This window comes from Papaver somniferum, chromosome 10 (genome assembly GCF_003573695.1).
Source record: "Papaver somniferum cultivar HN1 chromosome 10, ASM357369v1, whole genome shotgun sequence".
Classification (NCBI taxonomy): Eukaryota; Viridiplantae; Streptophyta; class Magnoliopsida; order Ranunculales; family Papaveraceae; genus Papaver; species Papaver somniferum.
The window spans coordinates 28647047-28719135 of record NC_039367.1 but is presented as its reverse complement, the minus strand read 5'-3'; the positions used below and the strand labels follow the sequence as shown (position 1 = coordinate 28719135).

The 72089-nt window shown below is 36.6% G+C and overlaps 2 protein-coding genes across 3 annotated transcripts; one reads left to right on the top strand and one right to left on the bottom strand.

Annotated features, from left to right (window-relative positions):
• The first annotated feature begins 51248 nt into the window (after nucleotides 1–51248).
• On the top strand, nucleotides 51249–52538 carry LOC113315450 (F-box protein At3g07870-like). The gene has a single exon (XM_026563727.1). It carries the CDS (start codon nucleotides 51249–51251, stop codon nucleotides 52536–52538), a length of 1290 nt encoding a protein of 429 aa, XP_026419512.1.
• A 316-nt stretch (nucleotides 52539–52854) lies between these two features.
• LOC113319733 (phospholipid-transporting ATPase 3-like) lies at nucleotides 52855–61084 on the bottom strand. 2 transcript variants are annotated; one of them, XM_026567979.1, is made up of 27 exons: nucleotides 60601–61084; nucleotides 60333–60398; nucleotides 60163–60224; nucleotides 59998–60079; nucleotides 59538–59648; nucleotides 59337–59414; nucleotides 59025–59121; nucleotides 58741–58847; nucleotides 58310–58375; nucleotides 57997–58118; nucleotides 57800–57884; nucleotides 57615–57692; nucleotides 57376–57492; nucleotides 57029–57178; nucleotides 56847–56951; nucleotides 56597–56739; nucleotides 56196–56297; nucleotides 56040–56103; nucleotides 55742–55954; nucleotides 55486–55651; nucleotides 55276–55355; nucleotides 54926–55165; nucleotides 54446–54667; nucleotides 54188–54355; nucleotides 53638–54000; nucleotides 53442–53548; nucleotides 52855–53226 (listed from the first exon to the last, which is right to left on the bottom strand). In XM_026567979.1, exons 1-27 carry the CDS (start codon nucleotides 60883–60885, stop codon nucleotides 52902–52904), a joined length of 3804 nt encoding a protein of 1267 aa, XP_026423764.1. In that variant the 5' UTR covers nucleotides 60886–61084; the 3' UTR covers nucleotides 52855–52901. The 2 variants fall into 2 exon arrangements, with proteins under 2 accessions (XP_026423764.1, XP_026423766.1); XM_026567981.1 differs by lacking the exons at nucleotides 60163–60224; nucleotides 60333–60398; nucleotides 60601–61084 and having other exon boundaries at nucleotides 59025–59131; nucleotides 59998–60082.
• Nucleotides 61085–72089: the final 11005 nt, after the last annotated feature.

Below are 72089 nucleotides of genomic sequence, written 5' to 3'. Positions count from 1 at the left end.
ACAGCAGGGTCCTCCAGAGGGACATTAATTTCACTATTTATGGATTGCCTCCCATAAAGCGCTAAGTTTAGTGTCTTCAGCCAGACTTCGATAGAATTATTAGTCTCCACATAAAATCATAAAGTAGTAGTCGGAACATATGTGGGTTATCAAAACCAAATAAAGCTAACCACAAAAACAAGAAAACTGCAGCAGACCAAGAAAGTGAACCAACCAAAATCACCCTTATCAAGTTTTCTCTTTAAGACAACTATATCTAGTTGTGGTTCGGGTTCAAGTTCTATAAAAGGGTCTAGATAAAATATTTTCATTGGCTGAGTTTTCTCATAGACAGGATCTGGGGGATTAGGTTGGAGAGTCTGTAAAAAAACAAATAAAAACTTATAAGCACATAATAATAATCTGAATAATTGCGGATCCTCTAAGTCAATCAGATTTGACTTACGCAGTTGACCAAAATTAAAGTGGTGGTCACTCATAAGGAAATGTGTCGACGATTCTAATTTCCTAAAATAATTAGGTTTAGTTCTAAAAACTATATAATGACACATTTCAAATTGAGATATTCCCACATTTGGTAAATAAAATTTTTGTGGGACAACAAAATCAATTATGGTATCATGGACCGGATTAACCACATCAACCAGAGGATGGATTTCTATCAACTGAGTTTCATTCTGGACATAACTAGGTTTAGGAAAACGTGCATGAAGATAGACTCTTAATATAGTAGAGGCACATACGTCAAGTCCCAAATTAGGGAACTTTGTGAGAGTCAAAGGTAAACCACAAGGAGAATGGTATTCACCCCCAAACCTAGAGTTGTCAATATCCTTGGATAAACTAGTCATAATTTCCTTAATTTCTAAATTATCAGACTTAGGAAAATGGACTTTTATTTCTTCGAAGTTGTAATCACGTGGTTCTACATTTCTATAATCCTCGGTAAGGGATATTGTTTCTGAATCGCTAGACTCTAAAACACTAGTCTCAGGATAAACTCTTTCCTCTAAACCGTCACCAGCTTCATAATCACAATAATATACTACACCATCTAAAACTATGGTGTCTCTAGTCTTATCCTCATCTTTTTGAATTGGTGAATAATTACCAACATTATTAGGATTTGAACTAGAAACAATATTATAATCATAAGGATCAATTGGTGCAATAATTTTCTCGTCATTATGACTCCACATTTCAAATTATTCATCGATATTATCCTTATCATCATAACAATACGAGAATGGTTGAACCTTATCAAAACATGTAGTGTATATAGACCTAACCTCTTCCTCTAAATTTGGTGAATAATTATATGTATTATCAAGGGTAAGATTGGAAACACTATTTTGGAATTCAAGTTCATTATTAAGTGCATATTGTTCCACATACTTATTAACAGTCTCACACATTGTATCCAGGATTATTCGAGATTGACGCGCAGATTCACGTGTTTCATTGAACTTCTTAAGTTATTACCCTAAAGAAAGACTTGAATATTCATCACTAGGTGATATACCAGTCACTTGTTAAAATTGTTTGAGTGCATCTTCTAAGGAATTAGTTTTATATTCACCAGGAACTGGCGGCAATTTTTTGATTAAATCTTTTAAAGATGGAGAACTCTCATTTTTTTCATTATAATATTACTCATTCGCCCGTTCGTACAATTGATGGACGTGTGAATAGTAATTAGGATCACCATTGTATGAACCATATCCCTCAGAAGGTTGATAGTGGTCCTAAGTATTATCCACACTACGGGCATAGTACGGATATTGCCCATTTAGATACTCAGTCTGATAATCATTATATTGGTCTTTATAATCCTAGTTTGATTGGGGTATAGCCAGATTAGTTGGGGTATACCTAATGAGATAAAATACAGGTCATTTTGAAGTAAAATAAGCTACCCCTTAACCTTGTATTTTCTAAATGGCTAATATGCCCTTGTTTAATTAACACTCAAAATTCTGGTTAGGTTAATTAATTGATTTTAGATTAAAATTTCAAATTATGAATTCAGTAGATTAAACCTTTAATTCGTCTTATGAGTTCGATTTCAATCAAAAAATTTGGTTTTGAAAATGTGAAAGGTCGGCAAGGTCTACGTTTGAACAAGGTGCCGGCGAGACGTTTAAATAAGATGTCGACCAAGCTTAGCCGGCATGGTCCTTGGATTAAGAACACGCCGACCCTTTCTTGGCCGGAAGGGTCTTTGTATGTAGATTATGCCGCTTTCTTGGGGCAGCAATCTTACGGCCGGCATGTAAATATTTCCTACAATGCCTGCTATCATATAGTCGGCATGCACATAATTTATAAAACTGTCGGCTGACCTGTAGCCGGCATGTTAAGGATTTATAACCTTGCCGACCTGTACTTATGCTAAACAGAAAACAGAATATGGGAAGATGTAATTCACTTTATCCATGCAATTTTTGTTACTACATTGATTGAAACATAAAAATGAATGCACTTAGCATGTGCATCAATCCTTTGAACCCATAGGCGACCCTAGTGGATGAGTTACAGTCTCGTGAGGGTTTACATAGAGGTCTACCAAAAAAACCTATACGAAAAATTCTAAAGACAACAATCTTCCTCCTCCGAATACGATACAACATCCAAGTAGTCCGGGTTATCCTCCGGGATTCTTTCTGCCAAGAAGTGATAACTTGCATCGAAAGCGAATGCTTCCCCCTTTTCCTCAAAGTATCGCGCTTTCACGACTTCGTGCTACAAAAATAAACTTACATTTTTTAGTGGTGTTTCATTGGAAGATAAAAAAACATGGGTTACGTAAAACAAACCACAAAAATACTCACAAATGTGCAATGGACAAGGTGAAAGGGCGAGTGTTAAAAATACGAGGTTGAAGAGCTAAAAAAGAAAGTATCGCGTTTTCAATTACTAGGTGCCTCTCATGGACTTTTTGAACACTTCTTGCATTAGGATTCCCAAAATCTTGGATAAATTTGTTGTGTACCCTAGCCCAAAAGGTTGTGGAATCCACCCTTTCGGAGGATTGACGTCTAAGTCGTTTTTCCGCATACCATGCTTTGGTGATTGCCAAATCTTCATTTGAATCAAATGAAGTCATTGTTGTTTGTAGAGAGCTATTGGGTGAGTTATATGGAGTGTATGATGATGATATGAGCTTTGGAGAGTATATGGAACTATTTGTATGTTGTTTTTTAGAGAGAAGTAGTGTATTTATAGGATGGTGGCCAAATTTGGCCGTTATAGTGCCCAAGTAAAAGTCAATCAATGAAATTGTACTTTCCAAAAATTTGAATTTTGAATTCGCCGGCGAGGTTTGTTTTCCCTAATATGCCGACTACAAATGGCCGACAGGGTGGGAAGTTTCTTACCGTTCCGACCTTATGACTTTTAGGCATCAAGAGAACATTTTCTTATGTGTATCCACCGACAATGTATTTGGTGATTTTCATGCCGGCAGCGCTATGGCCGGCAAGGTAGAAATTTTGTTTCCATGCCGACCTTATGACTTTTAGGCATCAGGAGTTCATGCAATTTTCTGTTAAACAGTCGGAACAATATTTGTTCACTAGTATGCCGGCTGTAATGTGGTATGCAAGGATCATAATTTAGAACCATGCCGGCCTTATGATGATTTTAGGCATCAGGAGAAGAATTTTCTTCAACAAATAGCCGGCAGGGTCGATAAGATAAAATCTTGTCGGCGGTATAACAACTGGCTTGGTATTGATATGATGACCTTGCCGACCCTGGTATTCAAGCATTTTCTGCTGTCAGGGCCGGCAGACTGACAGTTCAAAACCTTTCCGTCCCTGGTGTGGTCGGCACTGTAACTTAAAAACAGCATGCCGGCATAAGTATTGAAACTTTACATAGCTAAAAACCATTCATTCAACAACTAGAAATCCAACACTTTTTGTCCAAAATACGAAAAAAAATGTCCCATAAACATTAAAAAAACATTTTTCAAACCTTTAACCTTAACATTTGTCCAACACAACATAAAGAAATAAACTAGGAAATCATTCATTCACCACCACGACTACGACCCCTTCCCCGTTTAGGAACACCACCACTACTGCTACCTTCACCACCACGACCAATACTACTACCTTCACCACCACGAGCACTCTTTTTATCAGCATTCATCTTTACTTGTGCTTCTCTCCTGGATCTTTCTTCCCTCTTTACTTCAGCATCAACTTGCTTGAACAATTCATGGGCTTCCTCATTATAAATATTGCAAGCATAGTCAATGTGCTTGCGTTGCTCTTCAATCGACAAAGGCCCTTCTCTGTCTTTCGCGCAACACAATACCTTCACAAAGGTCTTCAATTGCTCCTTCTATTTTCAATTAAAGAAAAAACAACTAATAGAATAATTAGATAATGTAATCTTAAAATAGTAAGAGCAACTCTAAAATACTTACAAAGAACTTATGACTTATTGCTGGGTCTTTCGATGCCATCTTCCTCTTACGAGCCAATTCTTCAGCAGTCATTTCCCTAATCACAAAAGGACAAGCCCAACCCAAGTACCACGCCATGTATTTCTCACTGGCTTCACGACCAGTGGTCACCTCGTCCAAAAGACTCACATCGATTTTACGGCCACGTATATTATTCCTATGTTCTTGAACTGGCGCTGGATCGTAAGAGACGTTAATAGTTTTTTGGGACGTGGTGCATTCATCCATTTTCACAGTAAAGAACGTCTTATCTTCATCGAAATGAGGTTCTTCTTGGACGTAACCCAATTATCGCATTACCCGATGTGGATCGTACATTTAATATCCTCCATCGCACAACATCAAGGGTCCATAGTATAATGCAACTTCATCTCTCCTTTGGATTAAACCTTGTTGTCTAGCATCTCGATACGAATCTAATATCACATCATCCGCAGTCAATTTGTCAATGGCCATTCAGAGTTTGATAAGTTGTTGCGGCATTTCCTTATCCTGAGTACCCTTAAAACTGTACCTTTGCCCTCTTGGCTTATCAACCGCAATAGTCGCATCCACTTTGACGTAAGAGTTGGTTTTGAACAAAGAAGGGAAGTGCTCATATATCCAAACCTATGCAATAAAAATAAAAAATTAGTAAGATAAGAATATTATCTTACGAGAATTTTGCAAATATAAATGATTTAGACAATACAATTACCTGGAAGAGACATATGTTTCCGTTAACTTGCTTGGTGAGTGCCCTAGAACCCTTTGTCAACTCATTGTTCAATAAGGCGGCCACCGCAGTACCCCAAGAATACTCACGCACCTTATCTAAGGGATCCATTAATTGCAAATAAATGGTATCGACCAAGCTTCCATAACTGTCGGGGAAGATACATTTTCCTAGGACGTAAAGATAATAAGTTGACGCGGTAGCATTTATTCGCACCGGGTGCACCTTTCCTTCCTCATCAAAGATTTTTTTGGTCCCAGATAATGTGTCCCTCAACAGCTTCAGATTAAACTTCTTGGTTTGACAACCTTCTTTCTTCTGAAGCATAGACTCCGTCTCAATCTGATTACAACCGAACATTTTCTGTCTCAATTTGTAAATATCCTTGAAAGAAAAATCATAATTGAATCCCTCTCACAATGCTTTTCCCTCAACCTCGAGGCCTAGAATTTGATGAGAATCATCGGGAATTATCGCCATCTCACTGAATGCGAATAACATTGTATCAGTCTCTCCGTAGAACCTTTCATAGAATGCATATACGGTAACTCTATCATGCTCAATATTCGAACTCTCCACCGCAGGCCACAACCCAGAGTTCTTGACAATCACTTTCGCCTCCTCACATTCCAGATCAAGATCCCAAGTCTTAGTCACTGAACACGAAGCTTGGCGCCTCAAGAGACAGACGACATGCTTGTGATCCTAAATACCAAAAAAACAAAATGAAAAGAAATACAAACACTTGACGCAAATTTAAGATAGATACACACTTGAATAAAAAACAAAGACAGATTGAGAGTACTTATGATAGTATTATGGATCGTACATGCCCAAGAGTCTTTGTATCCAAAAAGAACTTCTCCACCATCTCTTGGGGCCCCCCTTGGACGCTCACCTTTTTTTCAATGTAACCATCAAGTGAGTGGCAGGCATGTGGGAATTAACTGGTTTAGTGATCACCCTCTTCTTCTTTCCAGTTTCAGTTGAAGCTTGGGTTTGTTCAACATTAGCTTCAGTTTGTTCTCCATCACCTTCTTCTTCTTTTTCTTCTTCTTCTTCTTCTTCTTCCTCCTCCTCTTCAACAATTTCATCTTGGATATTCTTACCTTTATCTCCATTACCACCATCATCATCATCATCATCATCATCATTACCTCCTCCAACATCAGGCATGTCTTGATCACCATCATCGTCATCATTGTTACCTCCTCCAGCAGCCTGATAGACACATTTTTGTGTCTAATTTGTCCTCAATGTCCATATTGTTAGAACTCTATTTTTGTACTAATATTTTGTTTTTATGTATTTTTAGGAAATAAACATTTTTGGAAAATTCGGCTCGAAAAGTTGTCTAAAGCACCCGGAGGACACGTGTTATTCGGACTCTCGCTTTTGGATAAGGGGTAACCTAATTACTAAGGGGCACCCCCAGGTCACCCCCAAGGCAGCGGCTATTCACACCCCTACTCTGGATAGGGGGCTACCAGTCATCTTCTCCATTTAAATTTTTGGTTTTGGCGGGAAAATGAAAACAACACTTCTGCAGCTTTTCGATCAAATTGTTGAACGTGTTTTAGGGAGATTAAATGGCTGCAATTTTTTGGGTATCTTCCTTAGGGCCTAGCAGAGTTGGTAAGGCCGTTCGTTTAGCCCAGAAGTGGCTAGAATTAGCTGGATAATTCACGGGTTGAAAACAAAGAAACACGGGCAGGAAATGTCCGTCACGGGATTGGAGAAGTTTTGAGCGTGTTCTGATCATGCATGAGGGCTCGAGCAACATTGTGGAGCATGTGTAAACATTTCTAGAGTGACCAGGAAGGAAACTTACGCGTGAGAATCTACAACAGGAAAGAAAATATCCGAAAATATTTTCTTTCACTGCCGAGAATTTGTGAAGTTATGGAGGAGATTCGATGCATGCTTAGGGTTTAAATAGAGTCCTTGGAGGTCAAAGAAGAGTCTGGTGAGGATTGGGATAAGTTTAGAGAAACACGGAACCGAGAATCAATTTCCAGAAAAAAAAATATTTCTGCTGCTGCTGCATAGGAAGAACGTGAAGAACAGACTCTTCAAGACCGTCGTTTATGCTACAGTGGAATTGACACACAGGTGAGGGTCACAGAAGCGACAGCAACAACGACATAGCACCTTGTATCGTTCTTCCTTATTTTGAACGCTTATAAACGTTACAAACCCGGTTTTATTGTATTTCTCATATTCTCATCATTTGTAAACCATTTTTGAGCATCAATGAAATTCTTTGAGAGGTTTTCCAACATGATGAGCTAAATCCCTTAGTCGAGGCAACGGATGAAGCCATTGTTCCATGAAAAGTGGTATAATTATATTTTAATTATTTCTTGCAATTATTTTACATGATTATTTGCGTAGAACAATTATAGAAAATTGATTTTTATTGAGTAGTTGTGAATTATTTTGATGGAGCATGCTGGGTTTTAAAACTTTTGATGTTTCATGTTTTGTGATTACAACTATTACTTCAAAAATCTATTAGAGGAAAAATATTAGAATCGCTTTAAAAGAAAGAATTGCATGAATATTGATTAGAATTTATCACTTAATTGGTCAATGGTGGAATCCAAAGTATCGGTATTTCCTAATTGTTTTTGAAACAACTTTATTTATGAATATTGATTAGAATAATCTAAAAAATTTATTCCCTTCACAAGTCTGAAAAGAACCCATTTTTACAATTATTATTACAACAACTTGAAAACACATCAAATTTTGGCGCCGCTGCCGGGGATTTGTGTTTAGGTAGCATATTTTTTTAGATTTTTTTTAATTATTATTTTCATTTGTTCCTCTTTACGTTTCTTTGTTTGCGTCTTTGATTTGTAGGTTTGAAGATTGGACACTAAGGACTTGGAACAAAGCTCAAAGCTTAAAGAAAAGAAAAAAAAAATAAGACAAATAATTTTTTAGGACTTTGTTTTATTATTATTTTTTTAATTTTTTTTGAATTGTATTAGGAAATTTTTGTAATATTTTTGCACTTTAAAACTTTGGACTGTAAAACTTTGGACACTTTATTATTTTTTTTAAACCCTACGGAAGGGTAATTTAAATATAAAATGTGTGCAGGGAAGGACGACGATTACGATATCGTCTCGGCCCCTCGGGTTCGCACACTGACACCGGAGTTTGTGGCCCGAGTCGACTTCAGCGGTTCATCGCCCGTCTGGTACGGGAGGTAAGTCTTCGGAACACCCACGAATCCCCTGTAAGCGGGTTTATTGTCTGATTTAAGGTGAATATTTGTTGAGGACTGAACCGGTTGTTTTTATTTCCTAATAAGGGGCAAGAACTGGCCATATAAGATAAGGGTTCGGATTTAATCACCGTTCCCTTCTTGCCCGCCTTGGGAAAACGAAACCAAACGCGAACCTAAGCCTAAAATTTTGACTAGAAAGAGACCTATAGGGTAACGATCTTAACAGGAAAGTCATTCGAAAAATATTGGTTACTCTTTTAAGCATACCTCAAAGTTCTTGATGGTTTCTGTTAGTTGAATGCGTGACTGCGCCGCCTTGTATCGGTGAGGTTTTGGGTATCAAAGCTCCGCTGAGCTTCCCTCGCCTCGATTCAACTTACTTTAACTCGGATTGATTCCAGAGGGGTTTATTTAAATCGTAACGAATTCCCTTTCGATGGATTAGAAGTTGGTCTAGAAATAATATAAGTGGAGCCATCATGCTTTTTGTTTGCTAGAAATTTTTAGGTTTGATTTGGTGGAGTCAGCCTGCTGTGTGTTTGCTTAGAACCTCCCTTCCTTAGGATTTTTGTTTGTGTATGCCAAAAACGCTCGAGTCCTTTACAGAAAGTGCTTGGAAAATAGATAATTTTGGCCGTTTGATTAGTGACGAGCCTAAAAGATCTTCTTGTGGAAGCGGGGAGCTCGAAGACTCTTCTTTTGAGAGCCCCGTTTTTGGAAACTTCAGTTTTGAGAATCTGTCTCTTCGTGAGGAAAGTACCCCTAGTACTTCTGCTGTGCCACCGATGGCAACTTTGAAAGATTACATGTTCCCAACTAGGTCCAACCGAGCTTCGTGCATTAAATTGCCAGCCACTACGGCTAATTTCGAGATAAAACCTAGTATTCTTCAGATGATCCCTATATTCTTAGAAAAAGATGATGAGAACCCTTATTTCCATATTAGGGACTTTGAGGAAATTTGTGGGACAATTAGAATAAAAGACCTTACTGATGAAGTCTTGAAACTTAAGATGTTTACCTTTTCCTTGAAAGATAAAACCAAGACCTGGCTGAACAACCTACCATCTGAATCCATTGAAACATGGCAGAAACTTATTGCTGCTTTCTATATGAAATTATAACATAAGCATAAAACTGCAGCTGTTAGGCAGAAAATTAGTGCTAGTATGCAACAAGAGGGAGAGTCTCTTTATAGGTTTTTAGAGAGATTCAATGATCTCCTATCCCAGTGTCCTCACCATGGATTTGATAAGATGAAACTTGTAGAGATTATTTATAATGGTTTAGACTATTCGACCAAAGCCATAGTCGAGTCTATGTGCGCTGGTGAGTTCACTAGTAAAAATGATGATGATGATTTTACCTTCTTATGAGCTATCGCTGAAAAATCCCAACAGTGGGAGTCTTGTGTTGAACCCCCTAAAAGACTCTTGGTCAATAGAAGTAGCACCAATATGGTAGATACGAGTTTTGCGTCAGATGCTAAGTTTGTTGCTTTATCTAGAAGGTTAGAAGCGTTGGAAATGGGTCAATCTAAAAATAAGTCCCTTGTTGAACCTAATAGAGCCTCTCAAGTCTCTAGTTGTGGAATAGAGCCAGATAACTCATTTTGGGAAGGTCAGGTTAGTGAAGAGCAAGCTCATGCTGTCTATAACAATGCTAGGTTTGAGAACCGTTAGAATTTTGACCCCTACTCAGAGACCTATAACCCTGGTTGGAGAAACCATCCTAATTTCTCTTGGTCTAAGGGCCAGAATCAAGGCCAGTCTAGTAATTCTCAGCCTCCCCCAAGTTTTGGTTATACTAAGAACTCTTTAGGTCAGACCCAGAACCCATCTGAGAATAAAATAACTAGCTTAGAGGAAACCCTTAGTATATTAAGGAAGAGCCAGGAGATGCTATCACAAAGCCAGGAAATGTTAGTAAAAATCCAGGGTAATTTTCAAGAGGAAACCAAACAAAATTTTAAGAATAGTGCCCAGTCTTTTGCTAAATTAGAACTTCAAGTCGGACAAATAGCTAAATTTATTAATGAGAGAGAAGAAGGAAGGTTCCCTAGTCATACTGATCCTAACCCTAGAGGAGAGAAATCGTACAATCATGTGAACTCTGTTACAACCCTTAGGAGTGGAAAGAAAGTTGATAATAAGGTCGCCATACCTGAAAGTGAACATGTTGTAGTTGACCCTTATGAACCAGAAAATGAGGAGACTGATAGAGTCTTCAAAGAGGCCAATGAGGTTCCTGATGAGCCCGGCTTTGTCCCCAGAGCCCCGTTCCCCCAGCTACTAGTTCCGACTAAGAGGGAGTCCAATTTTAATGATATATTGGAGGTTTTTAAGCAGGTAACTATCAACCTTCCACTACTAGATGCAATTAGGAAGATTCCCTCTTATACCAAGTTCCTTAAGAACTTGTGTACGCAAAATCTTAAGCTCAGTGTCCATAAAAAAGCCTTCATAGCTAGTCATGTGAGTTCTATTATTCAGAATACTACTACTCCCAAGTATAAAGACCCAGGGGCCCCTACTATTTCTTGCACAATAGGTAAATACCGTTTTGAGAAAGCTTTGCTTGACTTAGGAGCCAGTGTGAATTTACTTCCATATCATGTGTACCTTAAACTAGGACTTGGTGAGATAAAACCTACCCAAATGACACTTCAGTTAGCTGATAGGTCCGTTAAAATTCCTCGTGGTGTGATCGAGGACGTTCTTATCGAGGTCGACAAGTTATTTATCCATTGGATTTTGTTATCCTAGATACCCAACCTGTCTCTGACCCAGAGAACCAAATACCAGTGATTTTAGGTCGCCCGTTTTTAGCTACATCCAATGCGATCATTAATTGTCGAAATGGTATTATGAATTTGTCTTTTGGTAATATGACTATTGAGCTGAACATTTTTAATATTAGTAATCTACCCTTTGAACTAGATGACTCGAATATAGAAGAGGTGAACATGATAGGAACATTAGTTGAGGAATCATTACCAAACACTTTATTAGAAGATACATTAGAAAAATGCCTAGCTCACTTTGGGATTGATTTTGATGATGATAATGTGATTAATGAGGTGAATGCTTTGTTAGATTCAACCTCTTTGTTAGATACTAGTAATGGATGGAAACCTAAGTTCGAACCACTACCAGTTTCTAAGTCTATCCTAGTTCCTTCTTTAGAAGAGCCTCCTAAGTTGGACCTAAAACCATTGCCAGATACCCTGAAGTATGTGTTTTTAGGCCCGTCTGAGACTTTACCTGTGATTGTTTCTTCCAACTTGGATATAGATCAAGAAAGTAGGATAGTAACCGTCCTTCAAAACAACAAGGAAGCTTTAGGGTGGACCATAGCAGACATTAAGGGTATAAGTCCTATTGTTTGTATGCATCATATCTATTTAGGGGAAGACACCAAAAGTTCTAGGGAGATGCAACGTCGACTAAACCCCAATATGAAAGAAGTAGTTCGAACTAAGATTCTTAAGCTGTTAGATGCAGGCATTATCTACCCTATTTCAGACAGTAAGTGGGTCAGCCCCGTTCAGGTTGTTCCCAAGAAATATAGTATTACTGTAGTCCAGAATGATAACAATGAGTTAATCCCAACCCGAGTGACCACGGGTTGGCGTGTTTGTATCGACTATAGGAAATTGAACAAGGTCACTAGAAAGGACCACTTTCCCCTTCCCTTCATCGACCAGATGCTAGAGAGATTAGATGGACATAGTCACTACTGCTTTTTAGATGGCTACTATGGATATAATCAGATCGTTATTGCCCCAGAAGACCAGGAGAAAACCACTTTTACATGTCCCTTTGGTACCTTTGCGTATAGACGCATGCCTTTCGGGCTATGTAATGCCCCTGCGACTTTTCAGCGTTGCATGATGAGCATATTTTCTGACATGGTATAACGGTTCTTAGAGGTCTTTATGGATGATTTTTCAGTGTCTGGTTAGTCTTTCGATAAGTGCTTGCATCATTTGTCATTAGTTTTGACTAGGTGTAAGGAAAAGAATTTAGTGCTTAATTGGGAGAAATGTCACTTTATGGTTCGTTCAGGAATTGTTCTAGGGCATATTGTATCTTCAAAGGGTATAGAGGTAGATAGAACCAAAGTTGACCTTATTAAAACTTTACCGGTCCCAAAAACCGTAAGAGATATTAGGTCATTCTTAGGGCATGCTGGTTTTTATCGTCGATTCATTAAAGAGTTTAGCTTAATTTCTAGACCTCTTTGCAATTTGCTTGCAAAAGATGTTAAGTTTGTCTTTGATGATGCTTGTTTAGAGGCTTTTGAGAAGCTTAAGTCATTACTCACTACCTCCCCCATAGTCCAGGCACCTAACTGGAACCTACCCTTTGAGATCATGTGTGATGCTTCAGATTATGTTATTGGTGTTGTGCTAGGTCACCGAGAAAATAAGTTACTTCATGTGATTTACTATGCTAGCAAAACTCATAATGATGCCCAGTTGAACTATGCCACTATCGAGAAGGAACTATTAACCATTGTGTTTGCCTTAGACAAGTTTAGACCATGTCTCTTAGGTTCTAAGATCATCATATATACTGATCATGCTGCTTTAAAATATATTTTGTCTAAGAAGGATATGGAACCTAGATTGATTAGGTGGATTCTGTTGTTGCAAGAGTTTTCTCCAGACATTAGAGACAAAAAGGGTGCCGAATATGTTGTAGCAGATCACTTGTCTAGGTTAGTTGTTAGTTCCCCAGATGATTCCCTTCCTATAAGGGATAGATTTCCTGATGAACAATTGTTCTTTGTCACCCAATTACCTTGGTATGCGAATATATTGAACTATCTTGTTACTGGTCGAATTCCCCAACATTGGGGTAAACAAGATCGTTCTAGATTTTTAGCTGAGGTTAAGCACTTCTTTTGGGATGATCCTTATTTATTTAAGTATTGTCCAGACCAGATTATTAGGAGATGTATACCTGAGAGTGACCAGTCCAGTATTATTTCCTTTTGTCATGATCATGCTTGTGGGGGTAAGTTTAGTGCTAAGAAAACTGCTGCTAAGATATTGCAGTGTGGATTCAATTGGCCTTCGTTTTTTAAAGACTCCCACAGTTATTGTGTGACTTGTGAACGTTGTCAGAAATTAGGAACCATTTCCGGTAGGAACATGATGCCCTTGAACCCTATTTTAATTATTGAGGTCTTTGATGTGTGGGGTATTGACATCATGGGTCCGTTTCCGAATTCTTTTGGTAACCTATACATCCTTGTCGCCATAGACTATGTCTCTAAGTGGATTAAGGCGGTTGCGTGTAAAACCAATGACCATAGGGTTGTGATTGAGTTCTTGAAAAATAATATACTTACACGTTTTGGTACACCGCGAGCTATAATTAGTGATGGAGGGTCGCACTTTTGTAATGGGCCTTTTAGGATTCTGATGAAGAAATATGGTATTACTCATAAGGTAGCTACCCCGTATCATCCACAGACTAGTGGTCAGGTAGAGGTTTCCAATAGGGAGATAAAACGTATATTAGAGAAAACAGTTAATCCTAATCGGAAAGACTGGTTGTCTAGGCTTACTGATGCCTTATGGGCTTACCGTACTGCGTTTAAGACCCCCATTGGAATGTCGCCTTATCGGCTTGTTTATGGCAAGGAATCTCACTTACCTGTTGAGTTAGAACATAGAGCTTATTAGGCTGTTAAGCAGTTAAATTTTTCACTTGACGAGGCAGGAGCCCATAGGAAACTCCATCTCAATGAGTTGGACGAGATTCGTATAGATGCTTACGATAGTGCGAAGGAGTATAAGAACAAAATGAAACTTGTGCATGATAGAAACATTTTACGGAAGTCATTTTCTCCAGGTCAAAAAGTTCTTCTGTATGATACCCGCTTGCGTTTTTTCCCTGGGAAGTTACGTTCTCGGTGGACGGGTCCTTTTATTGTTCGCACTGTTTTTCCTCATGGAGATGTTGAGATCGAGACACCGGATGGTATTATTTATTCGAAGGTTAACGGTCAGAGATTGAAACCCTTTTTAGATCCCTTTCCTACAGGTGATGTTGAGGAGGTCCCTCTGGAGGACCCTGTTTACCCTTGATTGACCATCGAGGCAGTTGTATGTTGTATATTAGTTTTTGATTTTCTTCACCCATGTACTATCTTTCCAACTTCTCCTCGTGTTATTTTACTTTTGGTACTGCTCTTTAATTAGAAACATTGAGAACAATGTTAGATTTAAGTTTGGGGGTGGGGAAGAAACTTTTTGTTAGCTTTTAGTTGCAATAAATAAACTCCAGAGCCTAGAAATTTATGCCTATTAAGGTTGGCACTAACCAATCTAAGTGGATGGGAACGTCTTGGTTGTAGGAGTTGAAGAACCAATCTTATTAGATGGAAACATCTAAAGAGTCTATTCATAAAAGCACAGAGCTCAGGTGTTAGAAAACATGATAGGTTCGCCATATTTCGTGATGGAAACATCAAAAGAATCCTGATCACTTCTTTTTCTTTTTACCTTTTTAGCATTACTAGGGTGAAATAGAGTGACTGAGATGTCCAAAATTTTTTTTTGAGACTAGACCATTAGACCAACCGGAATAAATTCACTAGGTGGCCCAGTGTGTTGATATTAGTCCATACCAGTATCTCAGTCCATTAGGATAGGTTCACCTTAGTTAACATCATCTATGTTTTTCTACATCCATCTTCTTAATCTATCCATGTGATTGGTTGACTCCGATTTATGATGTCCAGAAACTACCTGAGTAGAGCTCTGTCACTTTATACGAATTCTAGTATGCTTGAGTGCAAACTCGTGTACATCAATTGGAATTTCGCATCAGGGTACTTCCTCCTATAGTCAATGATTGTATGCCAACCAAGGATATTTTTGCCTTCCAAGGTTCTGCGTAGATATCTAGGGTTTAGAGTATGAAGGTTTTGTGTGTACACCTCTGGTAACCCTCCGGAGACAACACTCCGCCACTAGGGCCACCTAGTGGTTTAACGGCTTGATGCACGTGCTAAGTGTAGTCAATTTATTTTCTAGATTAGATTTGCTCGAGGACTAGCAAATAATAAGTTTTGGGGGTATTTGATAGACACATTTTTGTGTCTAATTTGTCCTCAATGTCCGTATTGTTAGAACTATATTTTTGTACTAATATTGTGTTTTTATGTATTTTTAGGAAATAAACATTTTTGGAAAATTCGGCTCGAAAAGTTGTCTAAAGCACCCGGAGGACACGTGTTATTCGGACTCTCGCTTTTGGATAAGGGGTAACCTAATTACTAAGGGGCACCCCAAGGTCACCCCCAAGGCAGCTGCTATTCGCACCCCTACTCTGGATAGGGGGCTACCAGTCATCTTCTCCATTTAAATTTTTGGCTTTGGCGGGAAAATGAAAACAACACTTCTGCAGCTTTTCGATCAAATTGTTGAACGTGTTTTAGGGAGATTAAATGGCTGCAATTGTTTGGGTATCTTCCTTAGGGCCTAACAGAGTTGGTAAGGCCGTTCGTTTAGCTTAGAAGTGGCTAGAATTAGATGGATAATTCACGGGTTGAAAATAAAGAAACACGGGCATGAAATGTCCGTCACGGGATTGGAGAAGCTTTGAGCGTGTTCTGCTTATGCATGAGGGATCGAGCAACATTGTGGAGCGTTTGTCAACATTTCTAGAGTGACCAGGAAGGAAAATTACGCGTGAGTCTAAAACAGGAAAGAAAATATCCGAAAATATTTTCTTTCACTGCCGAGAATTTGTGAAGTTATGGAGGAGATTCGATGCATGATTCGGGTTTAAATAGAGTCCTTGGAGGTCAGAGAAGGGGTTGGTGAGGATTGGGATAAGTTTAGAGCAACACAGAACCGAGAATCAATTTCCAGAAAAAAATATTTCTACTGCTGCTGCATAGGAAGAACATCAAGAACAGACTCTTCAAGACCGTCGTTTATGCTACAGTGGAATTGACACACAGGAGGGGGTCGCTGAAGAAACAACAACATCGACAGAGCACCTTCTATCGTTCTTTCTTATTTGGAACGCTTATAAACGTTACAAACCCGGTTTTATTGTATTTCTCATATTCTCATAATTTGTAACCATTTTTGAGCATCAATGAAATTCTTTGAGAGGTTTTCCAACATGATGAGCTAAATCCCTTAGCTGAGGCAACGGAGGAAGCAGCTGTTCCATGAAAAGTGGTATAATTCTATTTTAATTATTTCTTGCAATTATTTTACATGATTATTTGCATAGAACTATTATAGAAAATTGATTTTTATTGAGCAGTTGTGAATTACTTTGATGGAGCATGTTGGGTTTTAAAACTTTTGATGTTTCATGCTTTGTGATTACAACTATTACTTCAGAAATCTATTAGAGGCAAAATATTAGAATCGCTTTAAAAGAAAGAATTGCATGAATATTGATTAGAATTTATCACTTAATTGGTCAATGGTGGAATCCAAAGTCTCGGTATTTCCTAATTGTTTTTGAAACAACTTTATTTATTTAAATCTAAAAATTTGATTCCCTTCACAAGTCTGAAAAGAACCCATTTTTACCACTATTATTACAACCATTTGAAAAACCATCACAGCCGGAGTTCCTTCATCAACATCATCATCACCTCTTCTACCAGATGGAATTGATTGGTCTTCATCTGGAGTATCGTTTGAATCACTGGTTTCGATGGTGGTTGAGAATCACTCGGTACACGGATCTTGAGCGTTCCCGACACAATTGTATGCCCCTTGATGTGTTAAAGTCAAGAGTTTATCACCAACACGAGGAGGTCTTGAAGGAAGACTAAGAGCTTTCATAGCTTTCTTCTTTTCCTTTTCCAACCTGAAGAAGAACAATTAAGGAAAAAAATACAGGTAGGCAGGGTCGACAAATATAACCAATCCGGCAGAACAGTGGTCGGAAGGGTCGACTAAAACATATATGCCGGCTAAATAGTAGTTGGTAGGGTATTATTCGCATAACCTGCCGGTTTATAACAAATATAAACACAGTAGATACAAGGATTTTCCACATTACAGGTCGGCAAAGTTCATTACCCATACATCGTCGGCTGACAAACAGCCGTCATGGTTTCCAAATACCATTATGGTTTTTAAAAATTCAAGGCATCAGGAGACACAACAAACTTGAAATACAACCGACAAGGTAAATAATTATAACCAACCCGGCTAAAAAAAAAACTGCCTCCGGCAGGGTCTGAGGTTGAATAACTTGCCGGCCCTGCGAGTACCAGCTACAGGCATTCAACAGATGGCACGATCTTCAATCAAATATCCTGCCGGCCAAATCCTAACTAAGAAAATCCGACAAGGTCGATAACATAATACCTTGCCGGCGATAATAACTGAAAAATCAAAGAATCGATTTTTCTGACCTAATTTGACATGCAAACATCAAATAAAAGTACTAGAGTGAGTTTAAGTAGGCCCTTACTTTCTTAATCGCACCATTTCTTCTCTTTGAGCGGATTCAATTTCTTCTTCTTCAACCGTTTTTTTCTTCACTTTCTTAGCAACCAAACTTGCAATTCCAGAATTGTACTCATTACGTTTTCGACTATTTTTTTCGTACGAGTACCCTTACTTCTTGGTGGATCCATTGATGAAGATTAACCGGAGTTTTCGAATCGAGGATTTCAATGAATTAATCGACGATTTTTTATTGTGTTGGGGGTGATGGAGCCGGTATGGTCGTGGAGGAGAAGAAGAAGAGAAGAAGAAGATGAAATTGAAAAGATGAAAATTGATTCAGGGTAATAGGTTTTTAAAGGGTAAGGGTAGTTTTGTAAATTACCCATTAGGACTCCCCATAAAACCCTTAGAAAGAGTTCCTTTAAAATTGGGTATACCCCAATTAATTTTGCTATACCCCAATCTCGCCAGGTTTATAATACCAACTCGACATTTTCTGTGCACATGCAAATGCAGGATAAACTAAAATTGGAAGGCTCGGGTTCAAGCAGAATATACCTACAGTCAAATACTGGTCAACGGTACTGGGCTGACGCTTGTGGTTTTTCGGATGATAACGCCCAGAGAGTTCACCGTACTAGACCACGAGTTTTCCTAAAATTCGGTGTCTGACGATGCAATTGGTGTGTGCACGTGTGTGTGTTTTTTTAAGTAAATAAAATAAAATATTTACAAAAAATAAAAAGAATCCTAAATTAACTATGCACAAATAAAATAAAATAAAAATTTACCAAATATCAATATGAAAAAAAAGGAAAGAAAAAAATGGAATAACTTTACTTACCTTTTTGGTTGTCAAGTTTTATTCTCCAATAAAAGTCAAATTAAACCTGCACACAAAGGCTAAAAAAAAATACCCAACGTAAAATCAAAGAAAATAAAATAAATTCTAAATTACTAAAATATTTACAGAAAATAAATCTAAAACCGAACCTAAAGGCAAGTCCGCGTCGACGGCGCCAAAAGCTGATGTAGTTTTAACAGTGGAACTAAAGATTCGATGTTCGGACTATTTTCTAAAAATTTGATTTAAAGATTAATTAAGAAAAATACTAAAAAAACAATTGCTAAGATTATCAATAGGAGAAAAACCTAGGATTTGGGATTTCACCGAATAAATTGTGTAAAATAATCATTCTTCTTAAAAATATTCTTGATATAACTCGAGACAGTATCGAACCCAATTTCATGTCTAGGAATATATAAAAATTAAAACAAATATTACACCTTTATTATGTTGTACCAGAATATTATAACCTCCTTCGCTTATAAAAGATCGACAACCGAAAACAATCCAAAACAATTAAAACAAAACTAAATATGAAGGGAAATTAATTAAAACATTTATGCTTCATAGAATTTTTATTTAAAGATTACTAGAATTTCTTACACGATTTATTAGATTCCTCTTTAGCCCAGTAGAGAGAACTAGCTTTCCATTACAAAATTGAGAACAAAAAAAACTATAGTGGTGTCCGCTATTGTCCTTCCCGGAACTCCCCTTCTCTGCCTGTTCGACCATCATTTATATAGGTAAAAAAGAAATCTGCATTCCCTTCTTAGACATACGCCACATCATTAATCCAATTAAGTCACGCAATGTGTTGAATGTTAGACAAAATCACCCAATAGCAAGTGGCCACATCACCCTTTACAACACTCCAAATCTTGGCTTCAGAAATGTATTCTTCCTTGCTATTTAAATGTCGTCATTACAGTGTTACGCTACCAACTATAATTCCCTTCTTAGCCAATGAGACAATGACATGTCATTTGCTCCTATACATCCCCAACTTAATTAAGTCCAAATGTCTGTGGAGCTTCCCTGTTTTGTCGCCGTCTCAAAGAGAACATGGAGTCATTTACTTTCACCAATTCCTCTTTATTCCCATATATATCTTCACTTACCAAACTCCCATGTTTTCTTTGGTGCTGCAAAAGATGGGCAGGCCGTCTCAGTTCATAAATCGTCCAAAGCTACCCCTTTGCCAACGCCTTAGCTCCGACAACTAATGGTCGGTCAAATACATGCATAAGCCAACTTTTTAACACTTTTTAGCCGTTTTCTTCGCCAGAGCTGGTTTTATTCGAGTACCTACAAAATACAATAAATACCAAAATTAATATAAAATTAAAAACCAACAATATATATTTTCGGCAATAACTATGTAAGAATTAAGCACTCATCACACCCCCAAATCTATATTTTACTAGTCCCGAGTAAAACTAAAATGAAATAAAAATCCTAACTCATTGTCGCAGGCACCGCGATTACATTTAGAGTATGCAACAAGCCTTTAAACCCCTAGGCGGCCCTAGTGGACGAGTTAAAGTCTCGTGAGGATTTACCATAGGTGTACCCACAAAACCTTTACTCCAAACACTAGCTATCTACGCAGAACCTTGAAATGCACTAAAGAACCTCCTTGGTCGGCATGCTCTCATTGATTACAAGAGGAAGTACCCTGATGCGAAATTCCAATTGTTGTACACGAGTTTGCACTCTAGCATACTAAATTTCATATATAAGTGACAAAGCTCTACTCAGATAATCTCACTAAGGACATCATATCTGGGGTCAACGAATCACATGGATAGATTAAGAAGATGGATTTAGAGAAAAATGTTGATGGTTTTGATGTCGACTAAGGTGAACGGTGTTTCCCATATCTGTCTGAAGACCACTGCCAAAATGAACCTATCCTAATGGGCTGAGATACTAGTCTGACTAATATCAACCCAACTGGCATATACAAGGGAATCAATGGTCGATAATCCTAACTCTAGGTCAATACAACTGGCATATACAAGGATACCAGTGGTCGACTTTATTAAATTTATTCCGGTTAGTCTGATGGTCTGGTCTCAAGTTCTTTTTCTTTTTTCAACTTTTTTTTCTTAATATCTCAATCATTATATTTCACTCTAGCAGTGGTAACAACTTGATTCGTGTGCCTCACCTAATCACTTAGAGAAACATATTTTTAAAAAGAAAACAAAATAAAAACAAAAGTGAAAAGGACTCAACAGATATGGCGAAACTACCATGTTATTTCTAACACCTGAGCTCTGTGATTTTATGAATAGACTCTTTAGATGTTTTCATCTACTCATATTGGTTCCTCAACTCCTAGAACCAAGATGCTTTCATCCACTTAGATTGGTTGGTGACACCCTTAATAGGCATAAATTTCTAGGCTCTGGAGTTTCATTTCATTTTTTTTTATATTTATTATTAAAAAATAACTCAAAGTTTTTCCCTCACCCCTAAACTTAAATCTAACATTGTCCTCAATGTTTCAAAATGAAAGTGCAGTACCAAAAAAATATAAGTAACAATAGGAAACAGTAAAGACAGAAGTCAGAAAGATAGTACCTGGATGAAGCTTAGCAATCCTTTAATGGGGAATAAGACAAAAATAAAAGCAAAAACAAAACTAATGTACAACAACAGCAGGGTCCCCTAGAGGGACCTTAATTTCACTATTTATGGATTACCTCCCATAAAGCGCTAAGTTTATTGTATTAAGCCAGACTTCGATAGAATTATTAGTCTCCACATAAAATCATAAAGTAGTAGTCGGAACATATGTGGGTCATCGAAAAAAAATAAAGCTACCACAAAAAGAAGAAAACTGCAGCATACCAAGAAAGTGAACCAACCAAAAGCACCCTTATCAAGTTTTCTATTTAAGACAACTATATCTAGTTGTGGTTCGGGTTCAGGTTCTATAAAAGGGTCTAGATAAAATATTTTCATTGGCGGAGTTTCCTCATAGACAGGATCTGGGGGATTAGGGTGGAGAGTCTGGAAAAACTCAAATAAAAACTTAAAGCACGTAATAATAAACTGAATAATTGCGGATCCTCAAAGTCAATCAGATTTGACTTACGCAATTGACCAAAATTAAAGTGGTGGTCATTCATACGGAAATGTGTCGACGATTCTAATTTCCTAAAATTATTAGGTTTAGTTCTAAAAACTATATAATGACACATTTCAAATTGAGATATTCCCACATTTGGTAAATAAAATCTTGGTGGGACAACAAAATCAATTATGGTATCATGGACTGTATTAACCACATCAACCAGAGGATGGGTTTCTATCAACTGAGTTTCATTCTGGACATAACTAGGTTCAGAAAAACGTGCATGAAGATATTCTCTTAAGATAGTAGAGGCACATACGTCAAGTCCCAAATTAGGGACCTTTGTGAGAGTCAAAGGTAAACCACAAGGAGAATGGTATTCACCCCCAAACCTAGAGTTGTCAATATCCTTAGATAAACTAGTCATAATTTCATTAATTTCTAAATTATCAGACTTAGGGAAATGGTCTTTTATTTCTTCTAAGTTGTAATCACGTGGTTCTACATTTCTATAATCCTCGGTAGGGAATATTGTTTCCGAATCACTAGACTCTAAAACACTATTCTCAGGATAAACTCTTTCCTCTAAACCATCATCAGCTTCATAATCAAAATAATATACTACACCATCTAAAATTATGATGTCTCTAGTCATATCCTCATATTTTTTAATAGGTGAGTAATTACCAACATTATTAGGATTTGAACTAGAAACAACATTATAATCATAAGGATCAATTGGTGCTACAATTTCCTCGTCATTATGACTACACATTTCAAATTCTTCATCGATACTATCCTTATCATCATAACAATACGAGAATGGTTGAACCTTATCAAAAGATGTAGTGTATTTAGATCTAATCTCTTCCTCTAAATTTGGTGAATAATTATATGTATTATCAAAGGTAAGATTGGAAACATTATTTTGGAATTCTAGTTCATTATGAGCAATATCCTTAAGTGCATATTGTTCCACATACTTATTAACAGTCTCACACATTTTATCCAGGGTTATTCGAAATTGACTCGCAGACTCACATGTAGTTTCATTGAACTTCTTAAGTGATTCCTCTAAAGAAAGACTTGAATATACATCATTAGGTGATATACCAGTCATTTGTTGGAACTGTTTGAGTGCATCTTCTAAGTAATTAGTTTTATATTCATCAGGAACTGGTGGCAATTGTTTGATTAAATCTTCTAAAGATGGAGAACTCTTATTTTTTTCATTATAATATTTCTCATTCGCCCGTTTGTACAATTGGTGGACGTGCGAATAGTAATTAGGATCACCATGGTATGAACCATATCCCTCAGAAGGTTGATAGTGGTCCCAAGTGCTATCCATAGTACGGGAATAGTACGGATATTGTCCATTTAGATACTCAATCCGATAATCATTATATTGGTCTTTATAATACCAACTCGACATTTTCTGTGCACATGCAAATGCAGGGTTAGACTAAAATTGGAAGGCACAGGTTACCTCAAGCAGAATATACTTACAGTCAAAGACTGGTCAACGGTACTGGGCTGACGCTTGTGGTTTTTCGGATGATAACGCCCAGAGGGTTCACCGTACTAAACCACGAGTTGAGTTTTCCTAAAATTCGGTGTCTGACGATGCAATTGGTGTGTGCACGTGTGTGTGTGTGTTTTTTAAGCAAATAAAATAAAATATTTATAAAAAAATAAAAAGAATCCTAAATTAAATATGTACAAATAAAATAAAGTAAAAATTTACCAAATATCAATATGTACAAAAAAAAAGGAAAGAAAAAAATGGAATAACTTTACTCACCTTTTTGGTTGTCAAGTTTTATTCTCCAATAAATGTCAAATTAAACCTGCACACAAAAGCTAAAAAAAAATACCCAACGTAAAATCAAAGAAAATAAAATAAATTCTAAATTACTAAAATATTTACAAAAAATAAATCTAAAACCGAACCCGAAGGCAAGTCCGCGTCGGCGGCGCCAAAAACTGATGTAGTTTTAACAGTGGAAGTAAAGATTCGTTGCTCGGACTATTTTCTAAAGATTTGTTTTTAAGATTAATTAAGAAATATACTAAAGAAACAATTGCTAAGATGATCAATAGGAGAAAAACCTAGGGTTTGGGATTTCACCGAATCAATTATGTAAAATAATCATTCTCCTTAAAAATATTCTTGATATAACTCGAGACAGTATCGAACCCAATCTCATGTCTCGGAATATATAACGATTAAAACAAATATTACAACTTTATTATGTTGTACCAAAATAGTATAACCTCCTTCGCTTATAAAAGATCGACAGCCGAAGACTATCCAAAACAATTAAAGCAAAACTAAATATGAAGAGAGATTAATTAAAATATTTATGCTTCAAAGAATATTTATTTAAAAATTACTAGAATTTCTTACATGATTTATTGGCTTCCTCCTTAGAGCATTTCCTATGTCAATGGCCAAATACAAAAATCTGTTCAGACAGGTGGATGGCTAAACTGGGTTTTCCACTATGGTAAAGCATAGGGCGTTGGATCAACATGCGCGCGACAGGATCAATGACTCGAGCGAAAAGAGGACAGACTCGGGCGTTGGGCATGAAAACGCGGGCGTCAGTGCACCTGACACGGGCGTTAGGCATGAAGACGCCGCGTTGGAAATGCAAACTCCAACGTTCGGCCCTCCAACGTTCTTATTTGCAACTTTCCACTTCTTCCTCCCCTATAAATTCTGCTACATTTCTTTCATTTTCATTCACACCACTTCCATTTCCTTCTTCTAAACTCTTCTAAATCAAAATTTTCTATATTTATTTCATTTTCATTCACACCACTTCCATTTCCTTGTTCTAAAACTCTTCTATAAATCAAAAATTTCTACAATATGAATATACTGAGACGGGTGGAGAATAGTATTAGGAAGAAAAGAGATCGAAAAAATGAACATGTACCGTTGCCTCCCACAAGTGTAGATTTTTCTCAAAATCGATAAGAAGAGTTTGCTAACCAAAGAATAGTTGCTGGTCCATCATTAGTTTCAGGTCATGTATCGGGGCATAAAGATCGATCTGACGAATTTTATGTCATGAGGGGTGGATTTTCAGAATTAAATGTTGTTTATACTGGTCTACCGCCTGCAGTCCGAGAAAGGGTTGACAGATATCATTGGCGTGCGCTTTATAGAATAAAGATAAGAAAACATAACAAAAAAATTCCAAAAACAGTGATAGAAGGGTGGTGGAGTACGACGCACACATTCCATTTTATTGATTTCGGAATTGGTAGGTTTTTTTAACTTACATTAAATTAATTTTTTTAAATAATTATTACATAAAAAGAATAATTAATCATAATTGATATTATACTTGTAATAGGAATTAATCCCCTTGATTTGTATTTCATTGTTGGGGTTCCAAGTGGAGCGGGAGACCCGCCACCATTCAACCAAGATGAATGGATTTCAAATAGAAAATGGGAGACGCTTTATCCCTCGTTTTTGGAATCAGAAATGCGTGAAGATTATAAAGAATTGAAAGTAAATGTGATTAGATGTGCGGCGTTGAAGATATTTCTAATCTAACCCGGAAACCCAGAACATGTAGATGACTATCCTGAACTCGAAAGGATGTTTATCTTATGGGTACTGGGTCAGGCATTCTTTCCGAACTCAACTTTGATTGCTCATGTTGGTTGGTTTGAAACGTTAGAAGATCTCGACAAAGTAACATATTATGACTGGGGATCTTCAATTTTGGAAGAATTGTACTGTGCGCTGGATAGAGCGTCCATGGGCGATGCAAACTTCGGGGGTTTCTGGAGCATCATTGAGGTAAATATCAAAATAATTACTTTTAAATTTATTATTATTAATAATGTAGATTATTTAGTCAAAATTCTAAAATTATGGAGTAATTTGCAGTATTGGTGGTATACCTACTTCCGTGTTGGTAAACCAATCCTAAGAGACCGGACAGTTAGATTTCCAATGTTGGAAATGTATATGAAGAACAACGTAGAGAAGAACACTAGCAGCGACGTCTTTGGTTCCAGTTTTGTTCAAAAGTTACAGCAGATGACTAAGAGCCACAACAACGTAGTTGTTCACTCATACATTGATTTACCTCAGTATTATGGTGATGTTGTAGTGCATATTATTGATTATTCTATGCGTAGAGTTATTTTTTATAGTCCGGAATCAAAAAGAGGGGTTTGGTATCTGGGAGAAAGATTGAAATACCAAATACAAAGTATATTTGCAATTGCAATTAACCCGCTACAACAGATGCAAACCTCTGCATCATATTTTGATCGACTGAGAAGAACCTGTTGGACGAGGTATGAACTAAATACACAGAGGAATATTGATGAGGCGCAGTATGTCAACTGGTACACGTCAATTAGTGAACCATTAATTGGGACACATAACATGCACGTCTATGGGTTAGATTTCCCAGGGTTATCCAACATGTCTCATGATCCAAATATCATTCATATCCAACCACCGCCAGAAGAGCCAAACTTTATTACTTATCCGAGGACGGGTGCTATTTCTTCATCATCTTCGTCCAATATGCCCGGGATTCAATGGGAGCTACGAAGTATTACTTCACAAGGTCATCCAACCACGATCCCCATTGTTTCGCAAGGTATGGACCGTGATTATACTTACAACAATGTGACTACCACTGAGCCAGAGTTGAGGAAACAATTAAACGATTTGTATTGGCTGAATCGACAAGTAGGGGCGATGCACTTGGAAGAAGTAAGAAAATGGAAGACCAACACAATGTTTGGAATGAGTCCGCCTGTAAATGATGATGGGCGGCAGTCACAGTCTTCCGACTCCACCAGGAACAACAACTCATGCCACAAAGGTAAAGACACCAACAGATCATGGAGAGATAGTGAAGAAACAATGATGCGATAAACACAAAATACTGCACCACAACTTATGCATGTATCTCAACCTCAGGCATTTCGGGTTGAACCTAGGCGCATTTCATCATCATTCTCTCCCTACAACCAAAATGAATGTTGCACACCAACACCACCATAACAACAAACCTCGTATATGCTTGGAGGACCGAGTACACAGAGTGCTTTCCAATCGCCTTATTTTTTTCAGCCAAGTCAGCCATCGCCTTATTTTGTTTAGCCATGTCAGCCAGGTCTATCCCCAGGTGTATCCCCAGGTCTATCAACAATCGGAAATTTATATAATATGTTGGAAATTGGGGATTTCCCAGGTCTATCCCCAGGATTTTCTGAATTATTGGCTCCAGAAAATAACAATGAGAGAGCTAGAGATGAGCGACGTAAGAGAGATTATTGTAATTTTTAATTCCACTACATTTGCAGTTTTAGTTTTAAAAGTTTGTAGTTTTAAAAGTACGACAGTCTTAATTAAATAAAATTACAGATGTTTAAAAGTAAGCGTTTTACATTGGCTTCACTAAATTACAACGGACTACATTACATTAGCTTCACTAATGAGAAGAAGTACTTGGTGGAACTACAAAGAAGGGGTTGAACAGTTTCAACCTCTTAAGGATTCAAAACATTTTTCGAAAGGAAAAGCCACATTTTTCCATCTTCCCCATTCATCCAAAGATCTTGTTACCATCTCAGCATCAGTTTCACCTCTCAGTCGATATCGATCTTGTTATCAAAACGATGTTCTATGTTGCATATAGAACGACGACTCGGATTACGAGTGTTACTGCAGAACCCATCGTGAATAACCGCCCAGAAATTCACCCATGGACAGACGAAGCAAGCTTAGTAGATAAAAAAACATAGTTTCTGCAAATAGATTCATTTTCTTCTTTAGCATACGGAACTCGCCGAACTAACCGGGACCGAGACATTTTCAATCAACAATTGAGAGTGAATAGAAGAATGTGTGAATTTTAGAGTGGAATGTGTGAATTTAGAATGTGTGTATTTATAGATTTTAAAAAATGTAGTCGTTGGATGACAACGTTTGGCAGCCGTTCAGATTTAGCAATTGGCGTTATTGGAACTGACGCGAGCGCTTTTATCAATGACGCGGGCGCTTTTCCCAATACCGCGTGTTAGGAATTAAAACGTTGGCGTTATCCATTCTGACGCCAGCGTTTTATGAATGACGCTCGTCTTTACCACAGACGCGCGCTGGATATCCCGACTCGATGTTCAAACCATCACATTTGTTGATTTTAACATCCATTTTGCAAGTTTATTCATTCCATAGTGGGAGCAAAATGAACAAATTCCAAATTTGTTCATCCCATAAGAATTGCTTTTGGCCCCAACGGAGAGAACTACCTTTCCATTACAAAATTGAGAACAAAACAAACTACAGTGGCGTAGGCTATTGACGCTCCCGGAACTCCCCTTCTCTGCCTGTTCGACCATCATTTATATAGGCAATAATAAATCGGCCCTTCTTAGACTTCACGCCACATCATTAATCCAATTAAGTCACGCCGTGTGTTGAATATTAGACAAAATCACCCAATAGCAAGTGGCCACATCACCCTTTACAACACTCCAAATCGTGGCTTCAGAAATGTATTCTTCCTTGCTATTTAAATGTCGTCATTACAGTGTTACGCTACCAACTATAATTCCCTTCTTAGCCAATCAGACAATGGCATGTCATTTGCTCCTATACATCCCCCAACTTGATTAAGTCCAAATGTCTGTTGAGCTTCCCTGTTTTGTCGCCGTCCCAAAGAGAACATGGTGTCATTTACTTTCACTAACTCCTCTTTATTCCCATATATATCTTCACTTACCAAACTCCCATGTTTTCTTTGGTGTTGCAAAAGATGGGCAGGCCGTCTCAGCTCTATCGTCCAAAGCTGCCCCTTTGCCAACTGCGTCCTAGCTCCGGCAACTGACGGTCGGTCAAATACATGCATAAGCCACTTTTTAACACTTTTTAGCCGTTTTCTTCGCCGGAGCTGATTTTATTCGTCTACCTACAAAATATAATAAATACCAAAATTAATATAAAATTAAGAATCAATAATATGTATTTTGGGCGATAAATATGTAAGAACTAAGCACTCATCACACCCCCAAACCTATATTTGCGATTGCATTACATTTGAAATGAAATGTAATGCAAAACTAAAATGAAATAAAAATCCCAACTCACTGTCGCAGGCATCGCGATTACATTTAGCGTATGCAACAAGCCTTTAAACCCCTAATTGGCCCTAATGGACGGGTTATAGTCTCGTGAGGATTTACCAGAGGTGTACCCACAAAACCTTTACTCCAAACACTAGCTATCTACGCAGAACCTTGAAATGCACTAAAGAACCTCCTTGGTCGGCATACTCTCATTGATTACAGGAGTAAGTACCCTGATGCGAAATTCCAATTGATGTACACGAGTTTGCACTCAAGCATACTAAAATTCATATATAAGTGACAGATCTCTACTCAGATAGTCTCATTATGGACATCATATCCGGAGTCAACAAATCACATGGATAGATAAAGAAGATGTATTTAGAGAAAAACATAGATGGTTTTGATGTCGACTAAGGTGAATGATGTTTCCCGTATCTGTCAGAAGAGTCAGGTAATTTGACCTTTTTTACGTCAGACCTTAGTGAGTTAGACTCATATGAGTCAAGAGATTTGAGTCAGATTCAGTGAAAAAAATAAAATAAACGAGGCTCCTTCGTACTTTTTTTGTTTGTTTGTAAATAAGGCATTTCATTAAGACAAACTAAGACTCACAAGGAGCCTGCAGTGCAATAAAAGTAGATCCATCTAATATCGATCCTTGGGAAAATCTCTAGATATGAGATTTATCTATTGATAGATGATGTTGGATACATGAAGGATTGATAGTTTCCCATGAAAGATTTGAATTTAAATTCCTTACAAACTTAGCTAAAGTGTCTGCTACCATATTTCCTAATCTTGGGACAAAATGAAAACCCAAAAAATTATTGCAAGAGTTTTTTATTCTTTCTGCTCATCTAGACAAGCTTTGCCACGCCAAGAAATATCTGGGTACTTTCCATGAAGATAGTTGAAAAGGCTTTCACAGTTACCCTCTATACTGAAATTCTTGATTCCTTTCACTTGTGCCCAAACAGCTTCTTGCAGCACTCCTATAGTCTCCGCTTCTTGAGGTTCTGAGCTTGCTGATTGTCCAGCTCTTCCTCCTCCTGCATTTCCTATATCATTTCTCAGAATTACAGCATAACTTGGAGGTAATATGTCAGAGATCCAAGCAACATCAACATTAATTTTGAAAGTGTCATTCTGAGGTGCCTGCCATACAGGTGTGGTGTTTTCTTCTACATTTCTTAGTTTTGTTAGGTTTAATAATTCTTTTGGACCAAAAAGAAATATGTCCTTATATTTCTAGAGCCAAATTTCTAGTTGTTTTAGATTTATCTTCTAAAATCCTGATGCATCTCTCCTTCCAGATAAACCACATCTTAGTATGCATTAATTCTAAAGAAATCTCCTTTCTAGGGATTTTCATCCAATCTTTACAATGGTCTACGATCTTACTTGAATTATCTATATTCAGAGGGATAGGATGATGGTCTATACTCCATATTTCCTTAGCATAAGAGCAATGAAATAAGAGATGTTTAGTAGTTTCTATTTTAATTCCACACATAGTGCAATGAGACTCGACATCTTTCACTTTTCCAAAGAGTTTGGAGTTAGTAGATAAGGAATTTTGGAAGCATTTCAAAAAATAATAATTTAATTCTTTGAGAGATATCTAATTTCCACAAAGTTATATCCAAAAAAGAATCAAGCAGAGCAATACTAACAATTTCAATATTAGTTTCATTCAATTTATCATACATGGATTTAACTGTGTATTCCCCTGATTTAGTTAAGGTCCATCTAACTTGATCTTTCTTAAGAGAGTGATACTTATCTTTGAAAAAATAAAATTGACTAATTTTGGAAGAAATAGTTACATGGAATATTGATTTAAGAATAGAGAGATTCCAAGAACTAGTTTCAGAGTCTATTAAGTCTGAAACTAAAGTTAAATGTTTATTGTGTGTGTTTCTTAAGTTCTCTAGAGTTTCATTCAATTCAGGTATCCATTTATCATTCCAAATATTGATGTATTGTACATTTCATATTTCCCAGATACTATATCTACGGATAAGTTCTAGTCTTTGACTAATACAAGTCCAAGTCCAAGAGCCATTAATTTTAGTCTTTGCCCTAAGTGGCGACGTAGTTTTAAAATATTTTGAACCCATAGTTTTTACCCAAAGAGAATTTGTTTCTTTAACTATCCTCCAAGCCAATTTAGCATGTATTGCAAGATAAAATATACGAGCATCCTTAAATCCTAAACCCACTTTTGAATAAGCTTGTAAAGATTTGGCCAGGCCTTAGAATAAAAACCTTTTCTTCCAGTTTCTTTTTCCCACTGAAAATCTCCTTGTGTTGCATTAATTTAGTTAGTTATCTTTTCAGGCAGAATAAAGCATTTCATCTGGTAAGAGGGAATACTAGACAAAACAGCTATATTTAAGACAAGTCTACTTGGTTGCAAAAGGACCAAAACTTTTCATCCTTTGGATTTAGATTCCATCCTTTATAGAATTTAGGCAAAGGTTTTAATTTTGGATCTATTCATAAATAGATGAGCTCTTAAATAAGGGTCCCAAGGCTTATATGTTTTATTTTCAGGAGCTTAGACATCATTCTCTGATGTTTTTGTTCTACTTTTCTACTAAAAAAGGCCCATGACTTCTCAAAATTGATAAGCTTGCCCGAGGCCTTACTAAAAATGCCAATTGTATTTAGTAAGTTTCTACATTCTACGAGATCAGCTTTCATGAAAAGGAGACAGTCATCTGCAAAAAAAAAGTGTGAGATTGGTTCACTTATAGGGGTTATCTTGACTCCATGTAAAAAAAATTTACTTTTCTGATGAAGAAGAAGTCTAGAAAAAATTTCCGTACATATTATGAATAAGTATGGGGAGAGCGGATCTCCTTTGCGTAAACCCCTTGAAGGATTAAAAGATTCACCATGTGAGCCATTTAAAATTACAGAGATACTAGTTGTAGAAATGCATTTCTCTATTAGCAGACGGACATCCTTATTAGAACCAAAAGATTTCAAGGCTGAAAGAAGAAAATTTCAATTTACTCTATCAAAAGCTTTAGACTGGTCGATTTTTATTCCTAAACCACCAGATCTTGCTTTTTTCTTTTTAAAGGAATAAATAATTTCATGGGCTACTATTATGTTATTAGAAATCTGTCCATATGAAAGAAAGATAGATTTTGAAAGTGATGCAGCGCATATACATGTTCCAGAAGATTCCACATATAAGCTTAGCTTCCAAGTTTTCCTAGTTTATGTCTTTCCTTATTTTAAGACTCTTTTAGATTTCCTTTTCGTTTTACGTTTCCTAGTTTAGTTGTTTGCTTAAGCCTATATAAAGCCTAGTCTTGTTCTTCTGTCAGACACAACTTTTATCAATCGATTATTATTATCAAACTATCTTCTTCTTCCTCTACTTTCTCTGTTTTTTCTTCTTCTTACTCAATTCTCTTATTTCTTTGCCTCCAACAATATCCACATTGTTTTTTTTCTCTTATACCACATTAATTGTTATCATCCGCTTAGTTTAGGTTTTTCGACTTTTACTAGATCATGTTTTAATTTCTTCTGCAACCCTATTATCAATAAAAAAATGTACCACTATGGCTGAGAACGTTACTCAAGAAGCTTCCAATGCCGCTATCACCAAGCTTACCAATCTTATTACTGCAATTACTACTGCTAGTAATGCTGCTAATGATGGTATATCTACAACTAATACAAATATTTTTACGGTTTCAGATAACCTAACAAAGTTACAGACAATTTGCTATACTCAGTTTGCAAATTCTGAAAAGAAGTTTGAAGATATTTATCTGATTCTAGACAAGTTTGTAACTACTCTTAAGATTAAAGATGAAGAAACATTAAAGCTCGTGGCTGAAGATAAAAAATCATCATCATCAAAGAAGAATAAGTGTGTGCACAATGATGATATTCCTGATGAAATTATACGACAAATTAAGAAAAATCTACAACATGAAGGGTTTATTGGTTTTACCCCAAATAAGAGTTATGTTTTTCATATTGATGACAGTGAGGATGACGCCATTCAAGAAGAACACCAAGAAAGAGTTTGGGTTAAAGACGAAAGGCTTAAGTCTTCACAAAATCCTTACAGTTCTTTACCTGAGTTCAAATTGAAAGATGACATTCCAAGCTTTAATAGCAGTTTCAAAATTGAAGAACTTTTAGATTGGTTTTATGAAGTTGAGGCTTTCTTTCAGTTCATGGAGATTCCAGATCATTCTAAAGTTAGACTTGTTGCATACAAGCTTAAAGGAGGTGCTTCTGCTTGGTGGGAAAAACTATGTGAGGACATAGTTAACTCTTCAAAACCTCTTATTCGCGTTTGGGATCGAAAGCGCAAGTTACTGTGAGCAAAATTCCTTCCTCTAGATTACAAACAACAATTTTTTTTAAACTTCAAAACCATAGATAGTGAGCACGGTTAGTCGATGAATATGTAGCAGAATTATATAATCTTATTGCTCGTAATTAACTGAATGATTCAGAAGAACAACTAGTAGCACGATTTATAGAAGGTTTGAATACCCTGATTCAATAGGGAATGGTTCATTCAGTATTCAGCGTGGTTGAAGCTATCCAACAGGCGATTAAAGTTGAACATCGTCTTCTTCATTCAGCTAAGATCTCTCAACCTAAACAAGGTCATTATCAAGGTAATTATACAACTAATACTTTATATATAAATTATTATCAAGAAAATATTCCGATGTATTATTCAAAGTATTCATATCAAGATGATGTTAGCCATGCATATAGTCAACCAAGCACTATCACACCTTATACTCCACCTTCTTTGAAAACTGCACCTATTTTGCCTACTCCAATGGAGATTCAAGCTATTCAACAGACTCAATTTCAAAAAAATCGAGCTGCTACTATTTCTGGAAATCGTTTTCCTACCGGAAATCAACAACAGTTTCCATCACAACAAAAGAACAGTAATGTTTATGCCAAATTTCTGGGAGACAAGTGCAATAAATGTCAACAACCTAGTCACACTTCTAGCGACTCTCGGAGATTCAATGCTTTTATTGGCGATATTCACTTCATTAATGAAGTTAATGATGATTGTACTGAACTCGATGAAGAATGTTCACCTCCAATTCAAGATGAATACGATTTTTTTGGTATGATTCGTCCACTTCTTTTTACACAACCATGCTCTTCTTAAAGGCACAATACCTTTAGATCGAAGTATTATATTGGTGGTAAGATTTGAAATATGATAATTGATGGTGGAAGTGCCGATAATTATATTGTTTCTCACGTGGTTAGAGAGCGGTCTTCCAGTACATCCTCATTCAGTACCTTGCTCTGTTTGATGGGTTAATAAATCAAGTACTCAAGATATCACGCATCAATGCTATATGACTTTCACGTTTGAAGGCTATGAAGATTCATTTTTATGTGATGTTATTGATATTACTGCAACACATCTTATTCTTGGTCGACCCTGGAAGTACGATCTTCAAGCAATACACAATGGTTTCGAAAAAAATTATACTTTCTATCATAATGGGAGAACAAAAATTCTGTGTCCATTAAAATCAACTGAAATTATTCGAGAGCTTTGTGAATACAAAACCAGTGTTATTGTATCCACTATTGTTAATTATTTACGGAGATAACATTCTTTAAACTCCCATAAATAATCTAAACTTATGATTGAGTTACCTGAAAAGGTTCAACCGTTGTTATCTCAATATAGTATTTTATTTCCAGATGAGTTTCCAACTACATTACCACCATTAAGGAATATTCAGCATTGTCTTGATTTTATTCCAGGAGCCTATTTACATAATCAAGCACATTACAGGTTGAGTCCTACTGAACATGATATTTTGCAAGGACAAGTGAATGATTTACTTTAAAAATGCTTAATATGATCTAGCAACAGTCCTTGTGATAATACTACTTTCTTAGTTATCAAGAAAGATGGTGGATGGAGGATGTGTATCGATTGTAGAGCATTAAATTGAATCACAATTCTTTATAGATTTCCTATACCTCGTATTGATGACATGATCAACTTACTTTCAGGTTCTACTATCTTCACAAAGTTGGACTTAGGTAGTGTTTATCATTATATATGAATTCGGGAAGGAGATGAATGGAAGACAATATTCAAGACGCGTGAAGGATTATATGAATGGATTTTCATGCCATTTGGATTGTCTAATGCACCAAGTACCTTTATGCTACTGATGAATCAGGTTCTCCAACCCTTTTTTAGTCAATTTGTTATTGTGTATTTTGATGACATTTTGATTTTTAGTCGCAATGAGAAAGAACACCTTGATCACCTGTCACAAGTATTTTAAGTTCTTGCTGAAAACTACTTATATATATTAATCTGAAGAAGTGTACATTCATGGCTTCATCAATAACATTTCTGGGGTATGTGATATATACTCATGGCATACATGTCGATCATTTTAAAGTTCAAGCAATTGAAGATTGGCCATTTCCTACTTATATTCAAGATGTTCGTAGTTTTCATGGTTTGACTTCCTTTTATAGAATATTTATGAAGAATTTTAGCATTATTTCTGCTCCTCTAACTGACTTCCTCAAGAAAGAGAAGTTTGAACGGACAAAAGCAATGAATATAAGCTTTAACGTTCTGAAAGAAAAGCTTTGTACCGCACCAATTCTTGTTTTACCAAATTTTGACAAACCTTTTGAGATAGATTGCGATGCTTCCATTGTTGGCATTGGCGTCGTTTTATCACAAGAAGGTCATCCAGTAGCATATTACAATGAAAAGAATTCAGATGCACAGAAGAAGTGGTGTACCTATGAATTTGAGTTACTTGCTCTTGTCCAGGATCTTAAGCAGTGGCATACTTATTTGATACATAGAGAATTTGTAGTCAATACTACCATGCGCTGAAATTTTTGAATACTTATGCTAAAGTTAACAGAATGCATGATCGATGTCTAGCTACAATCAAAAAATACACCTTTTCTTTAAAGCACAAAAGTGGCAGTTTGAATCAAGTTGCAGATGCTCTAAGTAGAAGACGACATTTTTTAAACACAGTTCGTAGTGAGAGTTTTGCATTTGATTATGTCAAAGATATCTATCCAAAAGATGAATATTTCAGTAAATTATGGAACCAATGCAGTTCTCAAAGTCATAAAATTGATGATTTTCTCATACTTTTTTTAAAGATAATCGTTTATGTGTTCCTCAAGGTTCTTTACGCTTACATATTATGCGTGAATTACATGGTAGTGGTCTTGATGGTCATTTTGGAAGAGATAAAACCATCGCACTTGTAGAAGAAAGATTTTATTGTCCTTCTTTGAAACGCGACATACAAAATTTTTTACATAAGTGCATGGTTTGTCAGAGAGCTAAGGGTACATTTCAGAATACAGGACTATATACTCCGTTACCATTTCCTGATGCACCTTGCGTTGATGTGATTATGTATTTTATACTTGGTTTACCTCGTAATGCTAGAGGTAATTATTATGCAATGGTCGTAGTTGATCGTTATTCTAAAATGGCTTATTTTATTGACTGTAAAAAGTCCACTGATGCAACGAATGTTGCTGCCTTATTCTTCAAAGAAATAGTACGACTACATGAAGTTCGAAAATCCATCACTTCTGACAGAGATACTAAGTTCTTAATCTACTTTTGGAAGACTCTATGGATGTGTTTGGGGACTGCCTTATAGTTTAGCGCCACTTCACATCCACAAAATGATGGTCAAACAGAAGTAGTGAATCGTTCACTTGGTAATCTTATTCGAGCTTACTGCATGGACAAAAGTAGTTGGATATTTTGCTACCTCATATGGAGTTTGATTTCAATACTTCTGCCAACCGTTCTACAGGAAAAACTCCATTTGAGATTGTGTACTCTAAGGTTCCCAATCATACACTTGACTTGGTGGTATTACCCAACACTCAGAGTACAAGCACAACTGCATATTCTTTTGTGGACAAGGCTACTGAACTACACAATTAGTCAATAAAGACTAAGCTGGAAAAGTCTAATTAAAAGTATAAAGAAGATGCTGATAAACACAAGAGACTCAAGACTTCTAAAGAAGGATAGTTAGTAGTGATCCATCTGCGCAAGGAAAGATTTCCAGTGGGAACTTACAACAAAACCAATATGAAGAAATACTTTCAAGGTTTTAAAGAAGATCAGTGATAACGCGTATGTTATTGATATTCCAAGTGACTGGAATATTTCAAACATATATAATATGCAAGAGATTTTCACTTTTCATAGTGACAATGAACTCCTGATTTATACAGACAACTCGAGGATGAGTCTCATTCAAGAAGGGGGATTGATGCATGGCATATACATGTTCCTGAAGATTCCACATAGAATCTTAGCTTCTAAGTTTGCCTAGTTTATGTCTTTCCTTATTTTAGGACTCTCTTAGATTTCCTTTTTGTTTTACGTTTCCTAGTTTAGTTGTTTGCTTAAGTATATATAAAGGCTAGTCTCGTTCTTTTATCATACACAACTTTTATCAATCGATTATTATTATCAAACTATCTTATTTTTCCTCCATTTTCTATGTTTCTTCTTCTTCTTACTCAATTTTTTTTCTTTGCCTCCAGCAATCTCTACATTTTTTTATTTTTCTTATACCACATTAGAAAGAGAGAGATTATTTTATCTAAAAATGGTTTGATTCTATTAGTTATAATTTTTTCTATATTTTGTAAAATGGTCGTATGTTTACTATTTAATTAGGAATTAGGATCTGGGTCGTAAAACATGTCGTTGATGCATTAGGGTCTTACACTAGCTTTGACCGTCAATGTTATTACCAGAATATCCTTATGAAATAGTTAAATGACGTATTATCCTAACATCAAATTAAACTGTGTTATTACAGTAAAGAAATTGAAGAGATGCTTAACAGAGAAGTTGATTTGATCAGTCTCTCGTCTTGAATCTGTTGATTCTTCCTTTAAAACTCGTACAGGGGAATTTTTAACACACATGATGAATGAATCCTCTGTTAATTTGAGAATGATTCTTCCTCCATTTTTATCAAAATGATTAGATGATGTTGAAAGAGTTCACATCGTTGGACACTCTCTCAATAGATTTTATTAATTTGAATTCATGATTTCAGATTACAGACTCGAACACACATTCTCTGTGTTTATAAACAGTTTGAATTTTTTTTGATCTGCTACAGACAGTTACAACGTACACATGACCCGCTATTGGCAGTTACAACACAGTGTGCATTTCGCACATGTACCAGACAGAACAGACTCACACAGACTGCGCCATTGACCGAACCATAATGAACCATTGTCTAACACCCCCCCGCAAGTCCAGAATCTATGCAGGAGCATAGACACTGATCTTGGAACGCAAGAAGGAAAATCTGGAAGTGGAAAGTCCTTTAGTAAAAATATCTGCAATGTGCTCTCTGGTAGACAGAAAACGCACCTCCAAAGCCTTTGCAGCAACAAGTTCACGCACAAAATGAAATGCAATTTCTATATGTTGCATTCTGTTGTGAAAAGTGGGATTAGAAGTTAGGTAAGTAGCTCCCATATTATCGCACCATAGAATTGGAGTTCTTGAACTTGGAACTTGCAATTCAGATAAAAAGGATTTAATCCAGATCAACTGAGATGTGGCATCAGCTAATGCCTTGTATTCTGCCTCAGTACTTGACCTAGAAACTTATTTTTGCTTTCTAGAACACCATGATATCAAGTTTGGACCTAAGAATATGGCTAGACCTCCAGTAGACCTTCTTTCATTAACATCACCAACAAAATCTGCATCTTAGTAAGCTTGAAGTTGCAAAGAAGATGATTTCTTAAACTGCAAACCAAAAGAAATGGTACCATGAAGATATCTGAGGATTCTCTTAACAGATGTCCAGTTATCCACAATACGAGCTTACATAAACTTATATGCTTTGTTAACAGCAAAAGCAATGCGTGGTCTTGTAATAGTTGCATATTGTAGAGCTCCAACAATGCTTCTGTATAACATAACATCTTCAAAAGTTGTGCAATAAGAATTATGAGGAGTGCCAGAAAATAGAGTGGCATATGGTTTGGACACACTCATGTGAGTTTTAGATAACAAATTTGAAATGTATTGTTCTTGAGTAAGGAGAATACCATCTGTAGTGTATTTTTACTGGATGCCCAAGAAGAAATGAAGTTCACCTAAGTCCTTGACAGCAAACTAAGAACCCATTGCATTAATAAGAGTATCAACTGGTGAAGTAGAGCTGCCAGTAATTAAGATATCATCAATATAGATCAAGATATACTCTGTAGAACAGTGAAGTATCAGTCTTTGAAGAATTATCAAACCAAGCTGTTGGAGCTTGTTTGAGCCCATACAGTGCTTTTTGCAATTTGCAGACATGTTGAGGAAGTACTTTTTCTGTATAACCAGGAGGTTGGACCATAAAAAAATCTTCAGATAAATAACCATACAGAAATGCATTTTTAACATCAAGTTGCCTGATTTTCCAGCCTTTGTACAAAGAGATAGAAAGAATCATCCTCATTGTGGTGTGTTTGATAACTGGATTGAATGTATCTTGATAATTTATACCTTCAACTTGGTTGTACCCCTTAGCAACCAATCTAGTTTTATATCTGGCAATAGATAAGTCATCATTTCTCTTAATTCTGAAAATCCATTTACAACCAATCACATTGTAAGCAGAACTTTGAGTAACAACTTTCCATGTGCCATTTTAAAGAAAAACATTGATTTCTTCATCCATGGATACTCTCCATCTTGGATCCTTACATGCTTCAGTATAACAAGAAGGAACAATGATATCTTCACATATAATTTGAACTTCAGAAGCAAAAACTTTTGGTTTAGTGATGCTCATCTTACCTCTAGTAGTCATGGAATGATCATTTATTGTAACTAGAGGAACTGGAGATGGAGAAGTAGATATAGCAGATGAGGATAGCTCAGGAAACTGTTGCATATAATGGAATGCGACATTATTTGAAATTGCAGAAGTAGGTGAAGCAGCTGAAGTAGAAGAAGACACAACACAGACACTAGTTAAAGCTGTAGAAGTGGTGCCAGATTGTTGAAACAGATGTGTATATGGAAATTCTGACTCATTGAACTTAACATATCTAGATATGATGATCTTGTTTGTCAGAGGATTGAAACATCTATAACTCTTGTGAAGCTTACTGTAACACACAAAAATGCACTTCAATGATCTTGGATGCAACTTATGATTGTTAAATGGTCTTAAACATGGATAGCAAGTACAACCAAATGTCTTCAAGAAAGTATAGTCTGGATTCAGATGAAAAAGACACTCTAACGGAGAAATATGTTGTAAGACTGGTGTAAGTAGTCTATTGATGAGAAAATTTACAGTTTCAAAAGCGTAGAATGATAGACACATTTATGTGTCTAATATGTCTCAATTGTATGTATTGTTGGTGCTCGATTTTGTATTTATTTTGTTATTTTATGTCTTTGTAGGTATTTTTGGAGAAATAAGCTCTTGCGGCGAAATTGACTCGAAAAGTGGTGTTTTACACCCCAGGATAAAGTACTAAAGGCACCCAGGAAACACCCCGGACGAGTGTTAAAAGCGCCCCAAAAATAAGCCGGAGAAACTCCAAAAAAATTACTATTCACGCCCAAAAATTACTATTTGCACCCCATAAGGAAAGTGCCAAAGGGACACTCGTACAGGATTAGGGGGAGGACATCTTCTTCTCAAAATTCAAATTTAATATTGGCGGGAAAATATTTATCATTCCCTGGCAGTTTTCGATCAAGAATTTGAAGATGTTAGAAGGAGATTCAATGGCTGGAATTGGTTGGGATTGTTCCTAGAGGGTATAAGAAGCTATTTTGGGTGTTTGTTTCGATTAAATTTGGCTGAATAACGTGTTTTAATCCAAAACAGTGGACACAAGCTTTCACGGGTTCAAGTGATTATGACACGATTCAGGCGTGTAATGCACGAGTTGGGAGTTTTTTGCACTACATAGAGGCGTGATGAAGGTTTAGAAGGAAAGAAATACAGTTGCATGCACAAGTATATGATAAAAATGGAATTTTGAGCGTGAGAATAAAAATAATAAAGAGAGGATATTTTGAAGTTATGGAGGAGATTCGATGCATCCTTTGGGTATAAATAGGTAAAATAAGTATCATAGAAGAGTTTTCGAGAGTTTGGGGTCGATAGGAGAGCTCAGAAGGGAGAAATCAAGAGTTGATGAAACTATGTTTCTGTTGATGATGATGATGATGAATAACACGAAGAACAGACTAACTGGGACAGTCGTTTATCAACAGTGTCTAAGACGCACAGCATTGTGTCGTAGGTGTGGGTCTTAGAACCACAACGACAACAACACTTCTATTTTATTTTGTGACGCTTTCTGTGGGCCACACATTAGCTGTTTACACCATTTTCTCTTCTTCTCTTCATTGTAAACACCATTTGAGCAATAAATAAATATTTTGAGCGTGTTTTTATCATGATGAGCTAAACCCAACGCTGGGACGACGAAGGAAGGTGAATTTCATAAGGGGTAAATTTATTTTATTCTTTTTTATGACTTTTGCATTAATTTAAAGTTGAAATATGATTTGAATTAATTGGTTGTGATTTAATTTGATGATGTATGCTTAGCTAAGTTGTTTTGATACATCATGCTTAGGACTTACAATCAATGTTTTAAGAATCTATCTTGGCAAAATCAGAGTCTATGTTAATTTTATTGAGTTTTAATTGTCAAAGAATATATGAATGAACCTTGTGTAGTGAATTCAGCCAAATCCTTAGTCCCAGTACCTCTCACCCATTGTTAATATTTTTGTATATATAATTTTATTAAATCTAAAAATTCCATTTCCTTCACAAGTCTGAAACGAATCCCTTACCACTATCACTACAAAAATTATAATCATATAACCAAAAGGACATAGGTAGACCAGCATGAGAAAGTAGAGCTAAGTAGAGATTTCCAGAGATTATAGTTTGTCTTTGATAATTTTGAAGGTGGTTTAAAAGTAAGAGGAATATGTTTTGTTGTTTCCGCCATTGCTGTTGATGTAGAAGATGAAGATTGAAGAAATTAGGGTTAAAAACAGGTATCTGATACCATGTTGAAAGAGTTCATGTTTAAAAGTAAAAGGAATATGTCCTTGGACACTCTTTCAATAGTTTTTATTGATTTGAATTCATGCTTTCAGATTACAGACTAGAAAACACATTCTCTGTGTTTATAGACAATTTTAATTTTTGTTGACCTGTTACAAACAGTTACAACGTACACATGACCCACTATTGGTAATTACAACACAGTGTGCATTTCATACGTGTACTAGGCAGAACAGACTCACACATACTGCACCATTGACTGAACCATAATGAACCATTGTCTAACAGCTGATGAACAAGACCCAAATTTCCAAATCAGTTATGCACCAGCACCTGCACCAGCAGTAACATTTTCTACTGTAAATCTAATTAAATTCACGAACCTCAAAATTTTGTATATCTTATTAAGCTCTTAAAACTCGGCTGGCTTCCATTTATGGCAGATGATGATGATGCAGTAGGATTAGGTAACTCCAATGACTCTCATTTGGCCTAATCGCCAATCTCGAACAAAAAAAAAATATTTTCATCAATCATCGTGAACAAGTGCTGGATACTAGCTAACAATATAATTCCACTGGATTTTTTATATGCAGGTTGAATCCACTCAAATTAAGTATGAAGGTCATCGTCTTTTGATGCTATGTTTCTTCAACATAGTCATCAGCGGTGTAACTAACAACTTAACCTGGCAAAAAAGGAGGTTAGCTTGACCATATCTAAAAGTCAATAATAGTTGAGTTGATGGTTTTGGTTAGTCAATGACCCTAATAAATCAACATCAATACAACATGTTCTAGGACCCAGACTCAAATTAGGTAGAAAACATAAGACTCTTTTACAAAATATCTCTTCTCTATTTTATATACACAAAATTGGTTTAAAAGACCAAAATAAAAAATTTCTGGGTGAAAGGGACAGTTAGATTTTGATACTGTTTAAATGGACAAAAATGTAAAAATAGACAGGATGTAACCAGTTTCATCCTACCCATTTTCAAATATTTTTTTTTATTTTTAATCTACATCAGGATGCATCCAGTTTCATCCTTGCTAATTTTTTTGTCCATTTCACCCTAATTATTTTTTACTCGTCCATTTGAACCGTGTTTTAAAAATATTTAGACAAATGACTCATTTTTCATTTTATATAATGTATTATATAGACCTATTGGCATAAATTAATTGGGGTTCTTAGGCTGTTTTATTTTTGGAATTAAGGAAAAGTACGTCCTGTTTATTTCAGGGTGCATTTTCTTATGTAAAAAGAAATTCTGGACCCCACCCATGTATTTAGCCTTTTTCCAAAAAAAATTTAATCAGTGTAGTCTACCATGCTCATCAATTTAGTCCAACAGTTTAGTCCACGGTATACATTTCCGTGGTTTATTTCTTATTAGCAGATTAAGAAGAAGAAGTTTAGAGAAAAAAATGGCAGGGTGCCAATGAGAGTTGGTCCATATTATTTAGTATTCGATATGCTAGGCAGGTGTTCACTGAAATGCTTCGAAGTAATTGAGTTATGTATTTTCTAGTTCTCCTGTAAACCAAATTTAGGCATAATCTCATGTAAGTAGGATGTTACCGGAATCACTGGTGATTTGTTTTGATTTCAACTGATCAGTTTGAATCCATTTTTTTGTCTTATGATCTTCTTGTTAATGCTCAACATAAATTGCTTCCTACTCTACATGGAGCAAATATTATGCGTACCAATCGTCTCATTGATGCACCTCTCACAAAGAATGGCACCCCAGCTACCATCTGCCAGATTTGCATAAAACCTTATCATGATGCAAGAAATTATTGGAAGCGTTACGATGAGAACTATTATCCCCGCGTCGTCCACAACCAAAGAATGCTCCTAAAAGAGGTGGTAAAAGTTACTCTTCATCGTCTGGACCTCGTGTTGCGTATACTGCTACCCACAATCCTATCAATATTTATGATTGGCTTCCAGACAGTTGTGCAACAAATCACATGACAAATAATCTGGGTAATCTTCAAACTCATTATGAATATACCGGTCCAGATCACTGCTAGTGGTGCGAATCTTTCTATATACTATACCAGTAATGCTGTTTTACAAACTTCCACCTGTAAGTTTGTACTTTCTAATGTGCTTCATGTTCCAAATTTGTCTCACAATCTTCTCTCAGTATATCAATTTTGTCGTGACAATGATGTGGTTTTTGATTTTTTTCATGATGTTTTCCTTGTTAAGGGTCGACCTACAGGGGAGGTAGCACTTAGGGGACAGCTCCGTGATGGTTTATACACTCTTCAGCATGTTAGTCCAAAATCTCTTGTCGGTGAAGTGCCTCTATTCAAATTTGGCATCAACGTTTAGGCCATCCAGTGCTTCGTAACGTTCAACCGGTTGTTCCTCGTCATTGCCTTCTAGTTTCGAGTTCTAAGTTTTCGTTTTGTTCCTCATGTTTAGAGAATAAGAGTCATAAATTTCCTTTTCAGTCTAGTACCATGGTTTATGATCATCCTTTAGATTTGATTGTGTCAGATGTTTGGGGACCTGCTCCTATTTTATATCCAATGAAGGTTATCGTTATTATATTTTATTTGTTGATGCTTTTAGTCGATACACATGGATATTTCCTATGCATGCTAAATCTGATGTGTTGCAAATTTTTATTACATTCTCTAAACATGTTGAAAATATCTTTAACACTAAGATTAAGGTGTTTGAGTCCGATAATGGTGGTTAATATCGAAAGTTTACCAAAGTTTTACAAGCCAATGACAGTCATCATCGTTTCTCTTGCCCTCACACTTCCGCACAAAATGTTTTAGTATAACGTAGACGTCGTCATGTTGTTGAAAGTGATCTTACTTTATTGTCTCTAGCATATGTTTCATTATCTTTTTGGTACGATGCATTCTTTACAGCTGCTTTTCTTATGAATAGAGTTTCCTCAGCTCCGACTGGTTCGAGATCTCCTTATGAATTGCTTTTTAATCGTGTGCCTGATTATTTACCATTACGCACTTTTGGTTGTCTCTATTTTCCACATCTTAGACCCTATGGTCGCACAAAATTGGATCAGAGTTCCTCTCCTTGTGTTTTCCTAGGCTATAGTGATCATCACAAAGGATATATATGTCTTAATTTACCCACTGGTCATGTTTATTGGTCTCGTGATGTTGTCTTTGTCGAAGAAAAAATTCCTTTTGCTGCTACCCCGGCTGTGCTACCTTCACCTCCACCGCCCTTATAGGTATTTTCGTCACCATCTTCCTCCAATATATTTCCCACTGTTTTATCTCATTTGGATTCCACTGTTAATGGTACTAATCCACTTGAGTTGTTTGGGATACAAACTCCGGCTGCAACGTTGAATACTGCACAAAAAAGTGATATACGTACACCAGCTTCCGCCTTTATACCGCCACCTGTTATTACACCGCCTACTACTACATCACCTGCACAGCAACAGCAACAGCAGCGTCACATGACAACATCATCCAGTACTCATCTAGTAGCCATCAGAAGCAGCAATCGGTCCACTACCGGCATCTTCTGACAGCATCCCTTCTCAGATTACTCCACCATTTCCAAATACTGCTAGTGCTACTCTACAGGAGACAACAGGTATGGCAGCACCTGACCTGCCCACTACGACTACAGGTCGACCTATTCAACAGACAACAACTTCTGATGATGTCACTTCGACAGCAGCACAGTCACACGAGTTGTTGTCCACAGCTCCAGCTATTACTGTTGACACCGCACCAGCCTTTGAGTATACGTCTCCAGAACAAGCCGACAACAGCAGTCAACACTTTATTCCTCTGCAGCCATTCTATGGCGTTCTATCTAGGGAATAATCAATGAGTTTATTTCCGCAATAAAGGTTTACTAATGACCACCCAATGGTAACACGGGGAAAGGATGGTATTTTTAAACCAAAAGTTCTTGCCGCTTCGAAATAAGCTAAAATAACTGATGATCTATTTGAGCCTTCGTGTTATTCTCCGGCTAAGAACGATCCCAACTGGCGGCCTCCTACGGACTTGGAAATTCATGCGCTTTTGAAAAATGAGACTTGGTATAAAGTTCCGCCTCCTCCTAACAAAAATATTATTGGTTGTAAATGGGTTTTTTGTGTTAAGAGACGAGCTGATGGTACCATTAAGCGTCAGAAAGCTCGTCTAGTTGCCAAGGGATTCAATCAACAAGAAGGTATTGAGCATGGTGAGACATTTAATCCGGTTATTAAGACATGTATTATTCGTATTATATTGACGCTAGCCTTGTCTTACCAATGGCCTATTCGTCAACTTGATATTCAAAATGCTTTCCTCAATGGCATTCTCATCGAGGAAGTATACATGAAGCAACCACCTGGTTACGTCGATCCTCAGTTTACTGACTATGTTTGTAAATTGCATTGTTCTATTTATGGTTTTAAACAAGCTCCCCGTGCGTGGTATACTCGTCTCAGCTCTTTTCTTCATAAACTTGGGCTTGTTATCTCTGGTTGTGATACTTCCTTATCCATTCGACGATCAGCTGAAGGTATTTTTTTTCTTTTGGTTTATGTGGATGACATAATTTTAATGGGATATTCTATAACATGTATACAATCCCTTATGAGTACACTTCATAATGAGTTTGCTCTCAAGGATCTTGGCTCTTTTTCGTATTTTCTTGGCATAGAGGTCACGCAAACTTCTGGTGGTTTGTTTCTCTCACAACCACGTTATATTGAAGACCTTATTATTCGTGCTAACATGCAAGGAGCGAAACCAGTCACCACTTCTTTTAGTACCTCCACTGATATTCACCCGGTTGATGGTTCTTTACTTTCGGATGTCACATTGTACATGAGTTTAGTTGGTGGTCTTCAGTATCTATCTATGACAAGACCGGACATTGCCTTTGCTGTTAATAAGGTATGTCAATTTATGCATAAACCCACAGAAGCTCATTTGGTTCTTGTCAAGCGTATACTTCGCTATTTTCACCATACTTCTACCTTCGGCATTTTTCTTCGTCCGGAACACAATTTCCAGCTTAATTTTTTGGCTTATACTGATGTTGATTGGGTGGTGACCATCTTGATCATCGTTCTAGAGTGGATATTGTGTTTATCTTGGTTCTAATCTTATTTTTTGGAGTTATCGTAAGCAACATACAGTCTCCAGGTCAAGTACTTAATCCGAGTATCGTGGTTTGGCTATTGCGACAGCTGAATTAATGTGGATTGAATCTCTTCTTCGGGAACTTAAGACTTCTATTCGATTTCCTCCCACTCTTTGGTGTGATAACTTTAGAGATACTTATCTCACAATGAACCCAGTGTTTCATGGTCGCACGAAACACATAGAAATTGACTATCATTTTGTTCGTGAGAGAGTTCACAATGGCTAGCTTGTTGTTCGTTTTGTTTCTTCTAAAGATAAAGTTGTTGATATCTTTACTAAGTCTACTCCAAAGGATCATTTTTGTCGACTACGCTCTAAGATCAATGTCATAGACAACCCAGTTAGATCGAGGGGGAGTGTTAGACATATAACAGATGTGACCAATTAAGTCACGTATGTATATGGTTTCCTAATAAGTTATATCTTGTATTTATAGGAAATATTTTGTAATTACACTTTATATATTTTGTATCTCATATATTCTTTGTATCCAAAGGAATATCTATTGTAATCTTTGATATATAAATACATAAGTATTCTTCTGTGTTTCTCATTCATTGAGAACACCAAAAAAATACAGTTTCAACTCTATGATAACACAGCTGCACAAGACATCAACATCATGTGGATTTGGAAAGCATATGGGAGGCTAGTGTGTTGGATATTTTCAATATTATTTGCCGCTGTGTGGGGGGGTCCGGGGGGCGTAGCCCCTCCCGGCTGTGTTCGACCTAGGTTATATTTGTGGGGTGAAGTAATGTTATCTGCATGTTATATTTTGAATAGAATTCCTTTGAAAAAGAAGAATGTATCTCCTTATGAATTGTGGTTTAATAGGAAACAAAATTTGAGAAGACTTAAAGTTTGGGGTTGTTTAGCATACGTTAGGAAGCCTGATCCTAAAATACCTAAGTTAGGAAATAGGGCGTATAAATGTGCTTTTGTGGGTTATTCACTAAACAATATTACTTACAGATTTTTAATCCTTGACACTTTTGAGATTATAGAATCTGTAGATGTGGAATTTTTTGAGAACTTGAACTGGAATAGTTCCCAAATGCAACCCATAGAAAACCCGTTGTTACCTAGTCTTGAATCTGTAGAGACTAATGACAATGATGAGGAACTTACTTCTGAAACTGTAGAAGATGTCGAACCTAGAAGAAGTAAGAGAGAAAGAAAGGAAACAAGCTTTGGTCCAGAATGGGTACAATATCTTGTACAAGGTAGTAAGAATGAAATTCTTAGTGTTACTAAATATGTTATGCATGTTGACGATGACCCTAAGACTTATGCTGAGGCTATAAGTTCCAGATATGCTAGTTTCTGGAAAGAGTCTATCAATGATGAAAAGAATTCACTTTTGACTAATGGTACTTGGATATATTGTGATTTACCTCCAGACGTAAAGCCTATTGGGTGTAAATGGATATTCAAAAGAAAGATGAATGTCGATGGTTCTATTGATAAGTTTAAAGCCATATTAGTTGCTAAGGGTTATAAGCAAAAACATGGAATTGATTACTTTGATACATATGCTCTTGTTGCTCGCATCTCATCCATTCGTTGTTTGATTGCACTTGCTTCTATTCACAACTTAAAGAAGGTTTGCAAGTTGGTTAAATCTCTTTATGGTTTGAAGCAAGCTCACATACAATGGCATGAGAAGTTTGATAAGGTAGCTTTGTCATATGGTTTTGTTGTGAATGATGCTGATAAATGTATCTATAGTAAGCATGATAGTTCTGGATGTGTAATTCTCTGCTTGTATGTTGATTATATGCTTATTTTTGGATCTGACATATCTCGTATTGAAGAAACAAAAAGGTTTCTTAGCTTTAACTTTGACATGAAGGATTTAGGAGAGGCTGATGTGATCTTAGGAATTAAAATTCTAAGAAAGGGGAATCAGTTGGTTTTAACCCAATCTCATTATATTGAGAAATTTTTCAAGAAGTATGGTCATTTTGATGACATCCCAGCCGTCAATCCCATATATGGATCCTAATATAAAGTTAATGAAGAATATTGGACGTGCTCATAAGAAACTTGATTATTCCAGTGTTATTGGAAGTCTTATGTATGTTATGCATTGCACAAGACCGGACATAGCCCAAGCCGTGGGAGTGCTATGTCGTTTCTCAAGTAACCCAGGAGTTGAACACTGGAAAGCAGTTTCAAGAGTATTGGCTTACTTGAAGGGAAAGTTGACCACCTATAGCAGAAAACCAACCTATGTTTTGAAAAAGATAAACAAGGTTCAAATTAGTGCCATGGTTCTGGAAGAAACAAAGGATGGATGAAAATCCTTAATAAGTCTATAGTTGTTTACAGGTGTATCGCAGAAGCACCTTAGAGACTTACATATATGAGTATGGAAATCAGGCCGTTTCCTAAGAGAAAAAGACCGCTCTCTGAGTGACTCATGAATCCAGGATAAGCACAGGGCCATTAATATGCTGGCTACAGAACACACTACCATAGAAATCAGTATGTGTGGAGATTCCGGTTTTGTCACATGGGGTACTTGGTTCAAGACTGGTTTCACCACTGAACCCCGATAAGGCTTTGAATTTCTTACACTAAGTGAAGGTTCAAATCCAAAAGATACCTATCATTTATGTATTGACTTCGACGAAGATGCTTAATTCCCAACTAAGCGTGAACTACGTTGGCTTGATCCCACTCGGGTACGTAGGCAGTCACTTTGGTGATGCAGCCACTCTGATTTAAAAAAATTTTAAATTGTGTGTTTTTTGTGTTGTTTTCAATTTTGAAAATAGGGGGAGAATGTTGGATATTTTCAATATTGTTTGCCACTGTGTGGGGGGGGTCCGGGGGGGCGTAGCCCCTCCCGGCTGTGTTCGACCTAAGTTATATTTGTGGGGGTCTAGGGGGCAACACCCCCTAGCAGAGTGCGAGACAACGTCTCGTAGAAAATTTTCTTAGTTTTGAAATTCAAAACCTAAATCGGTTATCAGAATTTTCTACAGTCGCGTCTCTTCCCATTAATGGATGACGACCTTTGATAGCGTTTTTTGAAGATGAAACGACATCTCCAAAAGGCATGAAACCCTTTATAAATAGTGAAGGATTCTTCCCATTACCATCATTATCAAAAAACTCTTTCTCTCTAAACATCTTCAGAAACAAATATAGTGTGTTCTTGGTTGGGTCAAGGGAGTACAACCTTTGAATCCAACAACGTTGTTAGGGCTTCGTTGTATCCTGAAAGCAATATTTCGCTGACCGATTGTACTCGCCAATTTATTGGGAAGGGTCGAAATAATTGACGAAAAGAATCGCAAGGCTTTGAAGCTCCAGTGATACAACATTCCTTTTGGTTCTCTGTTTTATTCATCCTCTATTTTCAGTCCAAATTTCCAACATAGTGTACCACTGAAGATGGTGTGGTGGTGTCTCAAGAATGGAAGAGTGGTCTAATTTTAAAGCATGACTACCCGTATGTTTACATAACGTCTGGAAACAAATGTTATCATGCTGGATGTTCCTGCAGTTCGCCAAGAATTAAGAGGCTTTTTTGAAACATTTTGGTTCGTGTCTTGCCCTTTGTACAATTTTGATAGTGTTCTTCTCAATGCAAGATAGTTAGTAGTTGTATAGATGTTCTCCAAAAGTTGAACTTGTTATAGACGACTCTTACAATGCTGCAACCTCGCTCAAATAATATTCTTAACAAGTCATGTAAGTTTTGTTGTTCGGAGCCATTGAGCACATTTTTCTACATTCGGTGAAGTGTGAAGTGGTTTTTCAAAAAAAATAAATAGTCCCCCTATTTTCAAATCCTGGTTCCGCCAGTGTTGGACAGTAGCAGTAACTTGAGAGCCAACTAGTTCCTTCGCCACTAGGTTTACGGTATTCCTAGTTGTATTAGGTTTCCAAAAATAAATAAAAATCCAAAAAATAATAATTTCATAATTAAAACACTATAAATAGAATAGAATAGCCTGCCTATTCAATTCACAACCTTAATTCTCGATCTCTTCTTATTCTTTTCTTATTCTTTAATATAATGGCTGGAGATCCCAAGAGTAGCAATGCCGCGAGCAATATGAAAGGTGGTGGTCAATATAACCTTCATATGGAGAATTTTCACATCGATATCTTACAAAACATACTTTCTCGCTTATCATTCGGAGAAGCTTTATATGCTAGGCGAGTATGCAAAACTTGGAAAACACTCGTTGTTGATAGATGGTGTATTAAGCCTGGTTTCCTTTTCGTGTTCAATGGGCTTGTAAAGACCGAACTCAACATCTGCTATGGAGAACGGTATGATGATGACGGTGATATCATTGACGATACCGGTCATGTTAACAAGATGAATTACTACTATACTCATGAAACACTCACAAGGGTCGAACATGAAAGCTTGTTTAATTTTATTGATTGCAAGATTACTATCCTTGTTGGATCATGCAACGGTTTGGTTTGTTTCAAAAGATATAGACATGGCAATCCATTCTTGATTATCAATCCTTTAACAGAAGAAACTTTTTTTCTTCCGGATATTGATTACACGAGCCCCTTGGATACTATAAAGATATCCTGGGGCCTGGCAGAACGCGTAGTATGTGGGTTTGGTTATTGTCAGTCGACCAACGATTACAAGGTTGTTAAAATTTGTTACGATAATGGCCTAGTGAAGCAAGGTCAAGTCCAAGTGTTAACTATTGGCACTGATAAGTGGAGAAGCTTAGGATCTACTGATCACAGGTTGGGTTCAATCTCCTACTCGGAATCATTCCCTGGTATCTTTGCCAATGGAGCAATTCATTGGATTGACCAAATAGAGTATAAAGTCGTCGCCTTCGATTTAGAAGATGAGAAGTTCCGAGTGTTCACATTACCGCTGGACGACGTTGATGCAGATATAATACTTAGTTTGTTGGGAGGAAATTTGTGTTTGGTTCATGTTGAGCTTGGCAGTGAACATCCTTTCATGGACATATGGGCTTATAAGCAAAATAATGATAACAGCAGTGATACTAATACTACCATCATCGAGGAAGGGCATGGCACGAAACGCGACTACTATAACAACTCGTGGAATTGGACGAAAGAGTTTCATATAGAATGTGAAGATGATTCTTACGAGCCATTCGCGATTACTAAGAGCAATTTAGTTCTAATGTGGAACCATAGTCGCATTCTTCATTGTTATGACCCTAAAACTTCAACCATATATAAACTCTGGGATAGTGTAAACGTTATGGGCCTCGGGTACATTGACGCAGTTCCTTACACTACTAGTGGTGTTTCTTTGAAAGATCATATCGAGGAAAAAAAAAGGCCCAAATGATTACAAGTAAATTCAGAGAAAATCTTGTGCTGGAAAATTATCAGGATTCAGGAAAACAACAAGTTTGTTTCGGAAGACATGCAAAACGCAGCTGTGGAGAAGTTTAATTATTATTATTTTTATCTAAAAGTTTACCAAAGTTATGCATTATTTTATTTTATTTAATTATTGATGAAGTTTACATATACAAGAAATTAGTTGGAAGCCTATCAGCTCAACTCCAACAATGTACAACATTAATTGAACAGGTTAGCCTACTAGCGAGTTTCATGAGGAACCACCCAAGAGAGCAGAAGCGGATAGGGGTCTGATTACGTCAGAAAAAATCTCAGATGGTGTTTAATTTAATTTAATTTAATTTAATTATTTAGAAGAACTAGTATTTTGGATAAGTAAAAAGGTGTTTAGAAGAACTATTAGGTAAATTACTTCTAGATGCTTATTTAAAAAATTCATTCTGAACTTACTAGCCTGTTTAGATACCAGAAAATTCATATTCGGCACAAAAGAAAACCCAGTGTGTCTCGACCTTTCTTTTGGAAGCATAGCGACCGCATATCTCTTTTCCTCAGCTGGTGATGGCTGGCTGGCGACCTCCAGCAACTGTGGCCTACTGTTATCTTCTGGGTCATCTCTATGGATTTCCTGAATAATCTCGTAGTCATAAGGGAAGAACCATCTTCGAATCCTATAAATAAATAAAGAACAGAATGAGTTATTTCAGTGCGCGATACTAAATAGAATTGGAGATTGAAGCATCAGACACAACAAATGAACATGAGTTTACTGACTACAAATAAGTAGTACTACATGCACCGATATCAGGCACCAAAGTGTAGTGTTATAACAAAATAAAGACTACATAAAAGTATCTGCAAAGAGATGTATGTTTCCAAATCTCACCCTTGGTAGGCAAAGTCGCCGAGAAGTGTTACAATGGGAACAAGAAGAACCGACGGATAGAAATACACAGTACTCATTAGTATATAGATTACAAAGTACACGTTTTCCTGCAAACAACATAGTAAGACGTTCAGTTCTCATATTTAGTAACCCTTCCACAAAAAACAAACACATCCAATGAAAATAAGCAACTTACTTGTCTATCGTGTGGGGTCATAATTCCAGAATATATAAAGATGAATACGAACCATGCTAAAATGCTTCCTCCCACACTTACTCGATGCCACCTTGTGATCAAATTGCATGCTAAAAGAAGACGCAAGTTGACAGTTATCACAATGCACGTAAAGGCCATCGAGCTGACATCCCAAAGACCAAACATTTTTCCAGACGAATGCATAGCACTCTGACTGGAAGCAGTAATAAAGTGAAATAGAACTAGTGACTGGTAAACAGAAAAGAAACCCCAAACTCCCACAATTCTCCATTTGAAAAAAGTATTCCTTATTCCTTCTTTGTATAGACCTGGGTACTTCTTAGAAAGAGTTGCACTCACATCCTGACAAAGATGAAAATTGTAAGTCTTCAGTTCCAGCACATCTATACAATGAAAAAAATTGTTTAGATATGTCTACCATCATCTGCTCATATTAATCTAGTTCAGCTGCAGAATGGCATGTGTTAAGTATTACTGAAATAAGTCTAGTAATAGTTTCATTACAACTAGTGAATGTAACGGGAAATACCTTGTCAAACAAGCCAACTATAACTACTGGCATGGCTGTGAAAATAACATTATACAGAGACTGGTTCCAATCATCATAGAATCGCTGTCCAGAAAACCCGGTGTGGAAGGTGAACCAGAACTGAGTTAATGTGAAAGTAAGATTTTTGTAAAAGAAGTACATCACAACCTACAAATATTTAAAAGAAAGAAACACAGTCATATGAATGAACTCATGTAGATTTTAAAGTTGTATGATTCAAGACACAAAATGTTCAACCTTGCATATCCTTATGTATGACCATCGACCATGTACGAGAAGTAAATCAGTGAGGAAGCAGAATTGTGCAATAGCAAAATCACTAGCCATGACTGCTTGCATTCCTTCTAATCCACTTATTCCAACGCCAACATGAGCAGCTTGAATCATGCTCACATCATTAGCTCCATCACCAATGCTGAGAGTTATCTTTCGTGCACCTTTTTTGACTAGGCTAGTTACCTGGGAATAACAAGAAGCAATACCAACTCAACCGAAAGTTCAGATTAAGGGTCAAATATTAAAGATTCTAGGATACTATTTCAATTTCTGGAATTAGTGAACAACGAGATTCCATCCCGAAAGGGAAACTAAAATCTTCTAACTTTTCAAGTCACGAAGGAGGAACACGCAATTCATATGTAATATTCGAACATCTGAATAAGTAAGGAAAAATATTTCAGAACGTAGCAACTGGCCATTTCACACCAGGATCCCTACCTGTGCTTTCTGCAGAGGAGATACACGGCAGCAGACGACAGAGGTGCATTTCAAGCTTAGGTTGATCAAACTTCCTCGCAAATCAGGGTCTAGTGCATACATCAAACATTTGCCATCAATTACTAGTGCTAATTTGGGTCCAGAGACAGTACGGAGAGAATGTTGTGCTTCCTCTAAACATTTGTTCAACTGTTGTCTCACTGTCTCTCTAATGAACCTTGCAGTCTCCACGGGGTCGCCCTGATACGAATTACAAGAATCAAAGAGGTTAGTTTAACACGAACACTTTGGATTGCAGCAACTTGATACTTTTGGTTCTCAAATGTAGAACCTTTCAACATGTGACTAACCTTATCTTCAACCTCCCTAATAGCATCAGTTTCCGAACTTATGATGAACTGCTTCATGTCATTGTTGATGAGGCTACACGCTAGAATAGTACGAACACAGAAAAAATACATCAGTTAGCCTAAATGGCATGGAAGATGGAATACATATGAAGTGAGGAACATATAAAAAGCTCAAGAAACGCCTATTAAAAAGCTGAGCATTTGACTCACCATAGGCAATATTTATTGCAGTTTCCATCTTGTCCCCTGTCAATACCCAGATCTTGATTCCAGCTCTAGCTAAAGTCTCTATACAACCAGGTACTCCTTCTTGAAGTTTGTCTTCTATTGCCGTGCACCCAATCAGAATAAGCTCCTTTTCTATAAGTTCTGCCACCTACATAAATGTTACAATTATATTCTAATTTTCTGCAACAGAAGATATCAAATGAAATATCTCGATCAATATCTACCAAAATAAATGTACCTCGTCCAACTTCTTTTCACGGTCTCGTAAAGAAGATTTAGCTTTAAGGAATCTTTCGTTCCAGCTATCATAAAATTCAACACTCAAATCCCTGTAGGCAAGGCAAAGTGTACGTAAACCAGAAGAGCCGAACTGTTCCATGTGCTCCCTTGTTAAGTTCTTTATGTCATTATTCTCATCTGTCAATCTTTCGTAGATGACAGTATCAGCACCCTGTGAAATACAAGTTCTACGAACTTAGTTCTTCATAAGCAGTAGTTTAGCTCCAAAACAGTTATATTTGTGGAAAATGTATCACCTTGCAGTACAAAACGAGCCTGCCTTCTGGATAACGACATATGACAGACTGACGCTTCCTTGTACTATTTACATGATAGACATAAAGAGAAAGATAAGTCTAGTGAGAACATCAATTACAAACATAACAACAACAAAAAATGGTCAGAAGCCCAACCTATTGAATTCCAGAACATTTAAAATTTCATATGATACATCTTGGATGTCACCAATCTTCTCGACATGCGATTCACGAACCATGATGGATGTCGGTGTACGCCTGAAGTAACAAATAATTGTCGCTTAAATATTAGCATTGACTATGAGGTATTAAAAACTAAACCAAAGAGTAAGATTAATTTAGCTTAAATGAATTGATTAAAAGTTCTAGTTTTTGAGGTATAGTAACAGATTTAGGGATTGGACTAGAAGGAACAAGAATGAAAAGCAATACCACTCTAAAATTTTAACAATAATCAAGGCATAAGGAGTGTTTTTAAAAGCCTTGACTGGAAGGAATTGCATGTGGATATCAACACCATAGAGAGGTTGGAATTAAGATTTAGGAAAAACAATTACCGGTAAAAGAAGAAGCCAAAGTTTTTTGAGGCAATAACGAGAGCGGACTCATCTGGTGATGCAGCCTGATATCTGATCTTCTCTGGGGACTCATCACCTTCAGGGAGAACAGTATGACAGATTGCAAGGCATCTGAAGAATTCCTATTCAAAGTAAAGACTTCGATTGAGAATGTCATGGTTGAATAAAATCACAGGATACAATGAGAACCAAAACAGTTTAGTAATCCAATAAACATTAAAGAAACTACCTTACAGGCATCAGGGTTAGGCTCATTTCTCCAAGCCCCACGCATAAGCCTAGCATCATCAAAGTTGAAACCTTTCTCATGTTCAGCAGAAGTTGATTTTGGTATCTGCAAACAATTCGGTAAACAGTGAAAACGAAGATAAAACCAGTTAAATGTTTCTCTGACAATGATCTCAACATTACCTCTCCTAATTGTATGCCATTCCGCTGCACCGCACCTAGATCAATTTCAGTGACACCATGCCCATAAGACTCTCCTCCAATAGAACACTTAAAGAATTCCATCAGGTTTCTTGTTAGAGTTCCTGTTTTGTCAGAAAAGATATATTCTATCTGTCCAAAGAAAAAATATAATCAATGTCTAAAGCCTCGAAATATGCGTTAAGAGTAAAACACAATCCCTTTAAAAAAGAGAAAAAGGAGAATTACAGATTGTACAATTAAATTTCGCAAATGTACTCAAATTAGATAAGCTTAACATTGACTCGTGCTACACTTGGGCTGAGAAAAGAAAATTGACGTGGCCATACCTGGCCAAGCTCCTCATTAAGGTTAGACGTCCGAGCTAGTGCAGGGGTGTTGGTTTCCGCATGATACATACGTAAATCCTTATTGATATACTGAGTTGATTGAATAAATTTGATCATCTGGAAGTGCCCAACAAGAACGTGACATGAATAAAACACCACACAACAAAAGAGTCAAAATTAATTGCAGATTCTATATCATTATTTTGAACCACAGAAACTAAATCATCTTCTCTACTAACCTCGATAGAAACATAAAGAGAAATAGGAATAATTGTCGAGTACAATGTTATTAGTGTAAACATGGTTAATATAGTAACCTGCAAAATGTTGCACAAAAATAAAGAAAAGTTATTAATCACTAAACCGATTCTTTTTCAAATAATCAAATTCAGATGGTAACTTGAGTTGCAGGAGCAGAAGGTACCAGGAATCTGTTTCTAGGGTTAAACTGATCTTCAACGCCTTTTTCAAGACCTAAGTAATAGTATTTGCGATCTATGAATACACCACTGCAGAATTTTGGGAATAAGATGAATAATTTCACGAGATACTTAGAGAAACATACATGAATAACAATTTAAAGTAACAGAAATCAGGAAACTGTAAAGCTATTTTCTAGACCTGCCAATAGCTCCAATGAAACACATACAAAAGAGAGCACCAAAAAGAGCGAGAATCAGTTTGTCAAGTTTCCTCTCTAAAGTACTCCTTTTGGAAGGGACATTCATAGAATTCATCATGACCTACAAAGTTGAAGCAGTCCATTAATAGCTGATAAAATGCAGTAGTTAACTAGAAAGAGAAGCTATTGATTCATCAAGGAATTTATCAATCTCAAGTAAAATTTACAATTTCAAGCCAAATTAAAAAATAAAACTCAAAATGAGACTTTAAAATAACTGCAAAGTTACAGTCCTTGGAGAGAAAAATACACCTTGGTTTCATGTCCCGTAAATATAACAACTCCAACTATGTACTCCGTATTTCGTAGACTGCAGCTCTGGAAAAATATCAGAGCTTAAAAATCTGATAAAACATATTAACTTTGACAATACATAAAGGTAACCGAGAATGAAATAACAAAAGAAGTAGTGGAAATTAAACTTGAGATCAGAGACAGATTTGTTTGTCAGTTTGGCTTTTAGGGGTACCGCACATTGTATTGATTTCGTGGGAATATCTTAAGAAACATTGTGCTCAAGGACAAGGCATAAACATACACTTGGTTCGTGTATGCTTATCTTGAGAAAAATGCAAAGTAAAACTTAGTGCGTTGACATGCATATGAATGTGGCACTTACTCTAGAACCTTGCAGTGTGTGCAAAATAAGCTACAAGGAAGTAAAAAAAATCAACCGTACAAACCCGTAATAGAAGTTGATTTGGGGAAAGAGGTAGTGTTTGATTTTGGGTCATTAGATTCCCAGTGAAAGTGTACAGTGAGTTATTTGGTTGCTCACATTGTATTTCCCCTGCAACACAAGAGAAACTGTTTAAGCAATTCTAGCAAACATGATAAAAATATGACAAGGTGAATTTGATAAGCATCTTGTAAAACTTTGTATCATTTTTGTAAGATGTGTTACAAAGTTCACATGTTATACAAAATGAAACTACTAGGTGGATGGATCAACTGAAAATATCAAAACCTTTAAATTCAGAGATCATATCAGGAGTTAAGTAATCCCAAGTTTTTTCCGACGCTTTTCTAATCTTCAAATTTGTCTCACCATCAAGATTCGACGTCTTTGACCTCCTTAAGAAGAACCCAGAATCAGATCAGTGCCAATCAAATATAATCATCCTTTATGTTTCTTAGCAGTTTTTTTTTTAAATTTCTTGTTAAGTGTTGCTGCACCATCAAGTTAGAATATAGTATCTGATAATAAGTATTTGTATAGTCAGCACGTCGAATAAAGATTAGCAATATAAAGTAACTGAGTAAAAACATGGAACAAGACCTCAATATAACAGACACCATCTGGATTTGTACTAGCAAGGAACAGAAGATCAGCAGGGAAGTTGCTATCCTGCTTAACCTGTAATATGCAAACATTTAATTCACCAAACAGAGCTTTCAAAAACATAAAATGAAAACTCACCAAGTAGAACAACCATCAGTAATATTTGAAAGGAAAATTTAGAAAATTGAGAAGACTTACTCTAACAATGTCTCCAACTTGTAGCTGCTTCCAAGAAATAGTTTCCCAATCCTTATCTTGCAACGCATCTATAGCTGTTTTATTTATCGCCTTATCATTGTGCAGTCGTTTCTGCCGTGCAACAAAACATTTAAGGACATTAGTATTCTTTTTCTTGTTCTTGTTGAAAGGTGAAGACATGTGTACAAGAGACCAGCAAACTCCAACACTAGCAGACACTGAAACTGGTCTAAGGGTCATCCACGGCATAAACCACCAACAATGTTAGCCACCACTTGTAATTATGTAAGTGATCCTCTAATGACTAATACTAAGATGAAATCTTGCACTAAAATTCATTCTAAAACCAAAAATAAATAAATGAAAGGGAGATGCATGCTATCACCTAAATAAGAAAATAAAAATGAATTTACCCTCTATAAAACAATGCAAGACAACATTAAAAGCTGAGAATACTTACCCAGTCTTCCCATGCCTCCTTGACAAGAGAAGCAAAAAGCACCAGACTCAGTGGAACCACATTTGTTATCGGACTCACGGGACTGCACTGGTCGAAAAACTTACAAAGTCACATATCTATCTTACACAAATATCAAAATGACCAACAATTGAATGGAGCGAGTACCTGATTGGTGTCGTGGATAATATTGATATCATAAGAAAGTAAAGATTAGCAACCCTCCTGAACTGTCAGTACAAAAGACCATAGAAACATAATATCAACACCTAGCTAAACTGCATCAAATGTCGTATGTAAAGAGTAGGACTATGAACAATCTTCATGCAAGAGTTTACCTGTTCAAACAATCCTTTCGGTAAAAATGTCAACACATTATATTTCGTTGTTGATATATAATTCCCCTGGAAATACAAACAATAAACAGTTAAAATTACAATTCAACCAACCAATTTCCAAATAATCCATGATTCAAACAAATATAAACCAAAATTGTGTAGTTAATGACAACAATTTCCCCGACACTAACAAAAATTGATATATTAAACCTAATCACATTGTTATAAGAAAATGAAAAATGAACGGATTAGGGTTTTGTTGATATACCTTGAAACGAACAAGGAAATTAGCTTCACGATCATTACAAACAATGGAACGATGAGCAGGATGTTGAGGTTCAACACGACCAAGAGTAACGGTTCTTGTAGGAGGAATAACAGGAGCAGAAGAACCAGCAGAATTAGGAGATGGAGATGAAGAATGATCACTTAAATCTATACTTCTTAATCTTTCCCTTCCAATAACAATACCACCACCACCATTTCCTCCTCCTAAATCAAATGATCTTGATGATGATTTTACCTTCTCCCATCCTCCTCCTCCTCCACTCATTTTCTCCGCAACCAATCAGATCAACAATGTGTAAACCCTCGTTTCTGATTTTCTTCTATAATTTCTTCGCTCTTAAATTTCACATTTGCCTTCTCAATTTCAACATTGGAAACAAAAAAATTTCAGGATTCTTTTTAATTTTTCTTTTGAAGGGTTTTTTTCGGAAAATTGATTAATATTATTTCTTGTTTTACGTGGAGAAGTGGGGCCTGGTTAACCGGGAATGAGTTGGGTCCAGAGCAGAATCTTTTATGCAAAGTAGTCTCCTGTATCCATGGAGTAACCGGCAGTTATAGCGGTTGTTACTTGGTAAGGACAAGTGTCGGTTTATTTTTGTGAAATTGATACTTTTTGGCAAGGCCACATTGTCGTTGCTTGGCTTCGTCAATCAATTCAAACTCGCATGCTATGGCGCACTACACCAATGACCACTATACCATATTTGTAAATCTTATCAACTAAATGTGAAAGCTTCCACCAAGTTACTTGCCACAAATGAAACTCACCGCGTTAAATATATTGCCAAGTTACGCGTCATGCCACTACCAACAAATTTAAAAGCACACGCCAGGTTACTTGTCGCAAACCACAAGCCCCGCGCTAAATACAATGATAAGTGTCGTAATTTGGGCTTGCATGTCCTCGGGCATATTCTTGCACATGTTATATATCCGGCATATTTCAGAGGTGTGGCTGACCCACCAATGCCATCTCATGCTGTAAAATGGATAAGCTCAATTGGCTTAATCCAGTTTTTGGTCACATTTAGTGACACCCGTACTTACACATGGCAAATCCATGTTTGTAACTAACATGCATTCCTTCCTATATATAGGGTCAATTGTATACGTTTATAAAGTGACTTGAAATCAATAATAAGGGAATACAATTCTCATGTCCTTCTTCTTATGCCTATTAAACTTTTTTAATTTATACATATTACTTATCTGAGTTAGGTAGTGTCATATTAAACGTACTACCCCAAAGTATGTTAGAAGTTGATCACAATAAGCTGGATAAGTAATACGTATCGTGACTACACAACACGTTATCAGCACGAATAGCACGATGCCTCCAATTGATAAACCAGTGTTCGATGATGTTTATGCCAAGCTGTCGGGGATGATACCCACAAAGTCATATAATCAACTTCACAATTTATGTTTGTGTTTTGAGTTGAATTTGTGTTTTTGATTATATATGTGGATAGTAGTACTGACTCTGTTGCTTCTATTAATCAGGATAGTAACACTATTAATGGATGCAAGTTGTTCTACAAGTATTGCAAATACGAATGTTTTTGGGTAAGTGCGGGAAGGTGAGAACCGCGACTCCGTAAACTTTAATAATTTTCCGCTATATTATTTTTGTTATGGTACTTGAGGTTTTAATACCGGCGAAGCGAGAAATTGTTGTATCCCTAGAGGATAACATAAATTTAATTTCTCTTGCTCTAAATAATCTCCAGAGATTTTGAAACAATTCCACCAGAAGCTGGAATTTCGTCTAGCATAGTATCAATGCAAAAGGGACGGTCCGCTAGCCGTTCGGTCCCAGAAGTGACCCGTTATAAAAGTGCTAGTTGTTCCTATTTGCGGTCCCTGAAGTGACCAAGTAGGAAACTTTTCCATAAAAGAGTGTTAGGAAACTTTTCCATAAAAGAGTGTATCCATTTGTACACTTGTAAATTAATATTTCGTTGGCAATGAAGGTGACAAAATTGGAGATTTGTTGATATTATATTAGTACCATATTTGTTTGGATGTTTATCCTTTGTTTTAAGTTTTGTATATTTTCTTTGCTTATTTTTGTTAGTAATGGATTCCAGAAGCAATCCATGAGATGTTGTCGGCTCCATAAGCAGTCCAACATATATTTTGTGCCTTCCTATAATAATTCAAAATTTATGGGTTCCAACAGTAATCCATAAAGTAGACTCCAGAAGTGGTCTACCGAAATAGTTGGATTCCAGGAATTAACCACGAATTCTTGGGTTCCCGAAGTAGCCCATGGTTACGTAATGATATTGTTAATGATTTATTAATGTATGTCTTTCGTCCAACTGTGACATCGGATATGGATTCCTGAAGTAATCTATCCATTTTAAATAGACGATAGAGATATTTGTCTCTAAACAAGGGAATAACAAACACAAAAAATTTTGAACCATTTCTGTAAGCTTGTAGAGGTTTTGGGAAATGTGAAATGTCATTTCGGGTTCGAATAAGATGATAGACGGCTCCGGAAGAGCGTGTATCATTTTGGTGGTATAACAGTCATCTTTATTAACGCCTTATAATATTCCGGATCCCTGAAGAATCTGTTAAGTTTTTGAGAATATTTGGCGTTACCACCTTGAAACGACAAACGAGCATTTTTATGGAGTATTTTTTTTACTTCATTTGTTTTTGTGCCAGAAGCACGAGGCTCTCTATTATGGGGTGTGCCAGAAGTTTAGTGACCCTTGAATTATTCATGCTCAGGCATGATCAGTATGAACACCAAAGTTCTACCAAGATGAGTAGACGATTCAAAATGCTCATGGACATCCTTTACTGAACCTGAAGCTTCTACTAGATAAGGATGTAAATTGTGTTATTGGTCCCTGAGACAATTAGTTGTTAAATTGCATTAACATTAACGTTATGGTAACCCATTACTGAATCACCAACATTAACTCCTAGAAAGGATTCAAGGTGGAAATTGCAGGACTTATTCACCCTGCAATATGGACAATTATTTCAATACTTTAATGTATTGATAGACACATCTACTAGATGGTCTCTTGTTATATTAACACGTAATGTTAGATTTTGCCGAACTATTTGTGCAAGTCTTGTGGTTGCGTATCCATTTTTGGACTTTCCACTTAAGTCCATTTATCTTGGTGGTAAATTGATATTTGATAGGCTTTGATACTTTGATTTCAGTTGGTGTTATATCGAGCATATAGTTAGCACATGTGCGCACTCGACATGGTCTAGTTGAGTTCTTTGCTTAAGCATCTTTAGTTTATTGCTCGACCAACTATTTACCATCAATTATATCTTGGGAAGCAACCTTACAACTTACGTGTTTGTTCCATAACGTCACCTAGATATATATGTTGGTTTCGATTCATAAGACATTTAAAACCATGTACTGATAATGTCTTATTGAAGATGAGACTGTATTCCTGCCATTAGGGGGAGGAAGTAAGCCGTCGAAAAGAAACGGCGTGAGATGTCTCAGCTCTTGTCGAGCCTGCAGTTGTTTTTGGGTACTTTTTTGTAGTTAAGTTAAAACCCAAAATCTATCATGAGCAGAATTGCGTTTGAAAATCAGGCAATTATGGAACCAGAAGTTTCCAAAAATGAGATAGTAATGTTTCCGCCATGATCAGGAAAACTAAAATGCCACCAGAAGTTGGCATGACAACCCGCCACCAGAAGTTCGGCAAGAGTAGGGTTGATAACCTTTAAGGTTCTCCCACTTTAGTCAGGGGGAGAAACGTCACCATAAAAGGATGGTGCAAATTATGATAACCTAAAAGGTTTTCCCTCCCTAACCAGGGGAGAAAGAATGCCACCTGAAGATGGCACGTATTACGTCGACAAAATTTAAGTACTTTTCCCTTGAAGTCATAGAGATGACAGACACCACCTAAAGGTTGTAGTAAGCAATGTCGACAATTCAACAGGTTATCTGATTAAGTATTTATCCTGATCAAACAAAGCTTGGCTGTCGCTATATATTGGCGTGAAACTATCTCAGTTTGTTTTCTCACACCAAGATATTGGATGTAATTGAGGTGTTGGATATTACTCATGATTAAAACAAATAACTGCAGTAGCTCTGGGGAAAATATTGCTCATCACTTGCTTGAGGATGCAGACACAGGAAGTTGTCTCAGCAGGTTAAATCAAGCATCTCGCAGTGACAAAGTCGTGTGTTAAAACACGCTTGAAGCCTGAATAATTGCCTCATATATGCCTCTTAAAAGAAATTACAATCACTTTTCTAATATGTAGTGCTCTTGAAGAGACTACAGATAGTGCTCCTGGAGACTATCAGAATATGATCCACACTCTCTAAGTATATACCTCATTAAAGATGAGGGATGATAATGCCCCTGAAGTGGCGCTGGTACCAGTCTGTGAAAATTTTAAGTATGCATGCATTAGATAAATGTGTGGGATCTATATAGTTGTCGATTATCTATTTACAATAATGGTTGTGTACCCCTCTGCAGAGGAACATCGACATTGTGATTGGTAGGCATATGACATGTTACCTTAAACTAAGGTAGAAGATGAAATCTCTCGAAAAAGCTTAAAAGTTCGGATCCGACTCACACCGTAAAATTGTGAGGCCTGAAAATTACAGGTTGGTGTTTGAAATTAAGCGCAGAGATAATAGTATTATCGTTTTAAGCGCGATACAGGGTTTCCTGCTGAACCCAGGGATTGGTTCTGTAAAACTAAAGTATTCCCCTAATATTGATGCACTTTAGCGTGGTAGTCCTTGAAGGACTCTGATTGCATATTGCTACGACTTATGATTGGTGATTATATTTGAATCTTTGAAGGATTCGATTTTCTGAATCAGGCAGCCACCTGACTTTGTGAATTATGTCAGGCTTGAAATTTAGTCATAATCACCATGTTGAAGAGGATAAATTTATGAACAATCCTTGTGTATCTAATGTTCTTGGTATAAGGTTAAAATCTGGATGAAATGATGATATCATTTTTGGCTTCTGAAAGAACCCTTAGTAGCGCTACAATCCACGCTTGAACTAGATTTTTGAGATCTCGCTGAGATCGAAATATTTGCTCGAGGACGTGCTAGCACATAAAACTTATTTGTATATACCAGTGTATCTAGTTTTAATACTCGTAATACTTATCGTGCTTCTAAATTAGCATCATTACTGGGAAGTGATCGATCTATCTGATACGTACGTTAAATTTATGGTCCAGAAGTACCATACATGGATATAATGCATGCATTATCTTGTGTTTTCTAACTTTTGTTTTGCAGGTTACATTTTTAGATGCTAAAATTAATTCTGCGGTATTTATGAGTTTACAAAAGGCCTTTCATTGTTATGCCTGAAGTTAAAGCGAAAAAAATAAATTGGTGTGCAATGGACTGAGGATTTAAATGCGAGGTGTATATTAGCGATTGTGCACCCGGCGCAAGACCTGCAGTCAATCCTCCATAAACTGCAAATAGTAAAGCGGTTTTCTGAAAGCTATATAATGTTTGCACCACCAGCCGCTTTAAGAAGTCATGCTTCAGGGGGAGTAAACTCGTAGAATCATAGGCTGGACTTAAACGCACTTTACTCTTTTTCCTTCACTAAGGTTTTGTCCCAATGGGTTTTCCTTGTCAAGGTTTTAACGAGGCAGCATATGCGTGTCCAGCAACATTATCAGGCGACGTCTGTTGTACTCTTTTCCTCTGGTATGGTTTTGTCCCACAGGGTTTTTTAGACGAGGTTTTTAATGAGGCAACATTTGCATCGACATCGACATTATTTTGAATTTTAGGCGCTCAGGTTTTGTCCCAAGTGGTTTTTCTGACGCAGGCGTGTAAGTTTTGTCCCAAGCGGTTTTCCTAACGCAATTTGTCGAAGGAAGTATTTCCTGGAGCTCAGGTTTTTGTCCCAAGTGGTTTTTTTCTGATGCAATTTTGACGGATGTCAATGACGATGACAAATCTCACTCCAAGTTCAGGTTTCTCCTCAATGGTTTTCCTGACACAGTTTCGGCGACGGGAGAGAACATATGACTATCATCATCACTTTAAAGCTCCAAGAGTTGTACTATTTTTCCTTCGGCCAGTTTTTATTCCAGTCGGATTTTTTTGGCAAGGTTTTAACGAGGCAACGGATTTGTTCGGATTTTGTCCCATCGGGTTTATCATTGCTCTGAGAACTCATGTTTTCCCGCGCTCAAGTTTTATCCCTCTGGGTTTTCCTGGCGAGGTTTTTAATGAGATAACAACTTAGAACGGTGAACATCATGTAAAGAGATGGATATCCATAAACTTTTTGGCGGAATCAGTGATCTGATTATCACACTTTATTTTTAAGTCAGATTTTACCACACATGGTTTTTCCTGATAAGTTCTACGCGAAGCCAAACAAGCTGCATCAACACTATAGTTGTGAGCTCCCAGTGCTCAGGTTTTATCCTAAACGGTTTTCCTGAAACATTTTGATAAGGGGAGAAAATTCATGGAGGCGCATCATCACTTTAACGCTAGAACTTATGAAGGCAATAATATTAAAAGGATGGATCAGCCAAGGGGGAGTGTTATATATCCGGCATATTCCAGAGGTGTGGCTGACCCACCAATGCCACCTCATGCTGTAAAATGGATAAGCTCAATTGGCTTAGTCCAGTTTTTGGTCACATTTAGTGACACCCGTACTTACACATGGCAAATCCATGTTTGTAACTAACATGCATTCCTCCCTATATATAGGGTCAATTGTATACGTTTATAAAGTGACTTGAAATCAATAATAAGGGAATACAATTCTCATGTCCTTCTTCTTATGCCTATTCAACTTTTTAAAATTATACATATTACTTATCTGAGTTAGGTAATGTCATATTAAACGTACTACCCCAAAGTATGTTAGAAGTTGATCACAATAAGCTGGATAAGTAATACGTATCGTGACTATACAACAGCACATTATTTTTCTGTGTTTTTTCCAACTTTTTATGGATGATCACAAATTATTTTGAAAATTTTGATTTCTTTTTCTTTTGGTTATTTATTTGATGCTTCACCTTTTCTATTTGATCTTTTTTTTATTTCTGACATTTATTCTCTTACTTCTTATGTTTTGAAACATGGCTATTACTTATAATACATTGTATTTAACCTCAATCGCACCTTGTTTATATTTGTTGGGGTTCCAACACAAACTTTGTCTCATATTTTTACCCTTGGTCATTCTAATTTTTTCCATAAAGTCATGGATTGGCTTAATGTTAAGAAACCTTTGGTAGACAAGCTTTTGGTGAAGGTTGGCAAGAATCCAGTCGCTGAAATTTATAACAACCATTTAAATTTTCCTTCCAAATTCCTTTACCATTACTCAAGATTTTTACATAAATAGGATAGTCGTCTTAACCTTTAGAATTGACCTTTTGAGGATATATATATGATATATCAGTTGAGCCACCTTTTCCGGGAGATGATCTTTTCTTCATGAATGATAACCAAGTTCAGATTTGGAATCCAATATATCATGTGGATAGACATGGAAATACTAACTCTTTGGAATCATTCATGGCTATTTATGGCATTCATGAAGCGTATCAAACTTTAATTGAAACTCACTCAAACTTTGATAATGCTAGCATAGCTGACAATCATGAAAATCATTCCTTCATGATCCACTCTTCTGGATCATACTCGAAAATTCCCCTTGTTGCTTCATCGTTCTTGGCAACAAAACCTTTCCTTTTAATGTTCGAGATAATTTCAATCATTTTCCTATGCAAATACCACAATCAAGCCGAGTCAGCGAGTTAAACCAAATAAATGAGTTGGAAATCATTCTTTACCAATGGTTCACTTTGATATATTTTTAATTCTGATCTGGCCAGAACCAGAGTAATTTCTCATATTCTAGGCAAAAGGCTATTACTTCCACCTTAGAAAATGCAAGGAATTCACTTGATCCCCAATTTCAACAAGTTCTTATTCTTCTCCGATAAGACCTCTTAATCCCCCAATATAACCCAAAACCCGTTTTTAAGCTATTTTTTCTTGAATCTCCTATCATAAACTCAACCAAAATTTATTTTCTTTATCGCTGACTTTTCTAACTCTTTATTTTTTGGAATTCCAGGCTCCACTCCATTAGAAAAAGGAATCTCACTCCAAATAGACCAGTATAGATTCAACTTAAAAGAACAACAAAAAGAAACAGGGTCATATCTTCCCATATCGTTCTCATTATTTGACATGAGCTACAGGTTTTCTTCCTCTGAACCAGTCTTTTGAAATTTGTAGTTTTTATGCTTTTTATATTTAAGTTTAGCTAAGTATCTCATTTATGTTTTAATTGATAATTAAACATGTTCATACTGATAAACTCTATAGTGGATTGGTTTCTCCTTTAAGAATCCATTATAGAAATTTAATCCTGGTGTATATGTTTGGCATGAAATTAATAACATGGTATGTGCAAGGATGTGGTAATCTTTTTACTCAGAATCACCTAAACCAACTAACTTAAACAGAAAATATAGAAATCATTTTCCTGCCAGAAACTAAATCCCATAGACCTATATTAAAATATCTAGTATTGTCCTTTCCCATTAATCATAGTGTAGATCTAATAGGCTTAGCATGAGGCTTAGTAATATCATGGGTGGATGAATTTTATTTTTCCATAGTGCAATGAAATATCAGCATAACATTATTGTTAAAACTAATTTTGATATAAATAAATGGGTCATAATTTGTTTCTGTGGTAGTCCTTGTCCAAAAAATAAAAATATAACAAAGAATTTTTTAGAAGAATTGGGAAATCATGTTAATTGTAAAAACATGCCATGGTTTGTTTTGGGAGACTTTAATTTAATCTTTGACCATTCTGAAAAATTAGGAGGTCTTCCTTATAATATGTAATGTGAATATTACCATAGGATCCTAGAGAGGGCAGGTATTTTTATGACATAGGTTTTCCAGGTTATGAATTCACCCGGAACAATCATATAAAATAATCTTGACACATTCAGGAAAGACCAGATATAGTCGTTCAAAATGCAGAACAAAACCTGTAATTCCCCATTCTAGCCTATCTCTTCTAATGGCCATTAGATATGACCTTTGACATATTCTCCTTTACCTAGACAACGAGTTTTCTAAATTGGAACGGGTCTTCATAAAACACTTGATACAATGTATGATTTAGTCTATTTCCCTAGATGTGACATGATTTCATTAAAGGATGAGGACCACCTTGCCCAATACCCCAAGTTTTTCTTTACCTTTTGTTGTATTTGTAGATATCGACTTCATGTTGGCGTTTAATGTATAACATTATAAGTGGAACTTAAGTTGTTACAAGTAACATATATCTTAATCCTGAATATGTCTAATTTTAAGTTTGCTTGATTTTCCATAATTATGAAAAAATAGGATATGTTATATTATCACCTATGATGAATCATCGGCTACTCTTCTTATACTAGAAACTCAACAAAGGACTCAGACCATTGTAAAGACCCGTAAGCTCGTCAACAATATTTTCCCAGTTAAGAGACAATTTAACTGTTGCGAACTTGATTAATTAAATATGTATAATATGGAGATGAAACTAAAACCATCAGATCGATCTGATAAAGTTACGCGAAATGGGCTACTTGATCGTGTCATTCGGACACCGGATGAAGAAGAAATCATCTAATTAGTGTAAAGGATAAAATAATCATTTTGCATATACATTTATTATGAAAGCGAGACTTATACTCAGGGTACCTCTAACTCAGACAATAGATTTCTCTTCTTTCCTGCCCATATCCAATGTATAAGTGATGAGTGCCAAATATTGTATATATTTATCCCTTTTTGTTGGCATTTAACTCATCTTTTATGCATTAATTCTACATTTTATCCCATATTCTGTATTTTCATTGTTTTCAAGAATAAATATTTTTCTTACTTAATTTTGCATTTTTAGGTAATAAATAAAGTCTGGATGACTTGCGGAGCGGAAAAGAGCGGAAAAGTAGTGAAAAGCCGGGAGAAATCACGCAAGGAAGCCGCGAAGAATGGTGCGCACAACCTAATTTTCTACACACAAAAACGCCTCCGTTCTCAGCCATCAGATCAGTTCTCAGAAGCATCCGATGGTCGCTCCTTCATAGATCATCAAAATCTGAAGTCTCTGCCAAGCACCACAGCGCTGAAATTCCAAGCCTTCAGATTAGATGGTAGTTGAATCCAACGGTCGCTCCCTTGCTGTTCATCAAAGTTTGATATCTCCGCCTTACACTACAACACCTAACCCCATCTAGAGCCGTTAACTTCGTTGTATCAAAAAAATCTGACGGTCGCTACCAGCCTCTTCAGGAGGAACCATCCGATCCACCTACCAGCTTCACATCCCACGGTCCATCTCACGAAACATCACCTCTTGATGGACCCGCCTCACACCAGAACATCCCATACCCTAAAACTATCGAACCAACCTCATTCTTCCTCTTCCCTTCTCTTTCTTTTCCTTCTCCTTCACCCGACAGTTGCAGAGCTCTGCAACCCGAGCTCCTGCCTCTCTTCCTTGTCGCAACAGACACCACACCACACCGTACATCACCACCCCATCCCAAGTTTATCCCTTGTCTCGTTTTTAGCATCAAACTAGGTGCTACAAGCTAGAACAGTGAGAAGCTAGGGTTACACAATCGAAAGAGGGGACAAAACTTGAAGAGACAGGAGCAGAAGAAGAAGATAAAGCGTGGGTTAGACGCAAATCAACAGAAATCAGTGAGTAATTTTGGGAATTTGAGAAAACCCTAATTTCAATTTAGGGTTTCGAAAATTTAGGGTTTGTTGTAAACTATAAATATGGATGTTGTTGCTACTGTTAGGGGTGTTCTTGGACTAGCCAAGTTTCCACCCAATTTGGGTTAGGTTAATTTAATTCCAATTTTAATTGCACTGTTAATTTTTAGGGTTCTTGTACTGTTAATTTTGGTTCAATGTGTGATGTTCCTGTTAATGTTAAATGTTGTTTTCATATCCTGTTAATGTTCCTGTTAAATGTGCATAACCCTGTTAGTATCCTGTTTAGGTTTAATTCCATGTTAGTTCACTGTTAATGTTAGTTTAAATGCTCACTGTTAGGATTAATTCACTGTCATGTAATGTTAGTTTGATGGAATGCTAGGCTAGAAGCCTTTGAAGCACTGAATTGATTGAGTAATGGAAGAAATCAGTGCTCATAGCAAGCTGATTATCTTGCCATTCCATTTTTGTATGCTTAGGATGTAATGTGCTGATTGTGCAATGGAAGAAATCAGTGCTCATAGCAAGCTGATTATCTTGCCATTCCATTTGTGTTTGCCTGTATTCTTGCCTTAGCCTTGCTCTGTTAGTTTCACTATCATCCTTGCCCTTGGCCTTAGGCCTTGGTTCATCTTGCATTGTTCTTTGCTTTTGCCCTGTGTTGCTTTTGTTTGCTATTT

Coding starts and splice junctions, on each gene's coding strand:
- LOC113315450 (XM_026563727.1), top strand. CDS start 51,249: ATGGCTGGAGATCCCAAGAGTAGCAATGCCGCGAGCAATATGAAAGGT.
- LOC113319733 (XM_026567979.1), bottom strand. CDS start 60,885: ATGAGTGGAGGAGGAGGAGGATGGGAGAAGGTAAAATCATCATCAAGA. Junction 56,298..56,596: donor TTTGGCTTCTTCTTTTACCG/GTAATTGTTTTT, acceptor TTGTTACTTCAG/GCGTACACCGACATCCATCA. Junction 55,955..56,039: donor GGCTCGTTTTGTACTGCAAG/GTGATACATTTT, acceptor TGTATTTCACAG/GGTGCTGATACTGTCATCTA.